Consider the following 72,089-nt stretch of genomic DNA (forward strand, 5'->3'; position numbering starts at 1 on the left):
TATTATCACAATAGAGAGTGATAGGATCATCGGCGGTAGGTACTACTTTTAGACCTTCCGTGAATTGCTTGATCCACATAGCTTCCTTGGCAGCTTCTGATGCTGCTATGTACTCAGCCTCCGTTGTAGAATCCATGATTCTGACTTCCTTGAAGCTTCTCCATTTACGGCACCACCATTGAGCATGAAAACAAAACCAGCTTGTGATTTCATGTCATCTCTATCTGTTTGGAAACTTGAGTCCGTGTATCCTGTAACACGCAACTCATTGTCTCCTCCAAACACGAGGATAGAGTCCTTAGTTCTTCTCAAGTACTTAAGGATGTTCTTGACAGCAATCCAGTGACTCTCACCTGGATTTCCTTGATATCTACTCGTCATGCTCAAGGCATACGAGACATCGAAGCGTGTGCATATCATGGCATACATGATTGATCCGACGAATGAAGCGTAAGGGATTTCACTCATGCGTTCAACATCATGGGGTTTAGAGGAGATTGAGTCTGCTCAATATCGTCCCGGTTACCATAGGTACCAAACCTCTTTTAGATTTCTCCATCTTTGAACCGTCGAAGAATCTTATCAACATAAGACTCTTGACTTAGTGCCAATATCCTCTTGGATCTATCTCTATAGATCCGGATACCTAATATGCGTTGTGCCTCTCCTAAATCCTTCATTTGGAAGTGGTTACCTAACCACTTCTTAACGAAAGACAACATCGGAATATCATTTCCAATGAGTAGTATGTCATCGACATACAAGATTAGGAACACAACATTGCTCCCACTGAATTTCATGTATAAACATGGTTCCTCAACACTTCGAGTGAAACCATTTTCCTTTATAACATGATTGAATCGATGATTCCAACTTCTAGATGCTTGCTTAAGACCATAAATGGATCTCTTAAGCTTGCACACTTTGTTAGGATTTTCAGAATCAACAAAACCTTCGGGTTGTATCATGTACACCTCCTCTTCTAAATGCCCATTTAGAAAAGCGGTTTTGACATCCATTTGCCATATTTCATAGTCATGAAATGCGGCAATCGCTAACAAAATCCGTATGGATCTTAGCATGGCTACGGGGGCGAAAGTCTCATCATAATGGAGACCTTGGACTTGGGTAAATCCTTTTGCCACTAGCCTAGCTTTGTAGACATCATCATGTCCTTCTATGCCATTCTTGATTTTGAATATCCATTTGCATTGAAGGGGTCTTGCCCCTTTAGGCAAATCTACCAAGTCCCAAACTTGGTTCTCAAGCATAGAATCCATTTCGGACTTCATGGCTTCAAGCCATAAGGTGGAATTAGGACTAGAGATTGCGGCCTTGTAGGTGGCGGGCTCGTCACTTTCCACAAGCAACACATCGAGTGTTCCATCTTCCTCGATAAGTCCCACATATCGATCGGGATGGCGAATTACTCGGCCCGTCCTTCTTAGTGGAGGAGGTACAACCGCATTAGACGACGAAGGAACATCTTCTTGCGTCTCTATCTCGGTTTGTGGCTCTTGAACTTCGTCAAGTTCAAAATTTCTCCCACTCTGTCTCTTAGAAATAAACTGGCTTTCTAAGAAGACAGCCTCGGAAGACACAAACACTTTGTTATCTTGAGGTTTGTAGAAGTAGTAACCTCTTGAGGTCAAAGGATAGCCTACAAAGATGCATTTTTCGGATCTTGGGGCAAGCTTATTGTCGGGTTTAGTCTTGACGTAAGCATCGCATCCCCAAATCTTCATGTAGGATAGATTAGGAACTCTTCCTTTCCATGTCTCAAATGGAGTCTTTTCGGTGGCTTTAGTGGGACTATTATTTAAAGATAGAATTGCAGTTTGGATTGCAAATCCCCAAAACGAGTTCGGTAACTCGGTTTGACTCATCATAGATCGAACCATGTCAAGTAGGGTTCGATTTCTCCTTTCGGCAACACCATTGAGTTGTGGTGTTCCGGGTGGAGAAAGTTGTGATATAATACCACGACTTTTCAAGTGTGAATCAAATTCTAGACTAAGGTATTCTCCACCACGATCGGATCGTAGTGCCTTAATCCTTTTGTTCAATTGGTTCTCTACTTCGTTTTGAAATTCCTTGAATTTCTCAAACGCTTCACTCTTATGTTTCATTAAATAGATATACCCATATCTACTTAAATCATCGGTGAAGGTTATGAAGTAGTCATAATTACCACGAGCGGTGATAGTCATTGGTCCACATACATCGGTGTGTATGAGTCCCAATAGCTCACTAGCTCGTGTCCCTTTACCACTAAAAGGATTACGAGTCATCTTGCCAAGTAGGCAATATTCGCATGTACCAAATGATTGATAGTCAAATGGTGTAATCACATTAGTAGAAATTAATCTTTTGATGCGATTCTCGTTTATGTGACCTAATCGACAATGCCAAATGAACGCTTCACTTGGGTCACTTGTTTTGAGTTTCTTTGATTGAATGTTATAAATATCATTTGTCGGATTTGAGGTCTCTAAAATGTATATGCCATTGATGGAAGTAGCTTGGCCAATAACCAAATCATTCCTAGAAATAGAGCAACGATTGTTCTTAATGACAAAACAAAAACCGTCCATGTCTAGCATGGCGATTGAAATAATGTTTTTAGAGAGCGTAGGAACATAAAAACAATTATGCAAATACAACTCAAAACCGTTTGGCAAAGCTAGAACATAAGTTCCTTTGGATTCGGCCGCTACCCGAGCTCCATTTCCAAGTCGAAGATCCACATCTCCCTTGCTAAGCTTCTCCACATCTCTTAAACCCTGTAAATGATTACAAAGGTGAGAACCACAACCGGTATCTAGTACCCATGTCGTAGTGGAAGTATAATTTATATCAATAACATAAATTTCTTTAGGAATTGTACCTTTTGGAGTAATCAGTCCTTCCCTTATATTTCGCAAATACACGGGACAATTCCTAAGCCAATGTCCCATGCCATAGCAATTATGGCACTCATCATTAACTTGCTTGAAGTTCTTGATTTTCTTTCCCTTCTTCTTGAACCTCTTGCCCTTTGTAGCAAGAACTTGATTGCTAGAGCTCCCACTAGCTTTGGCATCTTTATCTTCCAGAGACAAAGACCCTAAAGATTGCATGAGGTAGTCTTCCTGAGACGGACTCACACGAGGTCTAGTAGTAGTGGGTGGTTTCGAAGAGGTGATGAAATTAAGGTTTCCATCCGAACCTATCCCGAAATGAAGTTCTCTAGTTGTATCGAAATCGTTGTTGGAGCAAATGTCATCAAGAACATTGTGATAAGAATCAATAGTGATAGGTGCGGTAGCATTGGAGGGATTCATTGTAAAGAACTACAAATATGGAGGAAAAGGAAATATTAACATTTGTCTTTTAAAATCATACTTGTGAAATATTAACAAGATATGAACATTTATATAGTGACCTCTACCCAACTATAATAAATGATTCCAAGACCCAAATTCATATCAATTTAGGCACGGGGTAGCCGATGAAACCTTCATTAATATAACTCGGTGGATTAACCTTTGAATCGATTCTACTTTTAGAACTCTTGGTCGATAAAATTACTCTAATGTTTATCTATAGCCCAAAACACATCAACAAGGGCACGGGGTAGCCGATGAAACCCTTATTAATTACTTTTGTTGAGTTCAATCCAAATTTCGAATAAATGTGTCCATTATCCAAACCCACATTAATTTAGGCACGGGGTAGCCGATGAAACCCTCATCAACATGAATTCGGTGGATTAGACATTTATCACCCACTTCCCCTACGTAACAAGGTTTGTACCCCGGGGTAGCCGAGTGCACTCCCTCGCGAAATAGGTTTTCATGGTTTCTACTATTTGGTAAGGCTATGTCTCAATTGATTGTTTTAGCGAGAGGTCATGTCAATTTATTATCTATCACGTTTTAAGTGAACTAAAGCGGTGAACTACGATAATTCTAATTGACACGGTCGATAAACTCGATAAAATAACAATGCATGTTTAGTTATGGCGATTTAGCAATGCATGTGACATAAAATAAAATGCAAGCATAAAATAATAAATAAATCCTAGTATGGCCTCCCTAAAATAGAAAAACTCTTTAACTATTACATATTCGGAAACCAACTCCATTGGTCCCTTGAACTTCGGTTGTGGCACGCAACTCGATGTAACACCGTCTTTATGTATCGCCATTCTTGAAGAAATCCGTCTTTAGGAACTCCGGAATGAATAAAATTACATAATAAATTACATAATTCCTATTATACATTTGTAACTAAAATAAAAAAAATCTATTAAATTACAAAACGGTGATACGAGATCACAATAAAAATTACAACCGAATCGATATTCCCATACATTTCGGGAAATACCAATTAAAATCTAAGGCCATACTAAGTAAAATTACATAATTCAAAATTATATAAATTAAAATTATGACAATCATAAGAAAAAAGCAGCATTATAATATGTATGAACATGCTTCATTTTATGCTAAATCGCCTTTTAATTAGCCAATATCGTATATTACTCGGTTTTTACGGATTTGCGTGATTTCAACATTTTATAATCACAAAAATACATAAACTCATATTTATGCATAAGTTAATTACCCTAACAACTTAGGACTCAAAATTTAGTCTTCACTAATTGTTTGACCATAATTAACTTAAATTACTATAATTGTTCATAAATAGTCCAAAATTACCAAAAATAAGCTATTAAACTTCAAATAAATCACAAAACTTCAAATAAATTCAAAATTTGAAATTTAAATTCATGAACATTCTGGAAAATTTCCATGACATTCATAATGTTCAAAATCTTAGGTTAAAAATTTTCGAAATTTCCGGAAAAACAATGTTGCGGTTTATCGATTTTTACTAAAATAATCATAAAACATGAGGAAAAATTATATTCACTAACTTTTCAATTTTAGATCTGAAAAAGACAATAAAATGCAACATTAGACGTTTTTCCTAAGTCATAGATTATGTTTTATTAATTTTCAACTAATAATGTCACTATTTATGTCATTTTTCTTCAAAAATCATAAATCATGCTAAAAGACTTCTTTATAGCCAATTATTTTACACACATCTTGTAAAATAGCATGTGACAACATATTAATTTTCCATGACCAGATTCGAAATTTAACTCATATTAACTTATTTTTCATTTTAAATCCGAATTAAAATTGAAAAATCCATTTTTCGAGCATAACAAGTCCTAAAATTATGAAAATTTACAGGTTATCTCAAATTAATATGTATCACAACATATCCAAAAACCAAGTGAAAATTCGAAGTATAGCTATTTTTAGACCAAAAATGACATTTTTACTCATAAAATCACATTTAAATGCCATTATTGTAATTATGAACAATAAAAATCCGAAAAATTAACCAAAAATTCCTAAAACACTTTAGGACCAGAAATATTAACATGCATGTAATGATTTCGTGATATATCATAATAACACAAATTTTACAAGTTTTATTTGTTATTCATATAACTCGGAAAAACTTTTAACCAATTTGCATGCAAACAACCGTGGCTCTTGATACCGATTGAAGGAAATGTAGATTCATATACACTAACATACTCATATATGTCTTGATTAATTTGTCATAAAATTAAATACGGATTTTATGCATGCAAACATTAATAAAATAGAAGAGAAATAATGTCCTTACATTCAAAATTTCGGCTATATAGGGCACAAGAGAGATCACCTTTCTCTTCTTGTTCTTGAGCTATTCCAATGGATGAACAAGATCTAAGAATAAGATCTCTCCCTAAGCTTTATACCCAAGGCTTTCACTTAATCTAATTAATATTATAAGTACTAGTATAATATTAATCTTGTGAAAATTGAACCAAAAATAAATATAAAACCCTTATATATTTCGGTTATTATGAGAGAGGAAGAGAGGATTTTATCTCACTAGAAATCTCTATATTTGATGATGGAATTAGAATGAATACCCACTAAAACATTTTAGTGTTATTAGGTGAAAATTATGGAAAAACAATGATGGCATTGTTCTTCTCCAAACCGTGTAAGAGGAGGACATAAGGGGAGCCAATGCATGGTAAATTTGTTCTTCACAAGGAACAATAGGCTTGCATGCCTAGACTTGCTTTTTCATCATTATGTTTTATCAACTAAATAAAACAATTAACTAGCTTAATGCTCCCCAATTTTTAAGCACTTTTGGTAATATGGAATCCATATTATTTTTGTCAATTGTCAATATGTCACATGTCATATGTGACATAAATTTGTTATGTAATTTTTAACATATTAAAAATCAACGTATTAATAAAAACACGTCACATACAAAAATCGACTTAGTAATCTCATAATTACTCGTGCCAAAATATTTCACCATTTATAAATCACAACAGATTATATTTATAAAAATTCATTCAAATTTAATTGTTACATTAAACAATTTATTTCATCCGAGTAATTATACAATTTAATTACTCAGACCGTATCTCATTTAATCATATTTCAATTTGATACGTAAATTTTACTTCCAAAATCGTCCGTCAATTTTCAAGTAATTTAATTAACTCGCAACGTTATACGATTAATTAAATAATCAATTAAGAGTATTGCCCTTTAGGTATGACCTAGGGGGTCAACTGATCACCACCGTCACACACGTAATGTCAAACTCTAGTCGACCAATCATTACCGATATATGTTGACCAGTTGACAGTAACAATATTACTTCCCAATTGTATTCATTTTAATGAGACTTAAACATGTGATCATCATGATCAACAGTCGTGATCGCATTATTGTCGGAGGACATATTCCAACACCCACACTCTATCGAGTAGCTGCAGGAAAGGAAGAAAGGAAACATTCTGATCTCGGGCTACTCGATCGAGTAGCCAAGACACTCGATCGAGTAGCATGGCACTCGATCGAGTATCGATACATACTCGATCGAGTGACACTGTTACAGGGGGCTATTGAAAATTAAAAATGTTCAAATGTTTTATAATGGCAAGTTTAATGTTTAATGTGGTTATTAGTGTGTAGTAACACCTTTGAACCGTTAATTTCGTGTGTTGGAAGTCGTGTTTGAAGTATTATAAGCGTATTTGTCACAGCTAGTGAAGTAGCGATAGTTTCTTGTACTTTAATATTGCATACGCCTCCTTACGATCTATTTGTCGGCGTTGTAACTTCGCCTATGTTTGTGCATATCATTTTAACGTGTGTTGTCAACGGTAACTAGTTATTCCGGTGACTTGGGCACGATTTCTAATTTAACGAGTATGTAATTAGCGAGTAATGTCCACAACAAATAATGTGGTCTCCTTTTATGTTAAAATACAAATAATAAGTAATACGCGTTGATATTTGGGTGGTGAACTTCGGGGACGAAGTTCCTTTTTAGAGGGGAAGAGTAATGTCGCGAAACAAGAAGGTTGCCTTTGAATAATGTTTTGCTTTGAATAATGTTTTGCTTTGAATAATGTTTTGCTTGTTATAACGTTGTAGGTAGTTGTTTATAATGTCGTGGGTATTATGTTCTGCTTTAATATTACGAATTATTTTAGTTATTTAAAGTGAAGGAGTTGTATGTTTCAAGAGACGGTCATGAAGAATAGTTATAGTGTGATAAATCGTATTCGAATCACGTTGCCAAGTATCATGGTGGCATTAGTTGTACCACGTGAAAGTTGATATGAGACATGTTCTAGATCGATAGTTTGATAGTTGTCACGGTACGTCGGGTGATCGTGGGTGGTGATTCGCATTGCAAGTTGGATGTTTTATATATATATAAAATAACGGTTGACTGTGATTAAGCTTGCATGATAGTAGTAAAAGTCTTTAGATATAAGTATAGACGGTGATGATGATGACATGGGGGGGGGATGATATTTCCAGGGAGTAACGGGTTGAGCGGGAAGATGAGTAAGGACGTGTTGTTCTCGTGTCTCGAGCGGGAGATGGGTGAGGTGAACTTCGGGGACGAAGTTCTTTTTAAGGAGGGAAGACTGTAATACCCACCCTTTTAGGGACCCTTTGACCATCGTTGACCGACCTTGGGAGCGGAAGTAGTCTTAGGAAGGTATGCCAAAACCTGTTTGAGCTGCGTGTTAAGGGTGGTACTCGATAGAGTAGGGGCTACTCGATCGAGTAGCTAGGGTACTCGATCGAGTAGGGGGCCACTCGATCGAGTAGGTTGGGTACTCGATCGAGTACCCAGTTTTCAGCGAGGGTTTATATCGCGTTTTGTTAAATCCGCAAATCACTTCCGCCACTTTCCTCCTATCCTTCAGTCGCCTCTTTCCCTTCCCTTCACCTCAAAACCTCCATGGAAGCCTTTGTGAAGATCCTTGTGCCTTAGGAGAGCGTCTCTTGAGTCGGGTAGCGGTCTTTTGCCTTGTCTCTCCCTATAGGTATGTCACAATCATCATCCGTGTCTTTGTCTCTATAGTTAGGGTTTGCTTGTTAGTAATAGATAATTGTATGGTGGTTATAGGCTTTGCTTGGTCGTTTTGGATGTGTTATCTGTCGGCATGGATTGGTTGCGGTTGCTTAAAGGTAGGTTCGCCTACTCGGTTTACGTAGATGGTCTAGTGTGTCGGATAGTATGGCTGTGTTGTGTTTGGTTGTTTGCTATAATGATTGTATTGTGATTGTGTGATGATCGTTGTTGATGGTTCTCGAGATGCGTTCTCGGCTGAGTGGGGTCACTTGCGGGAGTGACTTCACGCCCTAGTTTCGCCCTTCGTGGAACCCGCCACGGAAGGGGATGTGCACATTAATGGACAGGGTTATCGCTCGGTATGATGAGCGGGGCTTAGGTGGGAACGGCTGCGGTCCCCCACTGGCAGGGCTGGTCCAGTGGACAGTCAGTGACAGAGTTGATTGGATTGTGGTGAATGCGTGTGGGTTGTTAGTGTCGTTTGCATTGATATTTGTAGTTGCCGTGTCTTATCTTATCTCAGCACTGACCTTGTGTGGTTGTTTGTTTGTTATGTGTCTGCCGTGATCCCTTATGGTGAGCAGTCGATCTTAGCAGGTGTTGATGTTGTTGATAGCTGAGGTCCGGGCAGGGAGGAGTCTTCGCGAAATATGATGGTCATAGCGAGTAGTCTTTGAGTTGTACCTTGTATCGTACTTTGGTTTGAATCACTTGTAATATAACTTAATAGTTCTTTTATTGACGTTTGATAATTACTTTCCTCGGGCAACCGAGATGGTAACGCCCTTATATGCTAAGGAAGGCCTAGTTAAGGCTCCTCTGGATATGGGGGTGTTACAGGGGAGGCGCCAACGGTAGTTCGATGAAGGTTGGTGAAGGGTGGGGTGGCGGCGACGGTAGTGGTGATTATAGTGGAGGCTGTGATTGTGGATTATTTTTTTTTTCTTTAATTTATTCATTTCCAATGTGTATTAGTAAAACAACCTAGTCATTAGCCACATCAGCGAACATTAGCCATGTCATTCGCCACATATGACACTTAACGACCCATTTTGACGGAATTAAAGTTCAAGGTCACGTTAATTACATTTAAGGGACTTTAGGGTTACCAAAAAAAATTTCTATTTTGTAGGGATATCATGTGTGATTCGAAAAAGTTCAGGGTGACCATCTAAAATAAATGAAAATAAATGAAAGTTAGTAAAAAATGAGTTAGGCCTGTTTTTTTTCGGCTTATTTTCACCATTTCGATTCTCACTCTATTCGATTCGATTCAGCTCGATTGATTGATTCGACTCCATTCGATTCGATTGATTCGATTCAGCTCCATTGATTCGATTGATTCGATTCGGCTCCATTCGATTCGATTATTTCTTAAGCTCACTCCATTCGATTCGATTCAGCTCCATTAAGTTCAGCTCATTTCAGCTTTACTCATCTTAAATTTAATAGTTATTATTAATTTTGTTATCAATAATACTATTTTTTTTAATATTATTATTCTTTATTATTATTATTATTATTATTATATTTAATAATATTGTTAATAATAATGTTATTAATAATTTATTTATTATAATTACTATTATTATTATGAATATTATTATTAAAATGAATAATAATGTTATTAATGTTAATATTATTATTATTATTATTATTATTATTATTGTTGTTATTATAATTATTATTGGTATTATTATTAAAATTAATAAGATTTATTATTAATATTATTGATGAGGCACGCTCAACCGACTTGACCCACTAGCCAATACGGGGTCATACAAGTCAACACGCTTGCAAACATGGTTACAGATTCGCTTGATACCCTACGAATCACGAATCGTTAAAAGCGAATTCTATCAAATGGATTACTGAAAATACATATAACACATTTTCTATAAGCGAATCGCGAATCGGTAAGGCGTATTCATAGCGAATATGGTAACCATGCTTTCCAAGCCATCATTTGAGGTACACATAGAAACCTATAAATACCTCATTATTGACCAATCAATGGTAAAATACTTCTCACCAACAACTTCCTCTCTCTAGAAGTAAGACTACTCGAGCTACTATGAGAGGGCACAGAAACCTTAGCTTCAAGCAATGTCTCAATTATCCACCAGTACCGCAAAGCATCAGAGAAGGACCTATTGCGAACCCTTCGAGGCCCTATTTGTTACGCGTAAAAGATCCATCCGGAGAGAGCAAGCATAGGTTCGAGGTGCCATCGTCTGAGAGGAGCGCGTTGACCCGACCCGGATTCGAGCAACTCTTACTTGAGTGTTTTTTATTCGAAACAACTATTTTTACTAATATCATTATTAATATTGACATTATTATTTATTATTGTTATTAAGAATATTATTAGCAAAAAATTACTATTTTTTCATTATTATAATTTATGATTATTCATATATAATATTATAATTTTTTTCTTAAAATTTTTAGTATTAGTATAAATAGTATTATACTATGAATATTAGTATTATTATAGTTGATAATAACAATAATATTAAATATTATTATTATTAATATTATTAATATTAATATGATTATTTGATTGATTCACTCAATTGACTTTATTGATTCGATTCAGATTCAGATTCGATTCAGCTCGCTCTATTGATTCAGATTCAAGCCGCCTCGGCTCCATTCGATTTAGTTCACTCCATTCGATTGATTCGGCTCACTCGGCTCGATTCGATGGCGGACCTAGAACTTAAGTAAAGGGGGGGCACAAATTTTTTTCCTCGTTATCATCTCAATCTAAAAAGCAATTTTTAAATTTTTAAAAATCCTAAACTAATGTTGTATATAGAACAAAATGCAACAATAATTGGTCATTTGTGATTTTTTTTTCGTAAAGTAATTTATTTGGAATTTTTCTCCACAACACTTAAAAGTTTGATGTAATAGCGTTGAAAAATAATACTCTAGTCTCTTAATATATAAAACAATTTAGTGCTTAATTTAGCAAATGAGTAAAAGTGGCTCAATGGATGAGACTTAAAAGTAAGATGTTAATTTACTATGAGGTCTAGGGATCAACTCCATTTCCAAGCAATTTTTTACATTTAAATGATAAGGGCCCCGCCCAAATCACTAAAAAATTATGTCAAAAAATACTCCAATAAGGAGATTAGAACCAGGTACCTCATGGTTGTTCATAAGAACTTCTACCAACTATGCTAACAAAGACTATTTGCATATTATGTACCACTCATAAGTATTAATGTTTCTGAAGTCGTGGGGTGCACCTGCCCCCCCGGGACCCCCTAGGTCCGCCCATGGCTCAGTTCAGTTCAGCTCTAAAAAGCCAGAAAGAAAAGGGCCTTAGTAAAAAGACGTGACAGAGCTGGAGACTGCGTAGAATCTTGCTGATAATCGTATGGATTCGTATCCCAAGCTCGAGCCGAGACCACGAGTCACAACTGATTGTGTCTACATAATCGCACTCGCCTGACACCCGGGGCTTCAAGCCTTCAACAGCAACACCTCGAGTTTGCAACAATGGCTTCCTTCGCGTCTCTAAAATCCCAGGTTTTCGACAGAGAAGATCGTAAACAGTATGCTCCCTTACCTTTCCCTTTTTAATCATCTCTTTTCAAACTTCTTTCATGCTTATCGGTCTGCATTTTCATGGTGTTTAATATTGTTTTATAGGCATTATCAAGCTCATATCAGAGGCCTCAATGCCTTCGATCGCCACCATAAGTTTTTGAACGATTATGGTATTATTCCTTCGTCGTTGCTCTCTTAATCGATTTTTAATTGATTGATCACGTTTATCAGTTAGGGTTCCCGTTTTATTATATAACTAGCTTAAACTCGCTTAAGTTCTTAATCACGTGTTCTATATATCGGCTGCAACACCGATACTCGACCGATTTATAAAGGTTTTGGAGTTTAATGTGACCATATTTTACTGTGTTTTAAGGGGATGTTTACCGCATTTAAGGCAATTATATAACTGGATGATGAACAGTCCTCTCCAACAAGGAGGATGAGGGATGTTTTAAGTTGTCCATACAATTCCTAAGTTGCTTCGGGTTTTATTTATTATTGGCCTTGGCTCTTTGTCAAGGTAGGTTATTAGATTAATTAGGGTTATAAGGTTGGACGGTATGGATGTATGCATGTAAGGAGTTGTTTACCTGCATAATCCCAGTGTCCTAAAGCAACTTATTGGTGAACAGTCCTCTCCGCCAGGGAGGAAGGGGGCTACAATTAGTCGTACATTGCTGAATAATCTTTCCATTGTTAAAGGAGGTTATTACTCAAGATTCACATTCTTCTATTGTTAAATTTGTTACCTTGGAATAATCAAAGAGTTGGAAAAATATCCAATTCCAATTTGCTCAACTTTTATGTTAAAAATGATGATTTGAAGTGTTGTACGTGCAATTCGTGCTTTCTCTCCATTTCCGCACCTTGCCTTAATGCCTCATTATTTTGGATCAAGTGGAAGACTTTAGGATTAAGGTAAAGGGGAGAATGCAAGACGAGTTTTGTCAACTGTCTTAATATTGCCATTCGCCCCACATGTTAGCTAGGTTCTCAGACACGGGAAATCTTAGTTGCCTGACATCATATATACCGCTCTTTGTGACTCCCTTCAAACAACCACCACCATTAATTAAAATATTCAATGATAATTTTATACATCAGTTTACCTTCAGTTGTCAGGGTTTCAACTTTCAATGCATTCTAAGGTGGCTAACCTACTTTTTGGGCTGCCATAAGCGAAAGCAAAAGGATCTAGCGAATGAACACATACCTTTTACAAATTATTATATTGAAAAGCAAAAGCTATGCCAATATTGACAATCTGGGTGCCTCCCAAGTCCCAACCCAATGCACAACTAGTTTACATCCTAATGCAATATGTTTAAATTAGATAGACTACTCAAGTCTAGCTATCTCCTGTTTTCAGGGATCCGATCCTGCTTGCTCTCTATTTAAAATTTGTTGCCACGTACCTAATGTCCTAATGTGCCTTATTAGTATATTGAATCTGCTTCATCTTTTTTTTTTTTTTTTTTTTTTACTTTGTCTGTTGTCAAGTACTATGGGAAAGAAAGATCTCAAGTGAAAAACGGCCCCTTAAAACTGATCATGTCACTCTCAGAGAAGGATATCAGTATGCGATCTTTTCTTTATTGATTTCTGTTTCAGTTGGTAGCCGTTAATGGTTCATGCTTAATAACATTATCATTCAGTCACAACTCGGAAAAATCCATCATGTCCCCTCTTACCTCGATTTAGGCGCTTGGTACAAAAATGCAACTGTTACATTGCATAACAGTGACTACATTATGGAATTTCTTTTTTTTGTTTTTTTTTTGAAAGAAACCCCAAAGGGCTTTATGCAACTTCTATTAACTCGGAATTAGCAATAGAAATAATGTTCTCCGGAATTCCTTCCAGCCAATCTTGCTTTCCTATAAGTCTATAACCCGCGAACTAACATGAGCCATCTCGTGCGCAATCCTATTAAAATGTCTACGAACATAAATGAAAGACACTACTTCAAAACAAAGACAAATTAGCATAAATTTCATCATAGACATTATGGAATTTCAGTTTGCTGTTAATTTGTTATCCTATTATGGTAGCACCCTTTAAGAGAACCCCGGTATTCGACTATGACAAATGATGCTTCAAAGATATGGTTGACAACTTGACACTTTACAAAAATTATCCGTGGCTTCGTCTATAGTACCATAATATTTCGATCACAATGAATGATGTTTCGAAGTTATCTCCGTTAATTTACCTATGTTTCCATGACTCAACCAATGGTGCCACTATATTTCAGTATAGAAGAATCTTGCACAATTATTTCACAATTGATTGTAAGAACATGTTGTACGAGAGAGAAGATAGACTACAAAAATTGAAAATCAACTTAAGTTTCAGAACTCAAAAAGACGTTTTTCTGTGATCACGTTTGCTAACTGATGGCCATTATGCTTTTTAATTTGCTACTATAGGTTCATTCGTACTGAAGAAGATGAAATGGACACATCCTGGGAGCAAAGGCTGGTAAAGCGCTACTATGATAAGCTCTTTAAAGAGTATCCTTGCTTACAGTAGACAGTTGTTTGAATGTATTTCCAAATTGAAGCTTTAAGTTAACAATTTGGTAGCCATGATTGTTTTACAGAGTTGGCAATTTGAAAATTGCTAAAAGAGAGTTTGTTTTCTCTCTATGCGAATTCTCTTTGTTATTTTAATCATATAACATAAATTCTATAAGGCTAGAATATTTTTAAGAGGAAAAGGTTGGGATAATCTTACAATGTGACTTGTCTCGGTATCATAATTTGGTCAAGACACTGTCTCTTCTTGTCTCCCCAATTCTGAGAATCGAGTTTGGAAAATTTTGACATTTAGACGCAAGTTGCATGATGCGCGGCCGCGCGGGCGGAGTCTTAGTTAGGTTACCTTTGTTTGCTTGCGTCCCTGCTGACGAACTTATATTAATGATTGATTTTACTGTGTCTTTGAGAGTGATACTCATTTTTTTTCTTAAACATTGTATCTTGTTAGGTTTTCTGTGTGCCCTCTGTGTGGTATCTGTGATCAGTTACACAGTTTTTATCTGTGATGCCTTTTCGCTTTGAGTGCCTTGGCTTGTTGCAGATACTCCTTTCTCTCCTGAGCTTTTTCTGTTCCTCTTACAGACATCCAAAAGTTAGCTTTTCCCTAACATTTTGACAGTAACCATTGTGAATTAGCTGTAATTTTGGAGGTCTTTGTGATATGCCCTTTAATATTATCTCCAACGTTCACGGTCTTGTATACACTAGGCGGACTTATTCATGAAATGCTTCTATGTATCATGCTCCATGCTTTATCTTCATGCTACACTTTACTTTCTTCATGAAGCTTGGGTCTCTAGATAGCTTAATTAGAATTTTTCTTTAAACCCATGTAAGGTACATGATTTTATATATATGCATACTTTGCTATTTATTATTCATACTTTGCTATTTATTATTATTGTTGTTGTTGTTGTTGTTGTTGTTGTTCAGAACTCTGCAACCTAAATTCACTGCTGTCGGTGATCTAGGAATTTCCAGTATCCTGTGCGTAAGGCTAGCTTAAATTTATTTTAATGTGCTTACTTTAGAAAAGCCTAGTAATGGAGACAAGCAAATAATATGATCTAATTTCGACACTAATTGAGGTTGGTATTTAGCTTTTGATTGCTAATTAGAACTGGAGCTGAAGTAGTGGTAAACTGGTAATTCGATTCAATCGAAATTTTCAAATATTATTTCATTTCCAGAGATATTATAATGGCTTACCTTTGGTTTTGAATATGTTTTGTGATTATTTTCCCTATTAGTATTATTCTTTGATATGACCTTAGGGTGTGAGGTTACATAAGAAACATCATCAGTCCGATATTTAATTTTCTGATCAAACCCCTTATTTGTTATTTTTCAGGTGAACAACTCTTATTTTGAGGCAGGAGAGCACAAACAAGCTCTTGTCAAATTGGTTGTTTGTGAGGGGTTAGTCATTTTTTCGCTTTTCATGTTGCTTTCTAGTTTCTAGTATGAAGTGTGTTCACCTAAATACTTGTATTTGTGTAAAATTTGTATCATTGCTCCTTTAAATTTTAATTTCATGCATTCATTCCTAGCTCTTTAAATCGATGGATTTTAATATACGCATTCAACACTGCTTTCTTATGTATTTAGGCTCTACGCATTGTCTTAAGAATCAAACATTATATATTTACACATTTTTTATGTTTGGAATTGTACTCTCTGTGGTGAATCCTCGTCAATAGCCATGGAGGTGGCAAAGGAGGGTATACTGGATATTATTTTTCATGGAACAGCTTTTGTGGTGGTGGTTATTTCTCGTCTTCATGTTCTTCTCCAATACTGGAACCAGTTTCTGAGCTTCTCTGATTGCTGCAAAAATAGGTGTGCAGAAAAACTCCATTATAAAAGAGACAGGGAGCAAGCAGAGATCAGACAAAAAGAAGAGGTTAACAGGAACAGGTATCAATTTTTGTTCATAACCATTTTTTGGTTTTGGTCTCTAGGTTTTACCGTTTTAGTGGATGGTCTTTAACTCTTGATGTTTATGTGCTAAAACTTTGAATTGGTGTCTTTCGGTTTTAGGCAGGGAATTGACAGGAATAGAAGATGACATGGGTGATGAACAGAGGAAAAGCATTGACAGAAAGAGAACAGACTCAGGGATGGAAAGAGAAGATTCCAGGGGACGGAGGTAATTTTGCTATTAGAGAAGGAAATTGGTGAGGGGGTATATATCATTGATTCATTGTTCTTCAGAAAAAGGTCTAGCAGCAAGGACACATCTGATATAGAGGCGGTGAAGAGTTAAGAACGATAAACACCTAAGAGGGGGAGGGGGTGAATTAGGTGTACCTTTTAAAAATTTTCTCCTTTACTTGGTTAATGACTAACACAAGTAAGATCTATTAATACGAGTTTTAGAGACTTAGGGGGTGTTTGGTATGGGGGTATTGAGAAAGGGAAAAGGAATAAAACTTCCTTATTCCCTTTGTTAGTGTTTCTTTGGGTCAAACAATCATTCTCTTACCCTCATTCATTTCCCCAAATCTCTCTACATCCATACCCCAGCCCCCCAGGGTAATACATTTCATTCCCTCCATCACCCAACTGCTTCTATCCCAACCACCACTACCATCCCTCCTTACTGGTTTTGCCACCAGCATCATCGGCAACCTTCCACCAGCGACTTTCCACCGGCGCCGACAAGCACCACCACCCACCGCACCCATAACTTACCCAGTCGAAATCCCACCCCAACCCCCATAACCACCACCTCAAAACCTATAAAGCCCTCCCATATCCACGAAATCTCCTCCCCAACCCTCGAAAACACCTGGGATAGGTGTTTTCGATGGTGGGGGAGGGGATTTCGTGGATATGGGAGGGTTTTTTAGGTTTTGGGGTGGTGGCTATGGGGGTTAGGAAGAAATTTCGATTTAGTTATGGTGGCAGCTTATCGGAGCACGGAGCACGACTGGGGTTGATAGGTTGTCGACGAGAGGTGTTGTGGTCATGTAGGTCGGTGATGTGAGATGGGTAGTGATAGTGGCGGTGGTCGATGGTGGCGGTCGATGGTGGTGTAGGTGAGTATGGTTGGTTGCTTTTATTCCCTTTGTTGAGTAACCAAACAAGAATGAAGATTTAGGGTAATATCATTCATTTCCCCTCTTTTCTCTTTCTTGATTTCATTCTCTTTCCCTTTGTTGTACCAAACGGCCCCTTAATGGATTGTATGTTCACAAACGGTACAGTAGGTCTATGCAACAGTATGAGAGACTGTTGCACAGCACGGAGAGCGAGATTAACGTATAAAAGAAGAATGATAAGAGAACGTGAAAGTAAATAAACAAACAAGACGATGTTTAAAAATTGGTTCAGCTCCTACTCCGGAGCCTACGTCCAACCGTTATTTTATTGCTTGTTTAGAAATTTACTCAAACTTAACTAAACCATTACAATGAAAACAACTCGCCAACCTACTCCGGTTGCAATTGCTTAAAGCTACTCCGTTTCAAGACTTTCTCTTGCTCAAAGCTACTCCGCTTCAAGACTTAAGGTTCTATCTCAACGGTTTACAGAGTCAGAATCTCAGTGGTTCACTTAAGAACATGTAGATTACAATTAAGACCTAAACACGAGAATCATTTAACATATTCGTTTATGCAACAGTTAAGCGAACTGATACTTGGAGATTTTACAGCTTTGAAAAACAATTGAAGACTTTTGAAAAACAGAAAACGGTTTTGCAAATGATTGAAGAACAAAGCTTTTAATGCTGAAAAGATTTGCAAAGTGTTTACAATGAATGCTCTTTCAAAGTCTTGCAATAAATGAAAAATGAAGTGGCTATTTATAGAGAAAGGTAGTGTGTAAGAGAAGGATCTTAACACTACATTAATCTAATATCCACAAGTTTGTAGTATGCATTTTCATTTAAAAAATATAAAAGAACAACCAGGTTTGAGAGGCTCAAGGTGGCTGCATTTTTCCAAAGCAAAGGAGTGTTTCCCATAAAGTATGGGAACTCACAATTTTGCCACAAATGGAAAAAGCATAAGACCTATTTTTAGCATGAAAAACAACTTGCACAAATGGGATTGACATCTTTTAAATTATTGTGCAAGCATATTCCTTTTGTTCTTTTTGTTCTTCAGTTTGAAATAATGTTCATTTTAAACATAGAAAAGCTTTTTAAAGAATTTCAAACACTTGTGAATTTTCCCGAAAATTCTCCATTCGTTAGTACCAGAAACCATGGTGCAACAGTCTAAGAAACTGTTGCACGGTTTTGCCATAACTTATGCATAAAAGAAATATGTTGAACTACCTCGTTTACAACATTTGTTCTAGACTATGGGCATGCTTGACTTGTCCTTTATCTTGATCATCTTGAACTTCTTTGAACAATCATGGGATGCTTCAATTTGCTAAACATTTACTAAGAGGCAAACAATTAAATCATAATGAAACTTGGCATCATCAACCAAGTGTGTTCTAACAAATTCCCCCTTTGATGATGGCAAGTTTTAAATATGTGTGAAGTTCCCCCTAAGCCCATGGTGAGTCGGTCTTTGAACCAAATAGTAAGAACATCAATTAAACATGATCAAGGTGAGTGGGGGTCAACATGCTTGGCCTAAGTAGAACATCTAATCATCATAGCTAAGACAAATTCACGGTGAACGTTAGCCGAAGAGTTGTTAGTTAACACATAAACACATAATTTAACTACTTCCCCCTCTTGACATCATCAAGAGAAGGACAGAGACATGTTCAAGTAGTACATAATTAAACCAAAGACAAATGTTCAAAATAAGAGAAAAGAAACAGCCCATAGTTTGCATAAGAATTAAGAACAAAGAGCCAAAAGGATAGGAAGGCAAGGGTGGGTATGGATGCCTCATTCATCATCGGACACATGACCACCAAGAGCTTGCACACGCTCAATGAGATCTTCATTCAAGGTTTTGAGCTCAACAACATCTTCCTTAAGAGTCTCATTGTCCACAACCAATTTGGACACCATGTTCATAAGCTTGTCCAACTTACCGAGAACAACACCCATTTCAACAGTTGAGCCAACTGTTGCACCAGTTTTACCTCTACCCAAGAACTTGCGGGTCAACTTCCCATTGTTGATAGCCAAAGTCATTTGAGAAAGCAAACCCATGAGTTGGGTACCAAAGGTATAAACCTTGCGTTCCAATCAAATACCTAAAAATCCGTTTGACGGCTTTGAAATGTGATTCTTTAGGATTTGATTGGAAACGAGCACATACGCACACACTAAATTGTATGTCGGGTCGACTAGCAGTTAAATAAAGCAATGAACCGATCATACCTCGATATACCCTTTCACTAACACTCTTACCATTTTCGTCTTTGTCAAGATTAAGCTTGGCAATCATAGGTGTAGGCATAGGATTCGAGCTAGTTAACCCAAACTTACTTATCATTTCCTTTAAGTACTTTTGTTGGTGAATCATGGTTCCTTTTTCATCTTGCTTAATTTGAAGACCAAGGAAGAATCCAAGTTCTCCCATCATGCTCATTTCAAATTCAGAAGTCATAAGATCCAAAAAGTACTTGTAAAGAATGTTGTTAGTTGCACCGAAAATAATGTCATCGACATATACTTGCACAAGCAACAGTTCCTCTGACTGTGACTTGATAAACAATGTCTTATCAACCGAACCACGTACAAAACCATTTTCTAATAGGAATTTGGAAAGCCTATCATACCAGGCTCGGGGAGCCTGTTTTAAACCATAAAGTGCTTTGTCAAGTTTAAATTCGTGATTAGGGAACTCATTGTTTATAAAGCCAGGGGGTTGTTCGACAAAAACTTCTTCTTCAAGATAGCCATTTAAGAAAGCGGTTTTAACATCCATTTGAAAAAGTTTTATGCCAACATGAGATGCAAAAGCTATGAGCATTCGTATGGCCTCAAGCCTAGCTACCGGTGCAAAGGTTTCATCGTAATCAATCCCTTCTTGTTGATTAAACCCTTCTACCACTAGTCTAGCTTTATTCCTTACGATTTCTCCAACATCATCAAGCTTATTGCGATAGACCCATCTCGTACCAATTACAGTACGTTGAGATGGTCTAGGGACCAGATGCCATACCTTGTTTCTCTTAAATTGCTCCAATTCTTCTTGCATAGCCGTGACCCAATATTCATCGGATAGTGCCATTGTGATATTTGTGGGTTCAATTTGTTATATGAATGCTTCGAAAGCACAGTGATTTTGGAGAGAAGATCTGGTTTTGATTCCAGAGGTAAGGTCACTGGTTAAATTTGAAAGAGGATGGGAACCTTGATGCTTCCATTTCTTTGGAACAAGGGTGTTAGAGGCCTCATTTGTTTCGTTTGGTTCTGATGCAAAAGTGTCAGTGACTGTTGCATGGGGAATATTGTGTGAGGGTGTTTGTGGATTGGTTTCAATTTGGTTAGTGGTTGGTTCACTGCACTCCTCATTCCCCTTGGATGAGCTGGCTCCATTTTGAGATGTGGGAGGGTTAGTTCCCCCTGAATTTTGGCCAGCCTCCTCAAGCAACAGTGGCTCCAACTGTTGCTCGGCTTCTTCCACGACTTGATCCATGTCATGACGTATCATTCCAATTTCGAAGTCATCGTCTTCCTCATCATCTTCATCATTAACCTGAGTGTTTGAAACAAAGAGACTAGATTCGTCAAATATTACATGAACGCTTTCTTCCATTTTCATGGTTCTCTTGTTATAAACTTTGTAGGCTTTACTATGGTCGGAATAACCAACAAAAACACCTTCATCACTACGAGCATCAAATTTGCTTAGGTTGTCTTTTCCGTTATTATGTACAAAGCATTTACTACCAAAGCACTTTAGATGGGAGATGTTAGGTTTTCTTCCTCGTAGTAATTCATAAGGGGTTTTGTTAATGATTTTTCTAATCATGACTCGATTATAGATATAACAAGATGTGTTAACGGCCTCGGCCCAAAAGTTTCTTGGCACTTTAGAGCTAATGAGCATGGTCCTAGCCATATTTTCAAGAGTTCGATTCATTCGTTCCACAACCCCATTTTGTTGAGGGGTTCTTGCGACCGAAAAATTGTGGCTAATACCGTACTCATTGCAATAAGACTCAAATGATAGATTCTCAAATTCGGTTCCATGGTCGGATCTCAAGGAGACAAGTTTATAACCAAATTTGTTTTGGACCTTTTTAACCCAAATTAAGAATTCATCAAAAGTTTGATCTTTAGAACTTAAGAAAAGAAGCCAAACAAATCTTGTAAAATCATCAACAATGACACAAATATAGTGACTTCCACCTTTATTAACAATACGCATAGGTCCACATAAGTCTATGTGAATGAGTTCAAGAGGTAAGGAAGTGCTAACAATCTTTTTGGATTTAAAGGAGCATTTTAATTGTTTACCTTTAACACAACGTCACAAAGTGATTTGAATTCAAATTTGATGTTAGGAATGCCATCAACTAAATCAAGCCTCTTAAGGGTACTAAGTGTTTTAGCATTTACATGACCAAGTCGTTTATGCCAAAATCAAGGGTCATTCTTTTGGACACTCATGCATGATAGTGTTTGACTTGACAATGAGTATAAGTTAGTCATGTAAACATCTTTGACACGTTTACCTTCAAGAATGAGTTCTTTAGTTTTTCCATCAATTATTCTACATTCACTAGCAAGAAATTCAATGATGTTACCTCGATCACACAATTGTGATATGCTTATAAGATTGTGTTTCAAACCTTTGACAAGCAACACTTTGTCGATACATAGTGACTTTGACTTACCAACTTTTCCAATACCAATGATTTCACCTCGTTTGTTGTCACCAAAAGTCACCATGCCACCATCGTAGGCTTCTAGCGAAAGGAATTGGTTTTCATCTCCCGTCATGTGACGAGAGCATTCACTGTCTAAGTACCAATTGCTGCTGCCTTTCGCTAATGCCTATAAGAAATCAAATGTTTAGTTTAGGAACCCAAACAAGTTTGGGCTCCTTCTTGACAACAACTTTCTTGACTTCTTTCTTTTTAATCCAAACATGTTTAGCCACTTTGGTACTTCTTTCTAGGTCAAAGACTCTCTTTTCACAACCATTAAACTCATGACCAGTTTTACCACAGTAATTGCAGATAATGTACTCAGGAAGGCCAGCATACTTTCTTCTTCGAAAATCAGTTACGCTTGGGTCTTGGTTTCGAGTGCAATAGTGCGTAGAACTGTTGCATTTGAAACCAAGTCCAGCATTTTTTGCACGGTTCTCATATTCTTGAGATTATTTTAGAAGAAACTCCAAGACATTCTGACTTCCTTTCCATTTCAAATAGAACATCTGAGCCTCATCTAGCTCTTTGGTTAGTTTTTCAATTTTAGCAAGATGATTAAGATTTAGTTGACCTACTTTGTCGAACGCATGTTTAGCATGTCTCACTTCATCACTAAGCAATAAGCCAATTTGCTCAAGTTGCTTGTTGTCTCTTTTGCACAAGGTAAGGTCAGCTAACAGAGAGTCACGTTCTTTAGTTAGTGAAGACACATGTTGTGAGAGAGTCTCAATTTCCTTCATAGACTCAGATGCAACAGTTGTATCATCTGTTGCATGGATTTGTTCAACCTTTTTCAGAGTTTCAATTTGAACGAGAAGATCATTATTTGAATTTTGCACTCGATCTAAAGTACTTTTAACATGACTTAACTCATCATTTAGCATTTCAGCAATTTTGACAAGTTCCCCTTTTTCATTTTGATATGTTGCAAGATCAATCAAAAGTTGGTCACGTTCTTTGGTTAGTGAGGACACAGCTTTGTCAAAGGACTCTTCTCCCTTGTTAGACACAGATGCAACATTGCATTGATCTGTTGCATGTAATTCATCAACCTTTTTAGCAAGAACCAGATTCTGTTTTCGGAGCCTTTTAATCTCCTTTTCAAGACTCGATGATGAGCTAGGTTGATCTACCTCATTTAGACATTCTTTTAGACCAACATTTTCTTCGGCTATGTCTTCAATTTCAGTTTGCATGACCTCTAATTTATTGCTTTGGACACGACACTTATCAATGAATTGGTGTAGGAGATGACAAATTTTGTCTTTAGAGAAAGATCGAACCTTTTTCTTGAGCTTATTTACCTCAATGTCGGAATCTGAATCTGAGTCCACGGAGTGAGCCATAAGACATTTGACACTTTCTTTCTTTGTTGACTTTGGAACATCATTGTTTGACTGAGACGAGATGCTAAGTTTGGCATCCAATTCCTCCTCAAGGACATCGTCCTCGTCAGAATCAGACATTCCCCAAATAGCAGTCATTACTTTGCTTTTGTATTCTCTTTTAGCAAACTCACGCTTTTCTTTAGACTTAATGTCATTCCACTTTGGGCATTCTTTGATTTGTGACCTTTGTTACCACATTTGAAGCAACCAACAGTGGAAGTAGACTTTCTTTTGGGAAAGCGTCGTTTGCTAGTATAGTTATTAGACCTTTGTGAGTTTCGACCATTAATCATGCCAACAATGTTTTTAGTGAACATTGCAAACTCGTCATATTCATCCTCCTCATCACTTGAGAGAGCATAAAGAGCAAGTCCTTTCCCTTTAGAGCTTTCACCGGAACGCTTCATGAGAGTTAACTCATGAGCCATGAGTGAGCCCATAAGTTCATCAAGGGATAGCAAAGAAAGGTCTTTAGCTTCCTCAATAGCCGTAACCTTCGGTTGCCATTTTTGAGATAGGCTACGAAGGATTTTACGTACTAAATCCTCGGATTCAAAGTTTCTACCTAGACTCTTGAGGTCATTAACAATACTAGAGAAACGAGAAGACAAACTATTGATTGACTCATCTTTTCCCATGTTGAACATCTCATATTGTTGCATGAGAAGATCAACACGGTACTTTTTGACTTGTGACCTTCCCTCATAAGCAAGATTTAGGGTGTCCCAAATTGCCTTTGCCGAGTCACATCCAGATATCCGGTTGATATCTTGTTCACCGATGCCATATTGAAGGATGGACATGGCTTTAGAGTTTTTCTCGACTTTTCTATAATCGGCCTCAACATATTTGTCCTCACTTTTGATAGACTTAGTGCCATCGACATTAGTCACCTCAATCTTGAGGAGACCATTTTGAATGATCAACCAACATTCATAGTCCGTACTTTTAACATAGTGCTCCATGCAATGTTTCCACCAGGCATAGTTTTCTCCCTTGAAGATGGGATACTTATTGTGTTTTGAATCGTCCATAACTATGGGATCAACTATTTTGTTTTAACCAATGTCAAGAGCACTAGGCTCTGATACCAATTGAAAAGTTAAGAACGATAAACACCTAAGAGGGGGAGGAGGTGAATTAGGTGTACCTTTTAAAAATTTTCTCCTTTACTTGGTTAATGACTAACACAAGTAAGATCTATTAATACGAGTTTTAGAGACTTAATGGATTGTAAGTTCACAAACTGTTGGGGCTGGTGTCCTTTACAGTTAGTGCAAGGACTTATAAATCTCTAAAAGGATCAAAGGGTATACTTTTGTATTATAATCAGTTGGTCCACGTTTATCAATAACGGTTGGCTTGCTAGATAAGTTTGACGTTATTGTCATACAGATGGCGGTGATCAACTGGTCCCTAAAAGTCACACCTATAGGATACGTTTGAGAGATGTGACGGTATGAAAATACAGTCATGTTGATGCCAGAAAATTGACTAAGCAGTTAGTCCGAGTTATTTGACTAATAATTAGTCAAAATGCGATGTTGAGATATTTTATTTAATACGGATTAAATAAAATGGGCTAAGGCGAATTAAACAGTTAATTCGTAAATTAAATATAAACGATTATATTTAATTGATGTATATTGAATTAATTATACAATATTGTCTTTGTCGGACATGTATTAATATATCAGCTAATCCTTGTTACTAGACGATATATTAATAACCGATAACCGATGACGATTTATAATAAAACCGTGTCATATACATTTAGCGAATTTCGGGTCGAACCACGAGTTAAAAATAAGAGAAAGTGGAAAGCCCACTCTCCCCTATTGAGGCTCACGGCCGAACCCAAGCAACAAAAGGAGAGCTTTCTCTCCTTTTGCCCTAATCATTCATTTGTGCAAAATAATTAGGGTTTTGAGAACATTACCTCTCAAAATTCAGATCCCACATCTAAGAAAAACTCACACATCAATTCTCTCAATATTGCAAGGCAATTAGAGAATACATTTCTAGCACAAGGGCATAGTCTCAGACGGTCTTGGGTGTATCGATTAAGAGGAAATCTACTTTGATTTCTGTTCTTAGGCCGCATCTCAAAGGACCCGAGGTTATTTCTAATGCTTTATCGTTTTTCTCATGTTTTTCGTTTTATGACAATAATCACATATAAAATTTGCGTTATAGTCCTAATTTTTTTTTCTTTTTTGGCTCACGGCGTGAGCCTTTGAAATAAAAAAAAAAAAAAAAAAAAAATTGGCCCCTCTCGGTTTGGCCGTGAGAAATAAAAAAAAAAAAAAAATTGGTTTTTGGCCATAACATGAGCATAATACGGATTTTATGCATTCGCTTGATAGTGAAACGGTTCACTCACGTACCATTTAGTTATTTTAAAGCGATTTAAAGTAACGGATTGTAATGAATTAAAATTAAGTTGATTAAAGCGGTTTTGTCAAATAATTTTAATCATTAAAGGTGGTTTGGATAAATTTTACATAATTACGGAATTATGTCTCGAATGAATTTTATTTAGTTGATGCATTTTATTTATCGTTATTTTGAATGTTTTGAATGCTTTCTTTACGTATTTATTTATTTTTACAAACGGTTGTAACTTAGTGTGGCCTTAGTAGAACGTGTTACCGTAATGATGGAACACGGTCTTGGTTGTATTTTGAGATCTCGTATCTCCATTTTGTTTTTCTTTATTACAGTTTTATTTAGAATATAAATAGGTTTATATTTTGTAAATTTTAATTGTAATTTTGAGAAGACCAAATATGGAGACCGGATGCTCACTCCCGCTGCATGAAAAAGATGAAACATCAAGACAAGCTTCTCGGGTCCAACGGTGGATTCCAAAGTTGTATTATGTTCTTTTTACTAGGATAGGCCACACTAGGATTTTTTATTTACGTTTTGCATTCATTTATTTATTTTATCGTAACGATAGATTGCATCATTTTCCGCCTAAAACCAAACCACCTAATAATTGCATGAAAACTGACTCATATAGAGGTCACGCGTCAGTTTTCTTTGACATTCTCATGTCACACGATCAAGTATAAGCCATCACCTAAGTTAATTCATTCACGTAATGCTAGATATTCGTTCACTTAAATTGAATTAAAACTAAGTTGATGGGATCTTCCTCGTATAAACGAAAATTGAGAACAGTCTTTATAGGTCAAACTCCAATAAATCCCTTCTTCGTCGGTAGGCATAATATGACCCCTTCTACGTCGGGTAAGTTGGAACTGATTGACTTATTTTATCTCAACACTATGGTCACTCGTACGATCCTGTGATTATGGTGGACTATAGATAGGATTTACGGAAATCTATCGACCAAGAGTTCTTACGGAAGAACTAGCTAAACAGTTGGCTTATCAATTTACGAAAATTGAGTCTTGGGATCACTTGTATTATTCTTGAGGGAGATCAATTATGCAAGTGCAATGAGTCTACACGATTAAAATGAATTTTAATAGACTTAAATCACCTCGATGAGTTGCTTATTTCGTATTGTTTTTCCTTTCTTTTCAGTGTAGATCACGATAATTTAAACTGCTAATAACATAATGGCTGGCCGTGCTGACGACCCAATGCCAAGTGTCACATTGGACCGAGAGTCCTGGTTTCGGATCTTCATGAATCGGATGAATCGTCTACTCGATCGAAGAATGATGGATCAAACTTCGCGGATCTGGGAGGCAAAGCATTACGGAATCTTGCCGCGCCGACGGAAGCTCAAATATCGGATCGAGCCCATCCCGCCAAACCCAGGCCCCACGGCTGGAATTAACGAGATCGACAAGTATAACGATTTCGCCATGGAAGCAGGTGCGGTAAAGAACGTACTCATTTTTGCAATGGAACCCAATTTGTAGAAACGCTTCATAGCCCAAGGTGCGAACAAGATTTTCACCACGCTCACCAAGGAATTCTCGAAAGCACCGAGAATCGTGACCTATGAGCATACCACTCGCTTCTTTAATGTGAGACTCCAGAAGGGCCAACCGGTTAGCCCACACATTCTCAGCATGATTGAGAATGTCGAGAAACTGGAGGCGCTTGATTGTAAAATCAGCGAGAACATCGTAATTGACCGCATGCTTCATTCACTCCACGATGGTTTTGCGCTCTTTAGAGCGAATTACTATATGAATGATTTGAAGAAAAGTCCTCATGAACTACACTCCTTCTCGCATGCACCGAGAAGGACATGAAGTTCAGTGGGAGCTTGAAATAAGATGTTCTCGTTGTGTCAAACAAGGGCAAGGGAAAGGGCAAAGTTCAGCCAGGCCTAGCAAAAGAGGTAAACCGAAGTTTAAGAAGTCGGGATCGGGTAAGAGTGGGCCTGGTGAGTCGAGCAACTCATCGGGCGCGACAAAGAGCAAGACCGATAACATGGAATGCCATCATTGCCACAAGACTGGGCATTGGAGGCGTACATGTCCTGTTTACCATGAGGACATAAAAGCAGGTCGCGTTAAACCTGTTGGTATGTCTTCTTCCTCTTCTACTTCTATTCATATGATTGAGATTAACCACGCAAGTTACGGAACTTGGGTACTAGATACTGGTTGTGGTTCTCATCTGTGTAATCATGTGCAGGGGGCTCCAAACATCGAACCCCTCGTAAAGGGTGAGGTGGACTCGCGTGTCGGGAATGGAGCACGAGTGGTCCGTCTCGAGGGGAACATACGTGATCCAGACTTCCTAGCGGATTTGAGTTATTTTTATATAATCGCTATTATGTACCAGTCTTTCTAAAAACATTATTTCGGTTTTACGCACTTGACAAACTTGGTTTTTCATTTGTAATAGAGAATAATACTTGCATTTTCTCATTACACGATATGATTTATGGCAAGGAGGTCTCCATGAACGGAATTTATGTTTTAGATCAGACCACCGAAATATTACACGTAATGAATAAGAAGTTAAAGGTCGGTGACAAAGATCAAACATACCTTTGGCACTGCCGTATGGGACACATTAATGAGAAACGCGTAAAAACAAACTCATAAAGAATGGAGCTATCTCGGCCTTTGATTTTCGATCATTTGGCACGTGTGAATCATGTCTCATCGGTAAGATGACTCGAATTTCCTTCAAAGGTGTTGGAATGCGCGCTGCTGACCTATTAGGACTCATACATACGGATGTGTGTGGACCTATGTCAATCACCGCACGAGAAGGCTATAGGTATTTCATCACTTTCACGGACGATTTAAGTAGATATGGCTATGTCTACTTAATGAAGCACAAAAGTGAATCCTTTGAGAAGTTCAAGGAATACCGAGAATCGGGTGCAGAACCTCGGGAAGAAAGATTAAAACACTGCGCTCAGACCGTGGTGGCGAGTATCTTTCTCACGAGTTTGATCAACACCTTAAAGACTGTGGGATTGCCTTACAGTTAACTCCACCTGGAACACCTCAGTTGAATGGTGTGTCCGAACGGAGAAATCGAACACTACTTGATATGGTTCGATCCATGATGAGTCACACCGTGTTGCCTGACTCATTGTGGGGTTATGCTCTTCTCGTTTGCTCTAATACTTAATCAAGTCCGTCTAAAGTCATGTTGACAAGACTCCATATGAACTATGGAAGGGAACGGTCCCTAACTTGTCCTTTATACGGGTTTGGGGCTGCGAGGCTTATGTCAAGTGGAGACACGAGGATAAGCTCGGCCCGCGATCGGTCAAGACATACTTTATAGGTTATCCTAAAGGAACACTTGGTCATTACTTTTATTCGCCAACCGAACAACGTGTATTTATTGCGGCTAGTGCGACATTCTTAGAGAAGGAATTTCTCGAGAATGCAAAGAGTGATAGAACCTTCGAGCTGTCGGAGGTTCCCAACAAATACCGAGCAACCATTGGAGGAACCAATTCCTTCAATCCCGGTTGCGGTGAATATTCCTGAGGAACCTAGGAGGTCGGGAAGAGTCTCTATTCCTCCGGACAGATACATTGGTATGGTCGAGGAACATGACATAGATGACATACTACTCTTAACAAGTAGTGAACCCGCAACCTATAAAGGTGCCATGACCAGTTCTGACTCAAAGCTATGGCTTGAGGCCATGCAATCCGAGATGGACTCCATGTATGAGAACAACGTATGGGATCTTGTTGACTTACTCGCTAAGGTTCGTCCCCTTCAATGCAAATGGCTTTACAAGATAAAGCATTCTGTGGAAGGTCAACAAGATATCTATAAAGCACGACTAGTTGCAAAAGGTTTCACCCAAGTGCCAGGTTTGCACTACGATGAAATATTTGCACCCGTAGTCATGCTGCGTTCCATTCGGATTATCTTAGCGATTGCCGCTTTTCATGATTATGAAATTTGGCAGATGGATGTGAAAACCGCCTTCTTAAACGGTTATTTGGAGGAAGAGTTGTACATGGTACAACCCGAAGGTTTCATCGATCCTGAACATCCTAAGAAAGTGTGCAAGCTTAAGCGTTCCATTTATGGACTTAAGCAAGCATCTCGGAGTTGGAATCATCGTTTCGACCAAGTGATAAAAGAAAATGGATTTACTCGATCGGTCGAGGAACCATGTCTATATATCAAGTCGAGTGGGAGCAAGATTGTCTTCCTAATATTGTATGTCGATGACATACTCCTGATTGGGAATGACATACCTCTCTTAACTTCGGTAAAAGTATGGTTGAAGAACCATTTCCAGATGAAAGATTTGGGTGAGGCACAAAGAATTTTGGGCATCCGTATCTATCGAGATAGATCACGTCGGATGTTATCTCTCAGTCAGGAGTCTTACATAGACAAGATCCTAGAGAGATTCAGCATGACTAACTCCAAAAAGGGGTTTCTTCCTATGGCTCCAGGGGTGCATTTGAGCAAGTCTCAGGCACCAGAGACACCGGAAGAGAAAGAGCGCATGACACGGATTCCTTATGCCTCGGCTATAGGATCAATCATGTATGCCATGATATGCACACGTCCGGACGTGGCATATTTATTGAGTATGACAAGTCGATTCCAACAGCATCCAGGTGAATCACATTGGATGGCTGTCAAGAACATTCTTAAGTACCTACGGAGGACTAAAGATTGGGCATTGACTTATGGAGGCGATCAAAAGCTATGCGCAACCGGTTACGCAGATGCTAGCTTCCAAACGGATCGAGATGACTCAAAATCTCAGTCTGGATTCGTTTTTACTTTTAATGGCGCTGCAGTCAGCTGGAAGAGTTCCAAACAAAGTGTTACAGTAGATTCTACGACTGAGTCCGAGTACTATGCCGCGTCTGAAGCTGCAAAGGAAGCGATATGGATGCGTCAATTCTTACAAGGACTATCTGTAGTGCCTAGTTCGAATGACCCGATCACCATCTATTGCGACAATAGAGGTGCCATCTTCCAAGCTAAGGAGCCAAAGTCTAGCAACAAGTCTAGACATGTACAACGGAAAGCTCATCTAAACCGAGATTACGTGGAGCAAAAGGAAGTAGTGATAGAAAAGATTGCTACAGATGATAATATAGCAGATCCTCTCACTAAACCATTACGACAAGATAAGCATGAAGGACATGTTAATTCCATGGGAATTAAACGTGTTCCTGAGTTGTAGTACTCTTTTATGGATTAGATTCATTCTCTTTTGTACTCTATACGACATCATCGTTTTGATATTTATATATTTTGTTTTTCATGTGGATTTGTACGACAATTTTGAACACCACAAAGTGAACTGAACAAACATTATATTTTTGTTCCTTAATTGCCCACGTGAGCTGATAACTCAAGGTAATTATTTTGTGACGTTGGTTGATGGTGGGTTCAACGAGCCATAAGTCAAAAGGTTGACTGACCAATCACAGAGGCGATTTATACGGATATTTCGTAGGACACAATTGTGACATCGACGTGGAGTCCTAAATGTTTTACAACATTCGGTGCCTGGTCGTGGATAGGACCTCCATGGTGATCCTAAGAGTCGATTCTTTTGACTATCGACTGTCTCTTGAGACTAAGGCAGATTTTGGGTGACTTTGGTTTCTTTCTCACGGTCATCCGTAACAGGGGGCCAAGTAGTTTTTTTCTCGGGTCATTTCATCTTTGTGCTTAGATCGGAAGGAGTCGAGTTGAAGGAAATATTCAGCCTTTATCGGGTACTCGATATTTCTCAGGGCCACTCGAGGAGTCAGAATCGAAATGCATGGCCATGCTCGAATACGGTCGTTTTATCGGTTGAGTTACTCTCAGTCGGGAAACCACTCTTGATACGGATCGATTGTAAAATACGACCTTTGCGGATCCGGATCTGCAAATTGTTTTACATTGAGTGGGAGAAATTTTAAATGAATATGAGAATCGGTTATCGCACATACACTTGTACGGACAAGTGGGAGTTTGTTGATTTGTGTCCTCCAGTTAGTGCGGATAACGTCATTGCACATACACTTGTACGGACAAGTGGGAGCTTGTTGGGGCTGGTGTCCTTTACAGTTAGTGCAAGGACTTATAAATCTCTAAAAGGATCAAAGGGTATACTTTTGTATTATAATTAGTTGGTCCACGTTTATCAATAACGGTTGGCTTGCTAGATAAGTTTGACGTTATTGTCATACAGATGGCGGTGATCAACTGGTCCCTAAAAGTCACACCTATAGGATACGTTTGAGAGATGTGACGGTATGAAAATACAGTCATGTTGATACCAGAAAATTGACTAAGCAGTTAGTCCGAGTTATTTGACTAATAATTAGTCAAAATGCGATGTTGAGATATTTTATTTAATACGGATTAAATAAAATGGGCTAAGGCGAATTAAACAGTTAATTCGTAAATTAAATATAAACGATTATATTTAATTGATGTATATTGAATTAATTATACAATGTTGTCTTTGTCGGACATGTATTAATATATCAGCTAATCCTTGTTACTAGACGATATATTAATAACCGATAACCGATGACGATTTATAATAAAACCGTGTCATATACATTTAGCGAATTTCGGGTCGAACCACGAGTTAAAAATAAGAGAAAGTGGAAAGCCCACTCTCCCCTATTGAGGCTCACGGCCGAACCCAAGCAACAAAAGGAGAGCTTTCTCTCCTTTTGCCCTAATCATTCATTTGTGCAAAATAATTAGGGTTTTGAGAACATTACCTCTCAAAATTCAGATCTCACATCTAAGAAAAACTCACACATCAATTCTCTCAATATTGCAAGGCAATTAGAGAATACATTTCTAGCACAAGGGCATAGTCTCAGACGGTCTTGGGTGTATCGATTAGGAGGAAATCTACTTTGATTTCTGTTCTTAGGCCGCATCTCAAAGGACCCGAGGTTATTTCTAATGCTTTATCGTTTTTCTCATGTTTTTCGTTTTATGACAATAATCACATATAAAATTTGCGTTATAGTCCTAATTTTATAGGGTATTATACGGATATTACCCTCACAACGGTGTACAGCAGGTCTATGCAACAGTATGAGAGACTGTTGCACAGCACTGAGAGCGAGATTAACGTATAAAAGAAGAATGATAAGAGAACGTGAAAGTAAATAAACAAACAAGACGACGTTTAAAAATTGGTTCAGCTCCTACTCCGGAGCCTACGTCAAACCGTTATTTTATTGCTTGTTTAGAAATTTACTCAAACTTAACTAAACCATTACAATGAAAACAACTCGCCAACCTACTCCGGTTGCAATTGCTTAAAGCTACTCCGCTTCAAGACTTTCTCTTGCTCAAAGCTACTCCGCTTCAAGACTTAAGGTTCTATCTCAACGGTTTACAGAGTCAGAATCTCAGTGGTTCACTTAAGAACATGTAGATTACAATTAAGACCTAAACACGAGAATCATTTAACATATTCATTTATGCAACAGATTAAGTTTAACCGATACTTGGAGATTTTACTGACTTTGAAAAACAATTGAAGACTTTTGAAAAATAGAAAACGGTTTTGCAAATGATTGAAGAACAAAGCTTTTAATGCTGAAAAGATTTGCAAAGTGTTTACAATGAATGCTCTTTCAAAGTCTTGCAATAAATGAAAAATGAAGTGGCTATTTATAGAGAAAGGTAGTGTGTAAGAGAAGGATCTTAACACTACATTAATCTAATATCCACAAGTTTGTAGTATGCATTTTCATTTAAAAAATATAAAAGAACAACCAGGTTTGAGAGGCTCAAGGTGGCTGCATTTTTCCAAAGCAAAGGAGTGTTTCCCATAAAGTATGGGAACTCACAATTTTGCCACAAATGGAAAAAGCATAAGACCTATTTTTAGCATGAAAAACAACTTGCACAGATGGGATTGGCATCTTTTAAATTATTGTGCAAGCATATTCCTTTTGTTCTTTTTGTTCTTCAGTTTGAAATAATGTTCATTTTAAACATAGAAAAGCTTTTTAAAGAATTTCAAACACTTGTGAATTTTCCCGAAAATTCTCCATTCGTTAGTACCAGAAACCATGGTGCAACATTCTAAGGAACTGTTGCACGGTTTTGTCATAAATTATGCATAAAAGAAATATGTTGAACTACCTCGTTTACAACATTTGTTCTAGACTATGGGCATGCTTGACTTGTCCTTTATCTTGATCATCTTGAACTTCTTTGAACAATCATGGGATGCTTCAATTTGCTAAACATTTACTAAGAGGCAAACAATTAAATCATAATGAAATTTGGCATCATCAACCAAATGTGTTCTAACAGGCGGAAAGGAGCAAAGTGCAAAAGAAAAAAAGGTGAAGCTTCTGTTCATTTATCACTAATGCTCCTGTCGTGTTATTCTCTAGAAGTGTTGTCAGTCAATTAGATTTTTAATCGAATAAGCTTGCATGACTCCCTGCATCTGAAGTTACATTAGAGGCAAAATCTTGCTTTCCCTCCTTGTGAGGCAATTAGTCTGTCACTGTATACATCACAATTCACAGATGACTGAAAATCCACGACACATTTCGATTAGAGAATTGAGAGAGGGGGAGGGGAATGAATGTCACTCGTTATTGTGTTTCTGTCTTGTGCTGCCAACAACCATGTACTTAAATTTGTTTTAATCTTAGGCCTCTTGGGCATAGGGCCACTTTGATTACTGCTGCGTACTTGAAAGATCTGATCAATGTTTTTAATTTGGTAGAGAAAAGAAAATCAAGAGCAGGGAAGGGAAGTGAAGGTGAAGACGAAGACAGTTATGACAACTATCTGGTGGGTATGTTTCCATAGTGGTTTATCATTCTGAACTAGTTACTTGAAATTGGGCAGGAATACCATATTTCAACCTTCAACTTCTAATAGGTGTGGTAATCTCATGTTTGTTTATATGTTGTAAAATAAGTGCTCAATTAAGACGGTTGTACGCCACACAACATTTTTATTCTATGCTATGCACCTCATTAAATAATATTAGTATTAGTTAGGTTGTATCATACAACGGTCTTATATTAGACCAACTGAAGCTGTAAATAGGGGACTTAAAAGACTTGGGTGATTGGGGCATCCTTCAGTCTCATGTATTCCATGTTGAGGATTCCTTTATGTAAGGCTTATTGGTTTTTTTTTTTTCAAAAGAGCTGGCTATATAAGAATTAAAAGGCCAACTTTAGCATCAAAAGCTGATCCATTTCCTTACTGATCATGAGCAATCATCAGGAGCAGTTTTTTTTTTTAGAAAATCAACGATTTTTAAATTACCAGGAAGCAAACATAAAAGAAAGGGCATCAAACGGAAACTCTCATAAGAAAGAATGTCACTTAAAACTCGAGGAAGAAAAAAAGAAAAAATACAAAAGAAAACTATTAGTCTTCACTCATCTCCCAACAAACAGATTGTTGCAGGGAGCCCAAGTCAAACAAGACCTGAAAAAGATGAACATGCCAACATCAAGGTGGAAGATGAATGGTTCGATCTGAAGTCGGAATTATATCAGACTACAGTAAAAAGCAGAAAAAAAAAACAACTTAAAAAGCATCTCAAGAAATCCTAGAGGTTTGAGATAAAATCATACTACAAAAAAAATCCAAACTGATAAAAGGTCCAAAGACGTTATCATAACTTACCTTCTAATATCAACAATGATTTGATTCAATCAATTTGAAGATAAATTCTTAAAATATTTCTCTTTAGTCCTTGATTTACACCTTCTTAAAATTTTCTTGAAAATGTTGTTTAATAATATTTTTAAGATGTTTTTCTAATTGATCAAACCGAATAAAAAAATCCAATTGGTTTTACAGTTTGAACACATAAACGCGTGTCAATATATAAAGAAACGTAATTAAGAAAACATTTATCCACAAACGGGGAGAGAAAAATCCGTCCATGTGGTCATGAAGGCCTAATTTGAATCGAAACCTAATGAAATTTTGTCAAATTAGAAGAAATCAATTCATAATAGTAAAAACTAAAAAGGCAACAAGAGTACTTTAATTAAAACTTTAGCGAATACATGTTTATTACAACTTAACCAAATTAAACTTAATATAAAATAAGGTACAACTCGCAGAGGAAATAAATGAAGTGATTTAACAATCTATGTGGTATAGACTTCTAGGTAGACTGACCAAGTTCTCACGCATCCCATAGTTCTCAAGTCAGCTAATCTCTTTAGTACCTGTCAAATATGCTCCCCATTATGGTTCATCACATGTGTTAACGAATACACTGCCAACCACGACGTTGAGTAGGGATAAACACTAACAACAAGAACATACGATAGGCAATCCAATTTCCATTCACATAGCACAAGTCCCTGACAACGTGCTCCTTTCCATGACTTAGCACACCTCCCTTAACAACGTGCTCACATTACTTTGGTACCCCTCCCTTAACAACGTACCGCCATTATGTAATAGTACCCCTCCCTCACAACGTACATATTACCATCACCCCAGAGTACAAAATCCCTCAACAACGTACATCTGATTACCATCACCCCAGAATACAAAATCCCTCAACAACGTACATCTGGCTGTCGCACAGCTTTTCACAATTTCCACATTCACAATAAACGACAACAATTTAAATCACCTCATCACAATTATTAATATCAACTAACACAATGCAATATAATTCTCCCTTTCAACAAATACGATAATATCAACCAACACAATAGACATATGATCAATTCCACAATAACATAAGCCATCCATTACACCAAATATCATCGAATAAGAGTTGAGTATGATTTATCCCTACCTACAAGCAATTCCAATTAAGCAGTTCAAGTAGTCCAAATAATTAAAGCAATCCGAACACGATTATAATTTCTTCACAAATCGTCATCTAACATAAATATTATAATTAATAATTACTCAATTGAATTAATTATCTTTAATTATATTGCTTAGATTATTATTACCCATTCATTATTTATTAAAACCCGTCTTTAAACAAATCCCACAATACACCCAAAACCCGTGTAAATAATTACCTAAAAACCCGTCTTAATAATAAAATAAATCAAACACCCAACCCATACACAAAACACAACCCGTGAAAACTCCCACAAACACAACCCTATACAACACGTCAAAAACCGTGTTCAACACCCCACCAAAACCCGTCGTTCACGACTCCCCTAGCCACCATCAGCTCAACCCAAGCCTGCCACTTCCTAGCCCGCACCAGGGCACATCCCGATGACCACTAACCAACAACCTAGCCATCCCCTACAACCCGTATAAACACGCCCTAGACAAGCCCCTCAAACCCTACACAATCAATACAACAAACACCCAACACCCTTACTATCACCACTACGTGAGCCCGTGGACCCCACCGCTAGCAACCTGGCAGCCTCCTGACACCAGAAGCCCCACTTTTCCCCTCTCTCCCTCTACACCACGACACAACCTAGCTGCAACCCCCTCTTTAACCCGCCATCCTCCACCAGCCCTACAGCACACCCACACTGCTCCCCACCACCTTTGGCCACCACCAACCTCATCGCTGCTCCTTGGTGGTTCCAGGGGTGGTCCTCCTATCACCTAGACCCAAAAACACCTCCAAAGCAACACACAAACCCGACAGCAACATCCCAAACCCGTTATCCCCTGTTTTACGTGTTTCCAGCCGCCACCGCCACAATCCTCCAACTCCGACCACCACGACACTACCACGGTGGTCGACTTTCACCCCTGGTTTAAACCCAAGTCACGGTCAGGTCTAGGTCACACTAAAAAAGGGTCAAAAACCCATATAACCTACGGTACAAACACCTTCAAACACCTACACGAAAACCCATAAAAACACGTCTTTCCCGCCAGTCATTTGTGGTCAAACGGAGTTCCAGCTACTCCCTGGTGGTCCATGGTCACAGTCACGGTCAAAGCAAGTACTATGGTGGTCTAAATAATAAGTTATAATGAAGCGAAGTGTATACATGAGACGATCTTAAAGTATTACCTTGAGGTGATAATAAAAGTTTATTCCTTTGCTTTTCTCTTCCTTAATTCTATTCTTCTTTCTTTTAGATCTCTTCCTTCTTCTTTTATGAATTATTTTCATATATCATGACATTGATAGTCTAAATTTAGAGAGTATATGAGACCATTTAGGAAACTATTGCCTTATTCCAATTATTATTAGGAATTACCATATTATTATTATTACGATTATAAATTATATTATTATTATTATTATTATTATTATTATTATTATTATTATTATTATTATTATTATTATTATTATTATTATTATTATTATTACATATTATATTAGCCTTCCCATAAGTAGAATTACTACATACTTCCTTTACTAATTTTATTATAACACAAATATTATTGAGGATTATTAACATTATAATTATTATTACCTTTGCCTATTATTATTCTCCTCATTTATATTATTATTAAATCCCGAAATAATTCCCGACCATGCTCATACTAGGCCAAATATAATCGGCCCACTTACCTTATTCACACGGTCCAAGGCCTTATTACTAGCCAAGCCCAATTCCCGACTTGCTTATACTTACTTTATTATTCAATTAACGTCTTATTTGCAAATATTATTAGAATTGCCATTAATTAATTATTTAAATTACATAAATTATTCTCATAAATTATTATTAAACTACGGGGTATTACAGTCTTCCCCCCCTTAAAATGAACTTCGTCCCGAAGTTCGCCCATAGCTACTATAATAATATGTATAAACATCCACACAACCGAGCACCATCCAACTTATGATACACAATTATCCATTTACGATTATCAACTATACTAATCTTATCACAAGATGTCACAATAATAACTCAAAACATTTGTATCACATTCCTTCCTCCTAAAAATAAACTTCGTCCTCGGGATGCGTGAGGACTTGACCAGTCTACCTAGAAATCTAGACCACATAGATTGTTAAATCACTTCATTTATTTCCGTTGCGAGTTGTATCTTATTTTATATTAAGTTTAACTTGGTTAAATTGTAATAAACATGTATTCGCTAAAATTTTACTTAAAGTACTTTGGTTTGTTGTACTTTGTTATTCACTATTTCGGGAAACCGAGATGGTAAAGCTTTCATTTATTTGGGATGTCTAGTTAAAGACTCCTAAATAAATGGGGGTGTTACACTTATAGGAGTTTAACTTTTCTGAATTGAACTTGTAGAAGTTTAACTTTTTTCAACTGAACTTATAAGAGGTGAATTGTACTTAAAGGTGTGACTTTAAATCTAAATAAACATGGCCTAACTACTAAAATTTTGCCTCCATGCTTGTACAATGCACATGATGTTAGGAAAATGATTTTCACGAACTGGAATTGACAATAATAACACCGCACCGAATAGACTCCGCTTTCCTAATAGAATAATTCGACCATTAACAGTGCCTGGGTATAATTGAACTTTCTACTGAGATAAGACGGTGCCCTCTGATTTTTGGCACAAAAACAGAGACGTATGATACCGAGTTTTTCGTACTCCTTGGTATGCAAACAATATTTGTAAACTCAATACCTAACTAATGAATGTAGTAGGGTAAGGAGGTCGATCCACAGAGACGGGATTATGGTTCTTAGATTGATCGTTTGTTTCTTAGTTTAGTTCTAGCAAAGTTGAATTAAATGACTATTAAACTAATGTTAAACTATGAATTAAGATAATACTAATGACTAGAATGTAAACTAAAGCAAGTAAAACAACGATTAAAAATGATTAAGGCGATGATTAAAGAGATTAGGACCGTCGGGTTCACCCACGTAGTGTGGAGAAGGGAATTAGACATGAACTAATGGTTATATGGGTTGTTACGACATGTAAATTCTAACCTCTCGATATGAATTCCACATTTAAGCCAAGATTAACCAACTTACTCATTCAATTAATCTAACTCAAAACTTGTTACCAAATCCTAGTTACTACTCAAGTTACTCACTCAAATAGTAAATAGATTGTTGGAAGAATTAACTCAAATTAATCATTTGGACAATTCTACAAACACCTTAAGTGCATAACAAGTAGCAAATGTAAACAACCCAACAATCACCATTAATCCATGCCAAAAGCTTCTCCATATCACTACAAGGGATTCCCTTAGATCCTAGCAAGGCACTACTCACACATGTTAATCAAAATGGAAGCAAAAGATAGAAACTTTAACATGAAAATGGAAAGAACAATCATAATATAAAAGCAAGTGATTAAGCAAACAATAAAGATGTAAACAAATAAAAAGAAGAGAAATAAGAGGAAGAATTATACCAACAACTATAAAGATTGAAACTTGGATTGGAATAATAAGGATGAATCTCTTCCTCTTTCAAATTGCAACCCACTAATCTAAATGTATACTATTGAAAATTAAAGAACTTGAATAAACTAAAGATGGATTACATTAATTTGGAAGAAAGATTACAACTTTGATTAAAGGGCAAATTAATTGGAGATGTTCTTATCTTACAATATTGAGAGAAAGGTAAACTAATTTCTAATCTAATTGCTAGTCTAATTTTTAAGGTAGTGGTTGAGGGACGAATTTGTGGCTGGTATGGTGGACAAAGTGAGGTTGTTGTGGTGATTGCAGGTACAAGAGTGGAGGTGCGAGATGGGTTGCTGCTGGGATCAGTGCGTGACAGAGAAGGTCGAGAGCAGGGAGGGTGATGTATGCGGATGTGCGGGCTGCTGGTGTTGTTGAAGGTGAACGAAAATGGTGATGAAGGTTGTATGGAGCGGAAATGGAGATGGTGGAATTGTTGACGGTGATGACTGATGAATGTCGTGATGTTGGTGTTTGTTGGTAATCTAAGTGGATGAAAATGGCAATTTGGTTTGCGAATTGGTGTTAGCTGGTGATGATGGTTGAATTGCAGGGGAGATGCGGGTATGGCGGGATGAAGGTGACTGGGCTGAGCAGATGGGATGTGCGGGATGATGAATCTTTGGTAACTAAAGGTCAAAGGTTGACCTTTGTTTTCCACTCTTTAATTTGTAGCTTTGACCCGTCATTCTTTGACTCCGTCTTGACTCGTCTCAATTCCGCCTTGATTTATTCTCAACCGAATCTCCTCTTTATTATTTCGCCTTACCTACAAATTATTATAATAAAATAATATTATTAATAATATTAAATAAATATCTGACTAATTAATAAATATGACTACGTCGACTAATTGTTATAAATTACTAATTTAAATGAGCTATAAACAATGAAACGCACAAAATTGAGTTAAATTAGGAGAATAATACGGGGCTAAATCGTCCTAAATTAGGACGATATCAATCTCCCCACACTTAAATCTTACTCGTCCTCGAGTAAGCTCATTTAAACTAGACCGAGACCCTTAATATGAAATGACTAACTAAACTACTAATATCCTATAAAAGGCAATTAACGGTCCTTCTCCGTCCCTTCAACTCGCACCAAAACGCAATGAGGTATGCATTCCGATGCAAGGCAAGTGGGGGCTTGCGGAAAAAATGGATACATCCTATCATGAAGCATGGAACAAACATTGGATGCATCTACAAAAAGTCGAACCGCTTTCCTCATCTAAGCGGCCGTTTTGCTTTCAAAAACCGAACAAAGAGAGTCATTAGTGGAGGATGTCGTCTCCGGGTCTTACCAAGGTGTCGACTCCCTAATTCTAGTTCAAGTAACCAACATTGACAACACGGGGTGCCTTAGAAACAAATTCTAGGCGGGAAAGGGGAAGTACTTCGCTATACTCCCAAGAATGACACGACACACGCAAGATTCGACCTAATTTCTAACCGTTGACCAAAAGGAGACCAAAGACCGACTCTCACGGGTTTCACTAGTCACACAAATGAAAGAACGGGGTGATTCATGTGACAAAAAGTAGCCAAAATCACTCTCCTAAATCGACTTGTGAAGCATGCCCGCATTCTAATATGGTACTCCATCCAATATCCGCAAAGGAAATGTCAAATGATGCACATACAAGAGAGACAACCGGGTTGTAATGGGGCTTGGGTTAGATGAAAAGGGATCGGTGCAAACACCGTTTTATGACATGTGAGGCTATCGGATTGAGTAGTCGACACATCTAACCAGTTCACTAAACTCAATCAATGCAAACGAATTCCTTCAGGAAATATGACAAGATTGTCATTTCCAAAAATTATTCAATCCTCTTCAAAGCAAAACTCGATTTGCATATTACCAACCCTTTATTTGGCACAAAATATACATTTTTTTCTTTTTATTTTTCTTTTTCATTTCATTTTTTCTCTTTTTCTATTTGTTTTTCTTCTTCATTTTTTCTCTTTCTTTTCTTTCACTTGCAACCTCCCCAAAAGATGCAAAAGTTGTCCAAGAATCAAGTTTTATTTCACTTTTGTGATAATTAGGACCGTTCACCTCAAAACAAATCAAATTTCCTACCCAATTATACTCCTCAAAACAACTACAAAGACGGACTACTCAACAAGGGTGAGATGTTTATGGAATGTAGTTATTTTATTGGCAAATGAAATGAAAAGGCTTAGGCACAAATTGGGTGAACACAAGGGAAAGATGATCAAATGGGTGAAAAATAACTTTATTTGGCTATGAGAGGCTACTTTATTTAAACAAAATCGTCTCAATATGCACATCAACACTTCTACGGAATCAAGGAAAGAGCTCCATACTTATGCGTTTTGACATGACACACCACGCAAGGAGACTACTCTCATGACCTAAATGAAACCGGTTTGATGGACCGGCCATATGGAGGCTCTATCCTCACATTTGAGTAGCCATGTCGGTCCTAAGTCAAGTCTCGGGCCTAATACGGTCTCACAAGTTGGTCGAAACTTGGTTGTTAAGCTAGACTTCCGGGTTTTTGCAAGCAAAGAGCTTAGCATGTGTCATCAAGAGGTGCGAGCTATCAAGAGGGAAATGACACGGGCAAAACAAATTATCATCATTAACGACATATGCCTGTTAGTAATCTATATCTCATAACTTAACATATTCAAATATGTTTCAAATTAATTTAGTCATAAAATTAAATGTTGATCTTATGCATGCAAACAAAAATAAGGATAAAGAAGAAATCATCATTCTTACATTGGATATTTCGGATTATTGGGCACAAGTGAGTTCTCCTACTCACTTGTTCTTGAGCTCTCCAAATATTGGATGAACAAGGATTCAAGTATAGAATCCCTCCCAAAGAATAATACCCAAGGTAACCTCTAAATAAAATTAATATTGTTGATACTAGAACAATATTAATTTGAATAAAATTGACCCAAAAATATTATTTTGTTCTCTTGATATTCGGCTAAGAGAAGGGAGAAAGAGGAAGAATTTTATCTCTCTAAAACTCTATTTTAGATAGTTGAATGAATGAATAATGCACTAACTTTTGATGTAGTGTATAAGGTAAAAATTAAAGGAAAAACCCATGGTTTTCTCTTGGACAAAACCGGGTAGAGGGAGGGGTTTTTAGGGCCAATGCATGAGCAAGGTGTTCTTCACAAGAGGCACTAGGTTTGCATGGCTAGGTTTAGGAAGAATGATTATGTTTTCCACTTAATTAATCAACGTAATATTTATCCTAAATCACCCCATTATTTTGGTCCAAATGAGATAAAATGGATTCCATTTTATCTTTGTCAATTTGACAATTTGTCACATGTTACATGTCATGTAAAATTGTTATGTATTTTTAACAAATTAAAAATCAACGCATTAATAAAAATACGTCATATACAAAATCGACTTAGTAATTCATAATTACTTGTACCAAAATAATTTACCAATTATAAATCAAAGCATCTTGTATTTATAATAATTTATTCATTCAGTTCAATTGCTTCCGTAAACAATAATTTCATCTAAGCAATAAAACAATTCGATTACTTAGACCGTATCTTATTTAATTAAATTACAATGAGACACGTAAATATTACTTCCAAAGTCGTCCGTCAATTTTAAGTAATTTAATTAACCCGTATCGTCATACGATCAATTAAATAATCAATTAAGAGTGTTACCCTTTAGGTATGACCTAAGGGGATCAACTGATCACCACCGTCGCACGACAGTAATGTCAAACTCTAGTCAGCCAATCATTACCGATATGTGTGGACCAGTTGACAGCAAAATATTACTTCCCAATTGTATTCTTTAGAATGAGACTTAAACATGTGATCATCATGATCAACAGTTGTGATCGCATTATTGTCGGAGGACAAATATTTTAACAATCTCCCACTTGTCCTCGACAAGTGCGCGTCACCAATTCTCTTGTCCTATTACTATCTCCTACTCAATGCAAGGTGTCTTTCAGGTCGTACTTGCAAGTGATCATATCGAGAGTGGTTTCCTCGATCTGGAGAATAACTGATTGACCGGATTTATCTACCATAGATATCTTCCGAGCGTGGCCACGCATTTCCAGCTCATTACTCCTCGAGTGGCCCTGAGATATTGTTATAACCCTGACTAGGGGTGGACAATTCCTATCGCACTTATTCCCTTCGACTAGCCACAGCCATCATAACCCAAAGTATGCCCATTTTACCCCATTTACGAAGGTCGTAGTAACACAAATCAAAGTTAATCTGAAATTGTGCCATCTTAGGCGAATAGTCTTTAGTCAAAAGAATCGACTCATTAGAATACTATAGTAGCTCTCGCCACGACCAGGATATATAAATTTGCCAAAACTCTATAAGCGGTCATAAGGCCCGACAAAGTGCTCCTAACAGTCTGCCTATGTGATCGACTAGTCATTCTCATATGACTCTATGGCACTTGAACTTGCCATCAATCGCATCACACTCTAGTCACTTCGAGACGTCACCTCATGTAAGTAACTATGGGCGAATACATGCTATTCCGCGTTCACTTTAACGGGGTTCAATTGTCTCTACAACCCGTTTGGATGTAACAAAGTATAAGGTGAGTTAATAATAACTCAAACGACAAATGTTGACATCACATTCAGGTAGTCAATACCATATTACAACCTTGTGATGCATATCGTAAGTGTGTAAACACTAGTCGATTGCAATAAAAGTTTAATATACCATGTGCCCATGTGTTCAAACTTCTTATATTGCATTATCCTTTATATTCATGTTATCTCTTATAGCATGAACCTTACCAAGTACATATATAGGTTCCCAACCTCGGTTTGGGTTCTTTATCTTGAAAGAACTTTCTGGTTGTTTATCACACAACCAACGAATTTGTGGTGGATGATATAACTTGCACTGGTCAAGTGTTCTACCAACTCACAATGCACTAGGTATATGTTTTGTAGAGTCTTGCAACAATTGTCAAGATGATTAGCCTAGCACTTCTCACAAGTCCTAGCATATTAGAAAATATTAGTTTTGAGTAACTTCTTACTTCAACTAAGTATCTTTCCAAACTTCTTATTTCTCCTTTTAGCTTGAAAAGCTTAGGATTTTCATAAATCCTTACGCGTGTTCGAACTTTAATATGTGCAACCTCTTGACACATAACAGTGTTCTGTCAACACTGAAATCGCTCATCGGATTCTCCTCGAGAATTTATGACGATTCTTCTATGGCTTGCCAATGAATCATCATGCTCTTATGCATATGATTCATTATTATTGGACATGTGCATGATTATTCTAATGGCGAAAACATTAGTAACTAATAATCATGTGATCAACCATTCTTAGGTTCAATGAACGACCATGACTGCTAATGGCAATTCCATTTTCATTGACATGAATAACCTAAGTTTCTCGTTGATTTGATGTGTATATCTCAATACCTATCCAACATCTCATGATGTGATTGGATTCATCATAGTCCATTTTCATCCAGAATTGAAAACTCAAATACTTCTTTGTGAAAGAAAGTATTAGCTCGTCATTCTCAATGAGTAATGAGTTATAAACTTTTACAAGATGATTGCTCCCACTAAATTCCATGTCTTCACATGATAATTTCCAACTCCCACTTAATTCCATATGTTTCGCATTTGACTACTCAATCGAAACATTTCAAGTATTGAAATATATTTTGCTTTGCCAAGTTATTGAGATAAAACCATATATGCTCCCAGCATATCGTTTCAAAATACCTATTTTGAAGAGGTTTCAATCTTAACCTTATGGAAAGAGATTTTAATCTCTAACTCATTCATTTTATAATGATGCGTAGCAATGTCATTATTTAAATGTGACTTATATCTAATATACGTCCTTCTCAAAATACCATTTTCGGAAGGAGGTTTAACCATTTCATTTTCATAATGAGGTTAAGTAATGACATTAGCGTGGTTAATACTTAACTTAGCTCTTGTGGATATCGGCATATCATTCTTTGCAACTTTAATCTCATTTATTTTTGAGGATGCAACTTTGATTTATTTAGGCTCTTAAGTAAATATCAATATTGAAACTATTGGTCAAATGTTGTTCATAAACTAGTCAAAACTCTTGTTAAGACTTTACATTAGTCATTCTTATTCCGAAACTTTCTTTTGGTCTCCTCGTGTAGTTATCTTGAGAACATATTCTTTTGATTACTTCACTTGGTCCCTTTTGTCATGTAGATTTCATTTATTCGAGACCATAGATCTCATCTATTCGTGTATAATATCTGCATAGGTATACAAATCATTCTTTCTTATGTAGATCTCATTTACACAAGTACACAAATCTTGCTAGGTGTCCTTTGTGTCTTCATTTTCTCCCACTCTATCTTTAGAATGAATACGCTAGAGATTCAAAGATAGCATATGAGACACAAATAATGATTTTTGAAGTATAAGGAGGACTATCTCATAGGTTGACTAATTGTTTTAGATTTGATAAGTGTACTTGGTGATTGACATTCCTTAAAGAGAGTTCATCAACTCGATATCACTTTATAATTGATCATACACAAGCTTTAAGCTTGTGGACATATAATGAATCCCATCATTATAATTGTCCATTAGATCATTTTAAGTGAATGATCATATGTTTCTATGAGCAAGCATATAAAGACGAATTTTTAGAACAAGGATAAAATACGATAAAACGGGTGACTTGGGTTGCAAACCAAGCCACCATAATCCAAAATACAACAATTGTTTTAGAAAGGATCAAACATTTCCATGTCGAACACGGAAATCAAAAGGTTCTAAAAATCCGAAACATAAATTAAAATAAGACAATAAAAAGCCAAGCTTCATGGAAGCTACTCCTAGCTTCTTGATGGTTTCTCAAGCTTGCTTTTCTTTTCCCTTGTCCTTGCTTGGTGGAGGCCCTATTTACAATAAAAAAAGGGGATACATTATCACAACTTTGTATCACAATACCATAGTTGAATTAGAAACATAAAAGAAAGGATAGTCATTTACCTACTAGAGTGATCTTTCCAGCTTTAATGTCACCAAGATATTTGGAACAATTTCTTTTCCAATGTCCAACACCATTACAATAATGACATTTATCAAGAGGACCCTTCTTGATTTTGGAAGTGCTAGCTTCATAAGTCTTAGCTTTGGTGAAAGTAGGAGCTTGCTTCTTACCCTTCTTCCCATTCTTCTTGAACTTCCCCTTGCTTTTGGTGCTTATGTTAAGCACATCCTTAGGTGGGTTAACATTTAACCCCATGTCTCTTTCGGCTTGCACAAGTAACTTGTGCAACTCTTCAAGAGACACGTCCTTGTCTTGCATGTTAAAATTCACCCGGAATTGAACATATGCCTTGACTTTGGATAAGGAATGTAGAATCCTATCTACAATGAGTTCTTTCGGGATTTCAACCTTTTGAATCTTCAAAGTCTCGACTAGCTCCATTAATTTGAGCACGTGAGGGCTAACCTTTTGGCCCTCTTTGAAGTCGAGATCAAAGAATGCCGCGGCCGCCTCATATTGGACGATCCGCGGAGTTTGTGAAAACATTGTCACAAGCTTGGAATAGATTTCATTAGCGGTGCCCATCTTAAAGGCTCTCCTTTGGAGATCCGCCTCCATCGCAAAGATCAACACATTTTTCATTGCGGCGGACTCCTTGTGGTAAGCCTCATATGCTTCCCTAGTAGCGACACTCGACCTAGCATTAGGTTCGGGTGGAGAGGCCTCGGTGAGGTAACGAAGCTTGTCGTCACCTTGGGCGGCTAATTTGAGTTGGGCATCCGAATCGGAGAAATTTGACCCATTCTTTTCAAGTTTACAACGATCCATGAAGGATCGGAGCCATGAAGTATTAGTGAGAGGTGTGGCGTTGGTGTTTGGAGTGGCCATTTGTTATGAGAAATATATGCGATCTACAAAACGAATATTAAAGGAATAAAACATATGTCGTTTTCAAAAAAAAAATAATACTCGTAAAATTAATTTAAACAAGTTTTATTGCATTTATCTAGTGACCTCTACCTAACTTTGATAAATGATTCCAAGACCCAAATTCATATTAATTTAGGCATCGGTAAAGCCGAAAACAACCCTTATCAATATAACTCGGTGGATTAACCTTTTAATCGATTCTACTTTTAGAACTCTTGGTCGATAAATTTACATTAAAGTTTATCTTTAGCCCGAAACACATCCGGCAACCGTCGAGAATACTTTCGTTGAGTTCAACCCAAATTTCGAATAAATGTGTCCATGATCCAAATTTACATCAATTTGGGCATCGGTAAAGCCGAAAACAACCCTCATCTTTATAAATTCGGTGGGTAGACATTTATCACCCACTTCCCCTACGTAACAAGGTTTGTACCCCGGTAAAGCCGAGTGCACTCCCTCATGAAATAGGTTTTCATGGTTTCTACTTTTTGGTAAGGCTATGTCAATTGATTATTTTAGCGAGAGGTCATGTCAATTTATTATCTATCACGTTTTAAGTGAACTAAAGCGGTGAACTACGATAATTCTAATTGACACGGTCAATAAACTCGATTAAAAAGACAATGCATGTTTTAGTTATGGCGATTTAGCGATGCATGTGACATATAAATAAAATGCAAAGCATAAATTAAAGCCTAGTATGGCCTTCCTAAAATAGAAAATCTAATTAACTATTACATATTCGGAAACCAACTCCATCGGTCCCTTGAACTTCGGTTTTGGCACGCATCTCGAGGTAACACCGTCTTTATGTATCGTCTTCCTTGAGTGACACCGTCTTCAAGGAACTCCGAAATAAATAAATTACATAACAAATTACATAATTTCCTATTATACATTTGTAATTAAAATAAAATAAATCTATTAAATTACAAAACGGTGATACGAGATCACAATAAATTACAACCGAATCGATATTCCCATACATTTCGGGTAATACCAATTAAAAACTAAGGCCATACTAAGTAAAATTACATAATTCAAAATTACATAAAATAAAATTATGACAATCATAAATAAAATGCAGCATTATAATATGTATAAACATGCCCAATTTTATGCTAAATCGCCTTTAAGGAGCCAATATCGTATATTAAACGGTTTTTACGGATTTGCGTGATTCAACCTTTTAAAATCACTATAATTACATAAAATCATATTTATGCACAAGTTAATTACCCTAACCAACTTAGGACTCAAAATTAGTCTCCACTAACATATTGACAATAATTAACTTTTATTTCTTAAAATTTGTTCATTAATGGACTCAAAATTAGAATAAAATGCCATAAACTCCAAATAAATCATAAAAATTTCAAATAAATTCAAAATTTGAAATTTAAACTCATGAACATTCTGGAAAAATACCATGACACTCATAATGTTCAAAAAAATTAGGTTAAAATTTCGAAAATTTATCGGGAAAAACATTGTTGCAGTTTATCGGATTTATCAAATATAATCATAAAAACATGAGAAAAATTATATTTATCAACTTTTCAATTTAGATCTTAAATAGGTAATAAAATGCAACATGTGACGTTTTTCCTTAGTCATGAAGTATGTTTTAGCAATTATTCACTAATTAAGTCACTATTTATGTTATTTTTCATCCAAAAATTCATAAATCATGCATAAAGACTTCATTATAGCCAATTATTTTACACACATCTTGTAAAATTGCATGTGACAACATACTAAATTTCTATGACCAGATTCGAAATTTATCTCATATTAACCCATTTTTCATTTAAATTCGATTTTTATCATGAAAAATACATATTTCGAGCATAAGAACTCCAAAAATTATGAAAATTTACAGGTCTTATAAAAATAATATATGTGAAAACATATCCAAAAACCACTGAAAAATTCGAAGTTTAGCTAATTTTAGTCCGAAAATGACATTTTTATCATAAAATCACATTTTTAATGCCATTATTATATAAAATGAACAATAAAAATCCATAAATTAACCAAAATATCCTAAATACATTTTAGGATCAGAAACTTTAACATGAATAATTGATTTCGTGATATATCATAATAAACACAAATTTATAAGTTTTATATGTTAATCGTATAACTCGGAAAAACTATAACCGATTTGCATGCAAACAACCTAAGGCTCATGATACCGCTTGTTAGTAATCTATATCTCATAACTTAACATATTCAAATATGTTTCAAATTAATTTAGTCATAAAATTAAATGTTGATCTTATGCATGCAAACAAAAATAAGGATAAAGAAGAAATCATCATTCTTACATTGGATATTTCGGATTATTGGGCACAAGTGAGTTCTCCTACTCACTTGTTCTTGAGCTCTCCAAATATTGGATGAACATGGATTCAAGTATAGAATCCTTCCCAAAGAATAATACCCAAGGTAACCTCTAAATAAAATTAATATTATTGATACTAGAACAATATTAATTTGAATAAAATTGACCCAAAAATATTATTTTGTTCTCTTAATATTCGGCTAAGAGAAGGGAGAAAGAGGAAGAATTTTATCTCTCTAAAACTCTATTTTAGATAGTTGAATGAATGAATAATGCACTAACTTTTGATGTAGTGTATAAGGTAAAAATTAAAGGAAAAACCCATGGTTTTCTCTTGGACAAAACCGGGTAGAGGGAGGGGTTTTTAGGGCCAATGCATGAGCAAGGTGTTCTTCACAAGAGGCACTAGGTTTGCATGGCTAGGTTTAGGAAGAATGATTATGTTTTCCACTTAATTAATCAACATAATATTTATCCTAAATCACCCCATTATTTCGGTCCAAATAAGATAAAATGGATTCCATTTTATCTTTGTCAATTTGTCAATTTGTCACATGTTACATGTCATGTAAAATTGTTATGTATTTTTAACATATTAAAAATCAACGCATTAATAAAAATACGTCATATACAAAATCGACTTAGTAATTCATAATTACTTGAACAAAAATAATTTACCAATTATAAATCACAACATCTTGTATTTATAATAATTTATTCATTCAGTTCAATTGCTTCCGTAAACAATAATTTCATCTAAGCAATAAAATAATTCGATTACTTAGACCGTATCTTATTTAATCAAATTACAATGAGACACGTAAATATTACTTCCAAAGTCGACCGTCAATTTTAAGTAATTTAATTAACCCGTATCGTCATACGATCAATTAAATAATCAATTAAGAGTGTTACCCTTTAGGCATGACCTAAGGGGATCAATCGATCACCACCCACGTACGCACAAGGTAATGTCAAACTCTAGTCAGCCAATCATTACCGATATGTGTGAACCAGTTGACAGTAAAATATTACTTCCCAATTGTATTCTTTAGAATGAGACTTAAACATGTGATCATCATGATCAACAGTTGTGATCGCATTATTGTCGGAGGACACATATTCCAACAATGCCCTCCATATTTAAACCCCCTATGAAAATATTTACAAACAAGATGCAACGTGTATGAAATGCTACTAAACGTATGAACAATCTACGTGAATGCAAGAGTGAACACATATATACATTTCTAGTCTAAATGCACATAATCTCTAGTCCTAACAGCACACCAACAACACAATAATATCTAAAACGGTTCCCAACGGGAACACCCACATCACATATCCCGTCGCCCTCCATGCTTATATACAAAAAGAAAAGGAAGGATAAAGGAGAAACGATTGGAAGAATTTTACCAAATGTCTTCTCCGATGCTCACATGTGTTGTCAATCAAGAATGTTAGGACAAATGCAATATGTATATAAACAATGCAAATTTTTGAAAATATTCAATTTTTAGGCTTTTTTTAAAACAAATTCAAATTAACAAGTAAATATATACTAAAATAAACAATATGCACAAAGTGGATATTTCTCTCCCCATACTTGAGATGCACATCGTCCTCGATGGGACTAAAGTAGGGAGAGAATGGAAAATTAAATAACATATTTTTGCATTTTTTAAAATTTTTCAAAATTAAGAACATGTTTTTGTATTTTTGAAATATTAATTTTTTTGGAATTTTTGATTTTGTGAAAGGAAAGTGCAATAAAAATAAAAACCTATTTTTGTATTTTTGATAATTCGAAAATTAATTGCGTATTTTTGGATTTTAAATTTTTGAAAATGAAATACACGTTTTTGTGTGATTTTTTTCAAAATTTTCAAATTTTTATGGTTTTTATATAATGAACCCTCTCCACACTTAAAACATGACATTGTCCTCAATGGAACAAATGTAGAGAGGGAACTAAAATGTAAGTAAAGTATAAGTAAGGGAAGAGAATATATACAATTTAGTGGTTCTTGAGGGACTCCACCAAACCTCTCATGCAAAATTTTGTTGCTTGAATCTCCAAGTAGCATGATCCATGTCACTCAAGGCACGTAGGAGATGGTCAAATGCTCTAGCAAAACCCTCAACTAGACACAGGTAGCTCCAAGCTATAGCAAACCGCACCCGGTCTCTCTTCCAACGCTTCTTCCCGTTCTTCCTCTTGCTCCTCTCGGTATTATTTCTAGGATCCTCTTGGTGTATAGGATCCTTCATTTCAATGTAGTGGCTAGAAGGAGAGAGAGACGGAATCTCATAAACTTCATAGAACGAGGAAATGTCCACATGGTGATCAGGACAAGGAGAGTGGTGAAGAATAAGAGGTGGAGGGGTCAACCTCTCAACATTGAGGTTCATAATATCATCATTTTCGTCCAATTTCTCTTGACTCTTCAATTGAACCGAATCACTACCGAAGATGAGAGTTTCAATTTCTTCCAAACTAGAGTCAAAACTACAAATGTCGTAGTTTTTCTCATGACTCCTTAACTCTCCAAATATGGCAAGCTCAAATTCATCAAACTCCATTTCCCAACCCTTTTCTTCTTCTCCACACTTGTCATTGACACATATTTCTTCTTCAAAGGTTTCGGAAGGAGGTGGTAGTGGGGAGTCTTCCTCATTATCATAGACATCCCAAATAGAAGCCCCAAGTTCTTCATAACTTCCCTCCTCACTCTTATCATTTTGCAATGGGTCTTCATAAGTGTCCCATATGGGAGGGCCAAGTTCATCTTCTTCATTTGGTTCAAGACCAATCAAGAATTCCCGATCAACCACTTTGTCAACCACAATTTCTTCCAAGACGAAATGCTTATCATCTTGGGGTTTATCATTCAATAACCTCATCGATTCTCCCAATTCTTTCCCACTTCTCAAGGTAACCGAATAGACTTGTTGATGAAGTGGTAGTCCATCCTTGGGGTTAAGCCCTTGAATTGGCAAAGAATGTGGCTTGCTTTGGATGTTAGAAGTTCATTGATTGGCTATGTGAGAATCAAATGTCCTTTGGTGAGATTGGACATTGGTGAGCTCAGTCTTCAAACTTTTGAATTGTTGGTCGACTTGAGCCTCTCTTTTCTTAGCCCTTGTGTCCATTTCTCTTAACAAGTTCTCAATAAAAGAGTTGGAATTTGGGTGTTCAATGTATGGTTGTTGTTGGAATTGTTGTTGGTATTGTGGAGGCGGATAGCTTTCTTGTGGTTGGGATTTTTGAATATGTGGAAAGGATGAGCAAGTGTTATATGAATGCCCGATACCGCCACAATTCTCACAAGTAGGAGCATATTGTTGATAGTTTCTAGGTGGAGGCCTTGGTTCTTGAATGTAGTAGACCTTGGAGTAAGTTTGTCTCTGTTCATGATAAGCATTTTCATGCTTCTTCTCCACCAAAAAACTATCAAACTTCTTTGACAATTCATCCAACTTGGCCTTGTATTCCAATTCTAGCTTTGAAGGCCTTTCACTCTTGTATTCATTTTCTCTTCTATAGTCACCTTATCTACCTCCATAGCTAATGTCCATGTCGGAAATGTTTTGGATCATCTATGTGATTTGGGCATTTCTCATCTTGTCAAAGTTGCCGCCGGAGGCCGCCACAATAATATCCCTAAACCTTTGCTCAAGGGTTTTGAAAAAAATTTGAGTTGTCATGCACTTGGGGATTCCATGATGTGGGCAAGAGGTAAGAAGGTCTCTAAATCTTTCCCATGCTTCACTCAAAGTTTCAAGATTATGTTGCTTGAAGGTTTGGATTTCATGTCTTATTCTAGCGGTTTTTGAAGAAGGGTTGAATTTGTTGATAAAAGCCCTTGACAAGCTTTCCCAAGTAGTGAAAGTACCCGGTTCATGCGAATTCAACCATTTTCTATCATTATCCTTCAAGGAAAGAGGAAAGAGCATAAGAAGAATTAGCTCTTCCGTGATGCCATCGTACTTGATCATACCCGCTTTTTCTTTGAATAAGACAAGGTGTTCATGAGCATCTTCATTCTTCAAGCCATGAAAGATATCTTGTTGAATACAGGAGATTGTATGATGACGGAGCACAAAAGTATTAGGAGCAAGAACTCCATAATTGATTGCCGAGTAAGACCGATTAGAATTTGGTATATGGTAGTAACCCATTGGTTGGTCCGTCATTTATTTATCAACAAAGTTGGTTCTTGGTGTATTTGGTGGGCTAGGTGAGTTTGAATGTTGTGAATGAGTGGATGAGTGATTTGGAGAGTGGCTTGGTGAATGATTAGGTGAATGGTTTGGTTGAGAGTTGGTGGTGGAGGTGGATGTATTTGTAGTTGGTTTGGTGAAGGTGGAGATCTCCTTAGAGCCGATAGTGCTAACCATATTCTTACCCGGAAAGACTTCTCAATATCTCGATCAAGATGGACAAGAGAGCCGGTATTACACCTATACAAGCACTCAAAAAGAGCTCAAATAGTCCTAGTGCAAAGAACGCACTAGGACAAGGGTGGAAAAACAAGCAAGCAAAGTAAACTAAGCCTAGAAACAAACAATTTATCTAATCCAATATCACTGTCCCCGACAACGGCGCCATTTTGATACCGATTTTGTCGTACTCCTCGGTATGCAAACAATATTTGTAAACTCAATAACTAACTAATGAATGTAGTAGGGTAAGGAGGTCGATCCACAGAGACGGGATTATGGTTCTTAGATTGATCGTTTGTTTCTTAGTTTAGTTCTAGCAAAGTTGAATTAAATGATTATTAAACTAATGTTAAACTATGAATTAAGATAATACTAATGACTATAATGTTAACTAAAGCAAGTAAAAACTAAACAACGATTAAAAATGATTAAGGTGATGGTTAAATAGTTTAGGACGGTCGGGTTCACCCAAGTAGTGTGGAGAAGGGAATTAGACATGGACTAATGGTTATATGGGTTGTTACAACATGTAAATTCTAACCTCTCGATATGAATTCCACACGTAAGCCAAAATTAACCAACTTACTCTTTCAATTAATCTAACTCAAAACTTGTTATCAAATCCTAGTTACTACTCAAGTTACTCACTCAAATAGTAAATAGATTGTTGGAAGAATTAACTCAAATTACTCATTTGGACAATTCTACAAACACCTTAAGTGCATAACAAATATCAAATGTAAACAACCCAACAATCACCATTAATCCATGTCAAAAGCTTCTCCTTATCACTACAAGGGATTACCCTACATCCTAGCAAGGTACTATTCACACATGTTAATCAAAATGGAAGCAAAAGATGGAAACTTTAACATGAAAATAGAAAGAACAATCATAATATAATGGCAAGTGATTAAGCAAACAATAAAGATGTAAACAAATAAAAATAAGAGAAATACGAGGAAGAATTATACCAACAACTATAAAGATTGAAACTTGGATTGGAATAATAAGGAATGAATCTCTTCCTCTTTCAAATTGCGGCTGTTGTGGTGATTGCAGGTACAAGAGTGGTGGTGCGAGATGGGTTGCTACTGGGATTGATGCGTGAACAGAGAAGGTTGAGAGCAGGGAGGGTGATGTATGCGGATGTGTGGGTTGCTGGTGTTGTTGAAGGTGAATGAAAATGGTGATGAAGGTTTTATGGAGCGGAAATGGAGATGGTGGAATTGTTAACGGTGATGACTGATGAATATCGTGATGTTGGTGTTTGTTGGTAATCTAAGTGGATGAAAATGGCAATTTGGTTTGCGAATTGGTGTTAACTGGTGATGATGGTTGAATTGCAGGGGAGATGCGGATATGGTGGGATGAAGGTGACTGGGCTGAGCAGATGGGATGTGCGGGATGATAAATCTTTGGTAACTAAAGGTCAAAGGTTGACCTTTATTTTCCTCTCTTTAATTTGTAGCTTTGACCCGTCATTCTTTGACTCCGTCTTGACTCATCTCAATTCCGCCTTGATTTATTCTAAATCGAATCTCCTCTTTATTATTTTGCCTTACCTACAAATTATTATAATAAAGTAATATTAATAATAATATTAAATAAATATCCGACTAATTAATAAATATGACTACGTCGACTAATTGTTATAAATTACTAATTTAAATCAGCTATAAACAATGAAACTCACAAAATCGAGTTAAATTAAGAGAATAATACGGGGCTAAATCGTCCTAAATTAGGACGATATTAACGTAATATCGAAGTATTTTGTTGTAGGATGTTATGTCTTTCGTTCTTTATTATGCAAAAGAAGATTTTTCTATTTATCTTTTCTTCTTATCCCTTTGCCTATTTATAATGACAAAGAAACTGGAAAACATGGGAATGGGAGATGCATTCATGAAGAGTTACAACTCTTCAGAAATTCCGGTTTCAATTAATTAAAACCCGAGTAATTTAATTACTGCCAACCTCCGTCATATTTATTCGAACCGAAAACTATACCGTTATCCCGTAAGTAATTAAGCGAGTGTACACTCCGTACTTCCCGAACTCGCATTATATTATTTAGAAATTACCCATCTACAAACCAATCTAAATTACGCTAAATGAACCTCTAATTACTCTTAAATCACCAACATTCCTCCCCTATTTAAGCGTAATTCAAGAATTTAAATAACCTAACAAACATACCAATTTATGCATAAATGAAAATGTCATGAAGATTGAATTTCTACATAGTGAAATTATACATTCCAAATATTCGAGTATCAGGGTGTGACTAAGCATTGAACCCTTTCTACCCATTTTGAATACATGAAGATAACTCACTGATGGGTTAGATGTCGTCGGGTCTCCCAATCAAACACATTTATAATTCTCAACAAACAACTAGTTAGCGGTAAGTCGAGGTCGATCCATGGGACGGTGGTTACTCAAATTATTCAATCTAATTATGGTTGTGCTTGGGGTTGTCACAATTGTAATGGGTTGATGATTCTAATCTAATAAAAGCAATAAACAAGCAACAAAAGGAAAGATGTAAACAAATGACTAAGAATGCTAGGATATCATGGATTCATAAGAAAATCATAGGAGTTGATCATACAAACATGTTCTCAATTATAAGCAAGCAATTATTGCTGTAAAGGAACCGAGTTGCTTTATGTCTTACGGTTCTTAGAAAGAGTTGGGTCCCGGAGCCGAATCTATTAGATTGTACAACACCTACAAGTCGACTTACTTTCCCCCTAATCACTTCTATGCATGGTCTAACTAGACTCGAATTGGTTTATATCTTACAAGTCAAGTTGAATAGATAAGAGATGGTTGTAAATGCAAGGATTCATAGGCTTAGCATTTCATCAAACATAACATGTGCATAGGTTGAGATAACAACAAGCAAGCAAATTAATTATGTGAACATATTAGATTAAGCATGAATCAATCCCCATGTTGGTTTCCCTAATTACCCATTAATCCTAGCTAAGAGACTACTCACTCATTATCAAGTTTAACATGCTAACAAGGTTGTCAATCATATTAACAAGGCAAAACATGATGAACAAGTAAGAAAGATTAACAATAATTAAAACAAGGATTAAGAGGGTTATACCTATGGAGATTCCAAAATAATAATGCAAAGAATAATAGAAGTACTTGATGATTGATGGAAGGTTGTCAATCTCCCAATAAACCCAAATGATCTTCTAATTACCCAATAATAAACTTGAATTACTCAATAATAAACTTGAACAATAATTAAACGAAAGATTAATGTGTGATTTGTGGAAAGATTAAAGAGTAATCTATTCTAATCTACTCCTAATGAAAGCTTAACCTAATCTAAAGGAGGATTGAATTAATCTAATGAAAACTTGATGGTTTGATTATTACAAATGGGGTATATATAGTAAAGCATCATTAGGTTAAGCAAGGGTAAAATAGTAAATAACAATGCTAAATGTTGGGTAGGGAATCGCTCCTCTCAGAAAAGATGCGGGTCTCCTTTTAGCTAGTCTTTCAAAAATATGCGCATCTTTCATGGAGCAAGAAGAAGACGGTTGCACTGGAAAGGAATTCGAGCGGCCAAGGGGTCGGGACGCTCGGATTGCAAGGCCTCAAGACGGGCGTCTTTGGATCGGGACGCTCGGATAATAGGAAGGGAAGACGAGCGTCTTTGAAGGGGGGACGAGCGGATTGTCTCAGGGGACGAGCGGATTGTTGGACAGCTTCTTTGTTTGAGCTCGGATTGTAAAACGGACGTCATTTCTCATCCGGACTCCTATTGGAGTGATTCAAAAGCCTAGATCACTTGATTTTTCGATGCCGTTAGTTCCATCTAGCATACTTTCAGAGCCAAAGGAGCAACCCTTGGTTTGGTTCCGAGCAATTTCTTCTTGCATTGACTTCCTTCTCGTCATCCTTGCTTTTTATTCCTATGATCCTTCTATACGAACCTTCGCAAATTTTTCGCAAGATTACGAAAGTACAACATGAGGCTCAATCCTCAGAAGTGCGCATTCGGAGTAACGTCTGGCAAACTCCTGGGATACGTTGTTAGCCAACGAGGTATAGAGATCGACCCTTCCAAGATCAAGGCTCTGATCGAAATGCCACAACCTCAAACGGAAAAAGAAGTCAGAGGATTCCTAGGGAAAGTGCAATATATAAGTCGATTCATATCGAAACTCACCATGATTTGCGAGCCTATCTTCAAGAAGCTCAAGAAAACAGACCACACCATGTGGGATGATGATTGTCAAAAGGCATTTGACCGAATCAAAGAGATATTGGCTAAACCATCAGTGCTCATGCCACCTCAACGAGATCAACCTCTTGGCTTATATCTCACAGTAACCGAAACAACCATGGGTGCCATGCTAGCTCAAACTGTAGGAAGTGAAGAAAGGGCTATCTACTACCTTAGTAAGAAGTTCTTGGAGTACGAGTGTAAATACTCACAGCTTGAAAAGACATGCCTCGCTCTTGTGTGGGCAACGAAGAAGCTACGCCATTACATGCTTAGCTACTCCGTCAAAATATACTCCAAAATGGATCCAGTCAAATACCTCTTCGAGAAACCCGTCCTCAACGGACGCCTAGCAAGATGGACTTTAATGCTCTCAGAATTCGACCTCAAATATGTGCCTCTGAAAGTTATAAAAGGTCGCGCCGTCGCCGAATTCTTCGCAGAAAATCCCATCAATGACGCACAAACGATAGACACTTGGTCATTTCCGGACGAGGATATACTCCAAACTGATGTAGACTCCTAGGACCTTTACTTTGATGGAGCATCAAACTTAAGAGGATTTGGAATAGGAGTGTTGCTCATTTCTCCTGAAGGCGAGCATACACCAATCGCTGTCAAACTCGACTTCGAGGTGACAAATAACGCTGCAGAATACGAAGCTTGTCTCATTGGACTACAAGCGGCAGTGAGCTTAGGCATTAAAAACCTCCGAGTACATGGGGATAAGTTACGGGATCTTGTAAAATCCGAAGCGAAAGCCTAGCACCATATCAAGCTAGAATAGACCAAGTTGCCCAATTCTTTGATCACGTGACATATCTACACCTACCTCGGGAAGAAAATCAATTTGCAGATGCTCTTGCAAAACTCGCATCTTTGATTAATATGCCAGATGACATAGTGGAAATGCCTTTGTGCATCGAATGACGGTCAGAGCCAGCTTATGTCCACCAAATCACCGATGAAGAGGAAATCGCGCAGGAACCCTGGTTCCAAGCAATCCTGAATTTCAAGCTCAATGGTACCTATCCACCTGATATGGACAAAAGGGGACAACGTGCTATACGCCTACTAGCTTCCCAATATGTTCTCATGCAAGGAGAGTTATACAAAAGAGCACCTCTTGGTGTAATCCTACGTTGCCTTGATCATTCACAGGCACGAAAAGTGATGGAAGAAGTCCACGATGGAGAATGCGGTCCTCACATGAGCGGGCCCATGATGGCAAAGAAAATCACACGTTTGGGGTATTATTGGACCACAATGGAATCCGATTGCATCAAATACGTGAGACATTGCCACAATTGCCAAATCTTCGGGAATGTACAACACGTCCCTCCTTCATTGCTCTATACGATGAAATCTCCTTGGCCATTTTCTGCCTGGGGAATTGACATAATCGGGAAGATAACCCCAGCCGGAACAGGAGGTCACTATTTCATCCTAGTGGCAATCGACTATTTCACCAACTGGGTGGAAGCGGCTTCCTACACTAGTCTCACGGCCAAAAATGTGGCAAAGTTCATACAAAACAACATCATCTGTCGATATGATTGCCCACATGAGATCATTAGTGATAATGGATCACATTTCCAAGCTGAGACCGAGCAGTTGCTAGCCAAGTACAAAATTAGACATCACCACTCTTCGCCCTATAGACCACAGACTAATGGCGCGGTAGAGGCAGCAAACAAAAACGTTGTCACAATTCTCAAGAAAATGATTGACAACTATCGCGATTGGCCAAGCAAGATACCCTTTGCTTTGTGGGGATATCGTACATCTGTTAGGACGCCCACTGGGGCTACTCCTTTCTATTTAACCTACGGCATGGAAGCTGTACAACCAGTCGAGCTAGAGATACCATCCTTGCGTATTTTACTCGAAAGTCAAATCCCAGAAGCCGATTGGAAGAGGGATAGATATGAAGAACTCATCCTCCTGGATGAACGTAGGCTACGCGCCTTGCATAATGTCCAAACATATCAAGCACGTATCAAACGAGCTTTCAACAAAAGGGTTAAGCCAAGAAACATCAAGGAAGGAGACTTAGTACTCAAATCGGTTAGAGCTCTTTTACCTGTCGACCCGCGAGGAAAATTCAAACCTAATTGGACCGGACCATTTCTAGTCAAGTCCATACTTCCAGGGGGTGCGGTTAGAATCACAGACTTAGATGGGAATGAGTTTTCCAACCCGACGAACCTTGACCAACTAAAACGGTACTATGCCTAGAATAGGAACAAAAACGCGTCTCGCGTAACCTCACGTGTCGCTCTTGTGGTACTAAATAAACGGCCCCTGGCCAAGCTGAAATAAGCTAATGTCACTTTGCTCTTGCATTTTGACAAAATTGTCATCCTCATTTCATCAAATAAACTAAACTGCACCTTCAGAGTAAGCAAAAGCTCATGCTTATTTTCTAGGTTCATTACAAGCTCTTGCTTAGAACAATTATTCTTTTACATTTACTCGAACTACGCGCAAGGGTTTGATTTCATTTTCTAAATGAATACGTAGGCAATCCTTCACAGGATACAACCCACCATTTTAAAATGTAAATAGAAGGACATTTGCATTGCATTTGGAATTCGACAAGAATAATAAATAGAAAATCGCAACGGTTTCATAATCATTTAACCTTTTTATTTCATTCATTTTCTAATAATAGTACGCTACATAATAAAAATAAAAATAGGCTAGGATTCTAAAAACCCCACCTTTTTATTACAACAATAATAATAATAAATAATAGCAAAGACTCGGGCTATTCTTCCATCTTCCCTTTGCCCTTGTCATTCTTGTCATACTTCTTGTCACGACCTCGAGTCGGATGCTCTTGCGCCACTTCGGACCTAATCATCAACGGTCTTTCTCGAGGCCTAGACTTCCCATTCTTGTCAATCACTTTATCCACGACAGGAGAGGTCTTCGGTTTCTTCGAAGTATGAACAACTCGAAACCCGGCTTCTTCCTCTCCCTCAGTCAAATGCTTCTCTTTCTCCTTTTCCACCTCGCGCACCTTGTAGTCAACGGGCTCGCGCTTCCTCAATCTCTCCCGCTCTTCCGGAATAGTAGCTTTCCTCCATCGCAGATAAGAATCTGACACCCATAAGGCATTAGCAGAAGAGTTCAAGAACCATACGTTTCTTTGAGCCTATTTAATGGCCCACTCCATTCGGCTATCTGTAGTAAGCGCCACGGCAGTTTGCAGGACGGTATCGAGCTTTGGGATCGTCTCCTTTAGTCCAACCTATCTCATCAGCCTTTCCGGGTAGATGCATACCGTAAATTCCAAGCCAGAAATGCGCACAGATCGAGTAGGATCCAAAGAGGACACTCCAGTGACAGACTTGAGGTGCCACCACGGTAAAATCCACCTAATCAAAGGGCCATCATCACTCTTCAGTTTGCTCTCCCAATAATTGCAGACCCGGGTGAAGTCTACCATGTAAAGCCTGGTCCTCATTGCAATTGAACGAGCATGATAAGAAGGAACATGAACTAGGGGCTCGATCAATTGAAGCCGTTCCATAAGCCAAACCTACCAAAAGCGGGTATTAGAGAAAAAAAAAAAAGAAGAGAAGGAAATGTTCTTTTACCTGCAGAATGACGGGACTTCCCAAATACGGTAGGTAGCGGTTGGCTTTCCTATTATCCAGGCCCAAAAGGATCTCTCCTAGACATAAACAAGCTGGGCTCCTGCGCAGCTCCATTTGCTCAACAAGGCCCAGAAGACGGGGATCACCTCTCAAGTCTTCATCAACATGCCCTTGGAAGACATATACATGCAACAAGCAAAATCCAAAGGCCCTTCGCCTAGCAACATAAGAAACGGTGGGGTCGGCCCTGTTAATGAATCGGTCAATGAAGTCCAACATTCGCACTCCCTTCGAGGTCACTAGACGGTCAACCTCGAGTCTAGTCAACCCAAGCAAGTCTCTAAATTTGCTTTTATACCCTTGCGAAGTAGAAGGAATGGCAGGCAAGTGTTCAGGGTCCCACCCACCAATCGCAGCAATTTCTTCAGGAAATGGGCAAATATCGCCTCCAGGGAACGCGAAAACATGGTAATTCGGGTCCCAATAATCAAGACAAGCATCCAAGAATGGTTTGACAACCTTGATAAGCTTCAAACTCAACAATGATCCAAGATTATAGGCGCCCATATCATATTTCTCCATGTTGGAAAATTCGTTGGTCCATTCTTTTAAGCGAATCTCCAAAGTATTCATGATGAGGGATTATTTTGAGAATTTTATGTAATAAGACGAATAAGCGACGGAAGAATTGTGTGAATAAGAGCTCTATCGACGTCTCTATTTATACTAATTTCTGTTTCCAAAAATGCGCTGCAAGAACCACTGGGAACAGGCGCAAAGACTGCTTTGCGCCTCTTCAAAGGGACGCGACTCATCTTTGCGCCTCTTCCTCAGCTTGATTTCTATGATTTTCCGCGTTGGATCTTTCCTAATTCCGTGACGAATAATTTCCTATTCCTACGGGTTATTATTTTGGTAAATACGTGGAAATTACCATATTTCGTGTTTCCTAATTCCGTGGGCACGCATTTCGAGACGACATCGACACTTTCGCCATTTTACCACACTTGCACATTTTCATTTTAGGAAATAATTTTCATTATAATTCATTTTAGGAAATAAGTTTCATACTAATTTAATTCATTTCAAAATTTATATATTTATTTCATTTATATTTCTTTTATTCCTTTTTTCATTTCATTTCTAAACTTATAGGTTTTTATTTTTTTATTTTTTCAGGGGTAACCCTCCCTACCATCCGGTCATTTCCGGCAAATTTTGCATTTTTTTGCGTGCTTTTGAGTCATTCGTTTTGCGCTAATTCAGGCCATGTGTATATACAAATGTATGTTTTGCGTGATTTCTATGTAAATTTCGGCAGCATGACGGCGTAAACCGTCATCTACCAAACCTGTTCAAAGCTAACTGCAGAGATACAAGCAACACAACCCAGAAACAAGGCACTCGGGCCATCTTATATGCAACCAAAAAGGAAATGTACAACAACCGGGGCTCTCGCCCCAAACAAAGTCCAAAATGTTCAAAATGAAGGTCCAAAATGTACAAATGTGCAAAATACGGCCAACAAACAAACAAAAAACTAAACAAAACTCTTGTTGGTCGCCCTCCGGCTCCGCAACTCTTCCGCGAGAGCAAAGAATCTCGGCGTCCCGAACCTCGAGCTCCCTCAACAAGCGAGCTGTCTCCTCTCGAGACTGAGCCAACTCTCGCTCCAGCTCGCGGTCCCCCTGCAAAGCAACAAAATTGGCTCATGTCAATCATTTCCAGCAATTACAAGAAAAGTTGGAAAATCAAAATTCAAAAAAACGAAATAGGCACAAGGTTCATACCTGACGACCTCGACCGCCGACAAGTGTCTCGACGGCAGTAGCTGGCAGCCGGTTGGCCACCCTCCACAACGCCACGAACCGAGAAGGCGCAACCTGCATTTTCAAAAGAAGTTCTCAATAATTGAATAAGTTCAACCAAGTTTGTTCTTACACAAAAATTATGCAAATTAGAGGCTCGCCCTCCGAATCAAATGCTGCCAGTCGTCCAGGCCAGCATCCGTCACAGCCACGTCAAAGTCACGCAGCTCGGAGATCGTCGTCCTCCCAGTCGCGTCAGTGTACTCGAGGGTCTCGGGGTACTCTGGGGGCTCGATGCCCGCCGCCTCAACCTCCTGCAAAGTCAAATGTTTCTCATTAATCGATGATCTTTCATCGTAGTTTTAAAATCAAAAATAAAGGAGAGAAAAGATGTTCACCACCACCGGCCAGTACGCCAGCCTCCCGTAGAGGAACGCCGAGTAGTCCTCGCCAGGAAGAAGGAGGGCGTCACCACCAACGCCAGCCAAGTCAGACTCCCTCTCAGCCTCAGAAGGCTCCCTGAACATCGTCCTAGGAGGATCGATGAGAACCGTCAACACATCCCGAGAGCACTGACGAGCCAAACGCTCGCCCAAGTACCACACAGGACCCATCGACGTCCTCAACAGCAGCCGGCTCGAGCTCCTAGGCCGAAGGACCTCAGCCACAAAAGAAGGCGCTCCAGCGTACTCCGCCCAAGGCCTGGGCACCCACTGGGACAAGACAAACAAGGAATCATTCTTATGATCGATTTAAAACCCATATAGAAGCAAATGAATATAAGTGAGATGTTTACGCTGTCTAGCTGAAGAGCGTTCACTTCCCGCCGATAGACATCGTGAGAAGAACGCTTGCTCTTCGTCCTGCACATCACCCAATCCCTCACCACGGGATAGGCCTTCTCCAGCGGCTCCGTCCTCTTGGGCGCGAGGCCCGGAAAGTAGGAGTACACCCACGCCTGTAAAGCGAGATGGTCAATGACGATCTTTCGTAATTTGACAAAGAAAGGAATTGATTTTAGTCCAAATGAAGGTTCATACCTCCAACAGTAGTCCAAGTCCGACAGCGCCAGGAGAAGTCCCCTTCTCCATAAACTCCGGACGAACCATGGCCCTCATAAAGCGGATGAGGACCGCAAAACCAGCAGTGACCCAGTCCCAACGCCCTAGGGAGCTCAGGTCAGAAAGGAAGGGAAGAAGCTTCGTCGACAGCCTCTATCCCTTGTCTCCGAGGTAAATCGAAGACAGAAACCACCAGAGCCACAAACAAGCCCTCTGCTCAGCTGTACAGGGAGGAGGAGCCGTCTCCCTCCCATCAATCGTCACCAGCGCCGAGATCTTTCCCGCGAAGTAGTCTCGAACGTAGAAGCTGGGTACCAAACCAAGCACTGTGACAGCCTTCAGCGACAAGTTCCAGCCGATCAACCTCCTAGCCTCGGCCGAGTCCACCCTCATGGCGCTCTCGGCCACTCCACGGCCCCTCGGACCCACACGGCGGACCGAAATCATCTTTGTAGTCCTCCAGAGTGACTCCCACCTCACCAAAAGGCATGTGAAAAGTGGAAGTCGTATCCCAGAATTGGTCCAAGAAAGCGCGGACCAGGCTAAGGTTAGCCCGCAGCTTCCTCTTCGCGATATCCCTCCAGGCCTGCACCAAGGCACCAAACGCTCCACGATCGATCATGACGCGCTCCTCCGCCGACAGCCGCTCGTAGCACTCCATCGCTGTCGTGTAACCCGAGAACGACCTGATGTTCCCGGCCTCCTATTGTGATTTGAAACAAAAGCTATCTTTAGTTTTGAATGAAAATTGGAAGAGATATGAACAAATGAATGAAAGAAGATGAGTGATGAGTAGTGAATTCCTATTTACCAAGCTCTTCACCGTCCTATAGGACAAGTGACCCTCTGCAGCCCAAAGCAGGTGCCTACTCTCCCAGGTCTCAGCCCACGCGGGAGCTCCCCTCAGCTGACGACCTCCTCGTCTAACGTTGGCCCGTCTCGGGGGCCTCTTCCTCCTCAACAGCCTCCTTCTCGTGGACCTCGTCCCCGGCAGCCATCACCGCAGCGGTGAAAGCCTGCTCCAAAGCCTCCTTGATCACGGCAGAGTCTATCTCCATGGGAGCTCTCCCAGAAGTAGAAGCCTCATCACCTGCAACATTAAAAGCAAATTTAGGCCGCGTCACGTGACGGCGAGCCTTAGTTAAGGGATTTTCGAGCCTTCGGAAGCCCTGAAATTGCTCTTTTCTCGCCATCTTTGGCCATATTCTCACAAACCCGATCACTCATGTGGTAGTTAGGGTCAAGTAAAGCCTAATTTGAAGCCTATTTCCGGGTTCGAGTCGAAATTTCGGCAGCATTTCGTTATAACGGCGATTATGCCCTAGAAAAGTGTCCTGAAAAAGCCGTCACGAACCAAAATTCCGAGATGATAGGAAGTTTACCCATCATCCAAGGATCCCAAATATCAAGTTTCATCGCAAATGGGCAATCCTAAGGCTATTTTCGAAGCAATTTACGGTTTAGCTGTGAAACCGTCTCAAATTCACTCAAATGCTCAAAACTCAACGAAAATTCAAAACAAATACATGGTTATGTTCCTTATATTACCAATTATCTGTTTCTAATACCAATTTCGCAAGGCAAATGCATTTGGGGGAAAAGCCCCAAATTTTCGAAATAATTGGGTTGAAAACCCTAATTTTTCGATCCAAATTGAGCAAATATAGAAGATTAATGCGAGAATGAGACACATACCTCGATTAGTCATGATTAATGCAAGCTTTCGGATCAAACCTTGGCGGAAATGGTTAGGATTTGAGAGAGTATTGTGTGATTTTTGTTTCGAAACAAATGAAACAATCCCTCTGTTTATCGCGTTTTTACACAGAAAATACACCCTTGGGAACAGACGCAGCAGGCGCTGCGCCTCTTCCAAGAGACGCACCTCTTGCTGCGCCTCTTCCTAGTGTTCCCTCCATACGAGTTTTTCAAAAATTCGTTATTTGTGGGCCCATCTTTGGTGCGCCTCTTCCCCGATGTTATTTTATCTTTTTGGTCCATTTGACGATTATCTTTCGTTCCGGCCCGCGTTTCTAAGCCAACAACAGACTATTACATATTATTTATCGCTTCCAAGATTTTGCTTGTCACAATGAGCAGATATTCCTTCACAGGTGTTTCAACACGCCTTCATTATATTTCCCCAACGAGAGTAAGCGGATAGACTTTCCTTCTCGAGACATGGAGATTAGTTCCCGATTATGTTCCCCAACGAGAGTAAGCGGATAGACTTTCCCTTTCGAGACATGGAGATCAACATCAGCCCCTATTTCTTCCGAAGTTTGTTTGAAGCTGAACACGAACAGATTTCTCCAGCAGTTCCTTTGTGTCCTGCTACTCACAGTATTTCTTGTTTCCCCCCGGAGTGCGATAAAGATGTCGTTCTCCATAAGTTCCCAAACCAGTAGAGTTCCTACACTCGAGCCTTATTTACCCTTTAGTTTAAACTTATATTCGGGCCTCCTTCCCGCCAATGCTTTCCTTTAGGGCCCCATACCCTAGCACCAATCCATATATATCTTTTAGGTCTCACCCTTAGCTCCTATGCACCTCCGGAAGCGTCTCGAGGAAGAAGTCTCAGGTATGGTCTCTTCTTATGGCTGGCGAGCCTCCTTACGTAGTCAAATGGACTTTAAACGACCCTCCCCGATAGTCGACAGACTCTAAAATGTTCCCGACGACAGGTCCTTAGCTCAGACCCCTTGAGCCGCCTCGCGTCGCCATAGTCGTCAGGTTGTAATCTTCGATTGACCTGATGGCTATACTTTAACTTTTGCCTTGTCCAAGCCTCAGTCAAAGTGGGGGCTCTGTAGATACCTCATTTCTGCACCTCTCGCAAACCACCCGGTGATGATTGGGCTGCATGTTTGGTACGCGGAACGATTTGTGACAGTTCGTAAGTTTATCGTCAAACGATTGCTCAAACATTAATGTCTACCTCTTAGTTATCATCTACGTGCCGATACGGTCGTTTTGACAGTAATTAGAGTACATTTGGAGTTCGGGCCTAAAACCGTCTTCATTTTCTGATAACCGTTAAATCCCCGAGTCAGAATATTCTTGGAATGTTCCGGATATTTCTATTCCATATTTTATAAATATTTCACAATCTTTATCCTTTGGTAAACAATTTCCCGTAATATTCATACAAAATATTAAGGAAAACCAAAATATTCCGTTCTACCATAACTTAAACACGGAAATCTTTCTTCCGCAGGAGGAAACCACTTGGGAACAGACACAACAGGTGCTGCGCCTCTTCCAAGATACGCAGTGGCTGCTGCGCCTCTTCCCAGGTCTTTTCTGCGTAATTTTCGTATCTTTTTTATATCTTTCCGAGATTCACTTCCAAAGACTCTCCGAAACCCTAATTCCTTCACGTGATTAGTATAAATAGGAGCCTTCTCTCCTCATATTTCTCACGCGAGTGTCCGCCCTTCTCTTCTCCCTTTGCATTCTAGACCTTTGTTCTTACTTTTTGGCGTCTACGTGCTTGAACATTCGACCACGTAAGCTTGGATCCTTCTGATTACCAGCCTCGTTTGCATGACCGACCAATTTGACCAACTCCACAATCAATCAACTTAATTAATCTAATCGTTTTCCTCTTACGAGGGCACTTTCATATTTGCATTATAGTTCGAGTTGAGCATCGCTAATCGATAACTTAGTCCTTCTCGTTTCGTCAAACATGTAAGTCTGAGGGTGTAAATCCTTCTTTTATTTATTGTTCTTTACTTTTGTATCATCATTAATGTAAGGTTTATGTCGAAAATACTTATTAAAACTGATTTCTAAAACCGTACTTTAAAATCTCTTTTTTGCGGATTTCCAGAAGACAAACCGTCGAGAAAGGACGCAGCAACTGTTGCGCCTCTTCGAAGGAGCGCAGTTCCTGCTGCGCCTCTTCGTGAGGCTGCCGCAGTTCGCTTCCTTTCTTCTTCCTTCGTCCTCTGTAATTTGTTCGTGTTTATTTGTTTCGTTTGTTTCCTGTTAATTCTTTGACATAATAGCTCATCATCTCACATGTATATTAATCATCATCATTAACATGTTTAATTCGTCATTAATTTCGACTTAAATCCCTTATAATCTCATATTTGCGGGTTTTCGTCATTAAACTCAATCCGGGTTGTAGGAATTCGATTTGTTCATATCAGGTTTCTGGAATTCGATCCTTGATATATTTTCCACCTGTTATTCATGATATTCGTCATTAATTTGTCATTAATTCATCATGTTTAGTCTATTTTGTTCACTCATGTCACTATTCAATCATTCTTTCATGTAAATAATCTGTTTGCATCCGTCTCATCCATGTTTTGTTGCTTTTATGACTATCAATCACATGTAAATAACCTGATAATCACTTCTATCCGAGTAAATATCATTAATCAATCCTTAAAATTAACCAATTAATATTAACGATTTGCAGTTCCGGCTTCACAGCCAGAACTCACCCTTGAAATGACGCAGCCGCTGCCGCCGCGCCTCTTCCAGGGCGCGATCTCTGCCGCGCTTTGTTCAGTTGAGTTAAATCTCAACTCCGTTGTTGCCTGACCTAGTTTAATTAGTTTACGTATAATTAACTATTAATCGTATTATCACCTTCTGATTTCTTCATTGTTTCTCTCTTTTATTCGTTTTCTCAAATTATCCGTTTTAAAGGTATTTTCGACATAAATCGCTTAATCCATTGTAATTATTGTAATTTTCATTATTGTAATTTTATTTTATTGTATTTATCATATTTCTTGTATCATTTGTATGTTTTCACATGTAATTGAGCATTAAATCCTACTTCGACATTAATTGTATGTTAAATTACGTGTTCACCGAGTTAGTATTAATTCTCACATGTTAGGATTAAAACTTGGATGTTGCATTGCATGCATATAATCGACGATATATCGAGTATAGACAATTTCCCTAATCATTAGTAGAGGTCGCTATCGAGGCGGGCGGGATTAGGTGTTCGATCAAAAGAGCTTCCTAATACGTACTCTCACCTCTTACTCCAGATCTCTGTGAACATCCGTGTTCATTGGCATCCACGAGAGTCATTCTAGACATAGAATGCTAAGGGTAACGATTGCTTGGTGTTCATGTCTGTACTTTGTGTCTTGACATGGCAGGAGGTATTCGAACGGTTCCAATTTCCCATAAAAATTGGTGGCGACTCCAACAAAATGCAAACGCTTGTTCTCTTCCTCCCAAGCGCCCCCGTGGGCTCCCGCTGTCCACAGAGAACTGACTCAAATGCTTACAAGGTTAATCTACCACATGATTATAGAGTGCATAGTACCTTTAATGTGGGAGACCTCATGATTATAGAAGGCTACAAGCTTGAGGACAAGCCCTGTTCAACCAAGAGAGGCTGCAGCGGGAGCCAAGGAGCAGGCCAGCTCTAATCAGGAGCCAGGCCATAGTCTCTCCCACAATACCCTGATAATAGCCAGGTCAGCCACTGCCAAGCCTATTTTGGAGGGCAACAAGTACCAATACTGGCCAAACCACCAGCTGCCACCATGGCCAGTTGAAACCTTGTTCAACTGAGTCCAAAAATGTCCTAAGGAGCCAGGTCAAATTTACATTGCAACTCAGCTGAAACAAGTTGCACAAAAAGACATGATGCATAAAGTAAATTGCCATTTATAGCTAAACAAATGGGGAGTTGTTGGCAAGGTCCTTTTGGCTTGTCTTACCATATTTCAGATATCACCTAGAGTCAGGGTCAAGGCCTCAATTAAAACAATTCTTCCTTATACTCCCAGCCAAAGAAGAACAGCATCCAACACTACGCCAAATAAGACATTCAATATCGGTCAAATAATGCAATTACCATTTTTAAATAGAAACACGAGACCGTTATTGCAACGACGGTTGTTAAATATATAACACGGTTGTACAAATAACACGCGGCCGTTATATAACATCAAGAACAGTTATAAAATCTTTTAAGAAACTTTATTAAATCTTAAGAACGGTTTCAAATCCATTGTCGTAGTTTACTATCGACAACGTCTTATTGTTCCCAAACTGTTGTTAAATATTATATATATAT

At 38.0% G+C, this 72,089-nt stretch overlaps 1 protein-coding gene and 1 non-coding gene across 4 annotated transcripts; both read left to right on the forward strand.

Moving 5' to 3' along the window:
* Positions 1-11,866: 11,866 nt before the first annotated feature.
* On the forward strand, positions 11,867-35,313 carry LOC141657586 (uncharacterized). Of its 3 annotated transcripts, XM_074464867.1 has the most exons (7): positions 11,867-12,026; positions 12,124-12,191; positions 14,454-14,505; positions 15,916-15,983; positions 16,265-16,481; positions 16,609-16,713; positions 34,916-35,313. In XM_074464867.1, exons 5-7 carry the CDS (start codon positions 16,267-16,269, stop codon positions 34,947-34,949), a joined length of 354 nt encoding a protein of 117 aa, XP_074320968.1. In that variant the 5' UTR covers positions 11,867-12,026; positions 12,124-12,191; positions 14,454-14,505; positions 15,916-15,983; positions 16,265-16,266; the 3' UTR covers positions 34,950-35,313. The 3 variants fall into 3 exon arrangements, 2 of the variants coding, with proteins under 2 accessions (XP_074320968.1, XP_074320967.1); XM_074464866.1 differs by lacking the exon at positions 12,124-12,191 and having other exon boundaries at positions 16,404-16,481; XR_012548807.1 differs by lacking the exons at positions 15,916-15,983; positions 16,265-16,481; positions 16,609-16,713; positions 34,916-35,313 and adding an exon at positions 15,106-15,488 and having other exon boundaries at positions 14,454-14,537.
* Positions 35,314-54,562: 19,249 nt separating this feature from the next.
* LOC141658092 (small nucleolar RNA R71) lies at positions 54,563-54,669 on the forward strand. The gene has a single exon (XR_012548999.1). It is a non-coding gene; the product is annotated as a small nucleolar RNA R71 (small nucleolar RNA).
* The last annotated feature ends 17,420 nt before the right edge of the window (positions 54,670-72,089 follow it).

The sequence above is a fragment of the Silene latifolia genome, chromosome 5 (genome assembly GCF_048544455.1).
Source record: "Silene latifolia isolate original U9 population chromosome 5, ASM4854445v1, whole genome shotgun sequence".
In the NCBI taxonomy this organism is placed as follows: Eukaryota; Viridiplantae; Streptophyta; class Magnoliopsida; order Caryophyllales; family Caryophyllaceae; genus Silene; species Silene latifolia.

Excerpts from the sequence above, each read along its gene's own strand:
- LOC141657586 (XM_074464866.1), top strand. The coding sequence starts at position 11,971 with ATGGCTTCCTTCGCGTCTCTAAAATCCCAGGTTTTCGACAGAGAAGAT. Across the intron at positions 15,984-16,403 it reads AAATTGGTTGTTTGTGAGGG|GTGTGCAGAAAAACTCCATT; the intron begins GTTAGTCATTTT and ends CTGCAAAAATAG. Across the intron at positions 16,714-34,915 it reads GAAGATTCCAGGGGACGGAG|AGAAAAGAAAATCAAGAGCA; the intron begins GTAATTTTGCTA and ends TTAATTTGGTAG.